The sequence below is a fragment of the Gossypium raimondii genome, chromosome 9 (genome assembly GCF_025698545.1).
Source record: "Gossypium raimondii isolate GPD5lz chromosome 9, ASM2569854v1, whole genome shotgun sequence".
Taxonomy (NCBI): Eukaryota; Viridiplantae; Streptophyta; class Magnoliopsida; order Malvales; family Malvaceae; genus Gossypium; species Gossypium raimondii.
In genome coordinates, this window is record NC_068573.1 from 21,172,922 (window position 1) to 21,245,010 (window position 72,089).

Genomic DNA, 72,089 nt, shown 5'->3' on the forward strand with positions numbered 1-72,089 from the left:
TTAATCCAAATTTCTTCATGAAAACAATGTCATGAATCTCATAAAAATTAATATCCCAAAATCATTCAATAAATTAAAAACTAAATATTATATTAAAATGTTAATTGATGACTAGGAAAAGCTACAATCCTAAGTTTTTAGATATTAATCAAACAGCTTGAAAAGAAAAAAAAAGGATTTTGATCCAATTAGAAAGACTCACTTAAAAATATCAAAAGATTAAACACCTATCTTGTACAAATTTTAGAAAGAGTGTGAGTAAATAAAATAAATTTGAGAGAAAAGCGATGACGTTAAAAATTATAAAAGATTTTTAAGTTTTAGTGGCCATAAAGAATTCATTTACTTTTATATAAAATATTTTTATAAATTAATTATTTTCAAAAAATCTGGTGGGTATTTTCAAAATTTTAATAGATCATTTTTTATGGAATGATTTTTAAATATTTTGTGGGGTGAATGGTATAAATATTTAAAAAAAACAAACATAAGTTTATAAAATAAAGAGATGGAGAAAATAAAGAACAAAGAAAATATTAAAGCAACAGAGAATCTACTTTATTGATAAAAGGGATGGTCACAATGCTTCATCAGAATCTCTTTTTATAGGCATAAGAAGTATAAAATTGCCACAAATTGCGGAAATCGAATTAGAGGATGAAAAAAATATGGAATTAAAGCTTATTGAGTATATTTTCTCATGGAAGAAATGGTGTAAGTAATGGAAATATAAATCATGAGGTATAATAAAATTTGTGAGACAAGGTCAGATTGAATTCGGGTTCCCCTGTTCTGACTTTGGAAAATCATCAAAAATTGGAGAAAAATAATTAGGGGTTAAAATTTACATGTTTAAATTATTAATGAATTTATTTTCAATAGAAACAAATGGAAACATTATCAAAATCTTTTACTAAGAGATAATTAATTTTTAGCAAAGAAGGGATGAAGCTATCAGACAGCAGAACAAGGGTAAGATTGAAGATTTTACTGTACTTATTGGCTGAACCAAAAATTCTGAAAATTTTATGATATAAAGGTATTTGAGTCTAGTTTCAAAGACATCAAGTGGATCTTAATTTGGAATTTTGTAGCTCAAGATATAAATAATTTAGTAAAAGTGACTCAAGTAGACAACTTTGAAGGAACATATAAGTAAATAGTGAAAACATATATGAATAATTAACTAGCACGGGTTACATTAAAAATGGATCACATGGCCAAGGACAATTTGGGTCGAGTGGGCCACATGGGCGTGTGAGCCCATTTTTCTAAAAAGTTCTATAAGGTTGCACGGGTCGCCCAAGTTCTGTCTATCTGATTTCTATACCGAGTATGACTTATGATATCTGAATGTATGTACTAATAATTGCATAATGGCATGACATATTTTGTATGTTGCATTGCATCGGCGTGGGTTGATGATATTTGGAGGAAGTGTCTAAAAGGCTATTAAGCTTGTTATCTGGCAGCTCAGCTGCAACCTTCTGATTATGTGCCACATTTTGGTACAGCATGGTGTGTAGAGATGGGTGGGTTGATTTATTCCCCACATGGTGTGTAGGGTTGGACGGAGATGGTGTGTAGAGGCTGGTGGGTAGGATTCTGATTTACTGTATCTGCATTTTGTATCTGATATGAGCCAAGTCCCTAGTTTATTTTTGACACTATATTTGAATGGGCTAAGGCCCAAACTGATTCTGTGATGGGCACAGGCCCCAGACTATATCTAACTGAATTCTGTTGATTATCTGTATGCATGTTTTCTATGGGGATTACACACTGAGTTTGCGAAAACTCACCCTTTCTCTATTTAATCTGTACACGTAATCCCCAGACTTGACGAGTTGGTGCAGCGGAGGACTCGACGGTGGCCACACATAAATTTTAGACTGTTTTCCGTTAATGCCTATAATTTATTACTTATTTGGGGTTTTTGATGTATATTCTAGATTATGGGCTGGTTGGCTTTAAATTTGAGACTTTATATTGTTTTTTTGGATTTTTTTTAAAAACTGCAACTCCACAAAACACTATTTTTTTCTAAAAACTAAGGCTTTTTGTAAATAAAAATGATTTTCTCTAAATTAATTGGTTACAAAAGCTTCCGCTAAGAGACTAAGTTTTAAAGCAAATCAACTAGTTTTATTTTCGAATTAAATAAAAGCTAGCTTACTGTAACGGTTTTTAAACTCGACAATCTTGTCTTCAAATCCCTTTCCATGTGACATCACCAGATTCGGCCATAACGTCTAGGTCGGGTTTGGGGTGTTACAAATACTCATTCATATCCTACCCACTTTACACCTTTAGGTGTTTGGGCTACAGGTCCAAAAACCTCACGTTTAGGAAGTGAATTCAATTCTACTTGAATTGTATCTTTCCATTTTGGCCAATCTTTTTTATACCACCGGAAAGAACATAGGTTTTCCCCCTTACTTATTGGTTAAATTGTTCTCATTTAGTTATCCTTAGCATACATTTTAGCATTTTCAGTTTAGTAAATTGCATTTTATAACTCAGTGAATCCTAGCCTATCTTATACTTAATTTTGTTATCTTTTTGCATTAATGTCACTGCATGAGTTAATTCCAGATTGCGTCTAGAATTGTCGCTACACCTGACAGCTGTCTAGATAAGAACGAAAATTGCGTGAGCTATCCAGTCTGGTATAACCAACCTGTATGTACAAGGACAGAATAATTTTGAGGAAAGGACACCTGTACTATTGGAGGAGGACATAAAAGTTGGACGTGAGAAGAAAAGTTAGCTTTTTTTCAGATCATCTTCTTCTTCATCCTACCTTGAAGGTTGCGGCCATGGCAGCTTAAGCCTCTTACGGGTGAGCCAACGTGAAAACCAGATGCAGACTAGCTTCTGACAAGGAGACCTAAGTGCGAGAGAAGAGGGAATAGAAAGATTCAGTCGAGTTGTCTAGGGATAGTATTCTCCACTCGATTCTTTCTTATTTCTTTCTAAATGCTGGTGATTATTCTCTGTTTTCTGTCTGTATGAAAGTACATATGAATTCTTGGTTAAATGTTACCTTATTCAGTCTTGTTTTATTGTTTAATCTTGAGGTTTGAATATTTTTTTAACACGGAAGTGTTATTGTAGTCACTGACACTGGAAAGTGCAGTGATAGTTTGAGCCAACAAGCACTACAACGGAAGTTAAGTGAGGATTAGAGGAATTTAGTCCACTTGTTCTTAATAGTGCCATATTGCGATCATCGAAAGGTGAGGTTAGTATGCATGATTAAGCCTCAGATTAAATAGAGGAGTGACGCTGGGTAAGATATACATTGAATTTTATTGCCTCGACAATTACCTATCTTTTTATACCTTGTGAGCACTTAGTATTCTGCTGAAGATTCATGTTGGTGATCCCAGTTTATCATTATCATATTTTATTTTATTTTTTTCAAGTTATTACATCGACAACTATTCTCACAATTTATCCCATTTATATATAGTTATTGAACCGACATTAATAGACAAAAGACTACCATCCCTGTGGGATCGATATCCGACAGACTCACATTTGTTTACTATACTTGCATCGATAGTGTGCGCTTGCATATTATTGTTGTGACAATAAACAACCGATCAAGTTTTTGGCACCGTTGCCGGGGATGGCGTTTGTTTGATTTTTTTGTGTGTTTATGCACTTTATTTTCTCTATATAATATTTAGTATTCACTAACTAGTTTTTCTTTGTTGTTATTTCTTTAACTTCATTTTAGGTGTTTTATGACCCGGAGCAATTCAGATTTTCTTGCTGATTTTGATCTACAAATTGAAAGGAATTTTCGGAGTAGACTTCGAGAATAAAGAAATATGACTCTGCCAGGGAAAAATAAAGCCATACCCTTGATGCAATAGCAAAATGTCAATAACCCATTGTTGTCACAAGATGCTCACATACAAAATAGGACTATACGAGATTTTGTAGTACCTGTCTTGAATGATTTACAACCAGTAGTTGTTAGGCCAACAATCCAAGCTGGGAATTTTGAACTCAAGCCAATAATGTTTCAAATACTGAATTCTAATAGACAATATGCTGGACTGCCACACAAAGATGCGAGAGAACATCTTAAATCCTGTTTATTGATCTGTGTTTCCTTTAGTCAACAAGGCGTTCCTGATGATGCCTTGAAGATGCAATTATTTCCTTATTCCTTACATTGAAGAACCCGTACTTCATTTTTTTTGGACTACCTGGTAGATCAATTACTTCTTGGGATGCACTAGCAACACAATTTGTTTTGTGATTTAACCCACCGATAATGAATGCTTGTCTTTGAAATGATATTACTGCTTCTAATCAGTTAGATAATGAAAATTGTCACACCATATGGGAACATTATAAATCCTTACATCAACGTTTTCCTATGCACGGCATTCAACCAAAAACAGAAATTGATATTTTTTATAATGGGCTAAATTCACATACAAGGAATCTTGTCGACGCATCAACCAATGGACCTCTGGTAGATTGTACTTATAATGATGCTGTGAGAATTCTTGAGAGAATTTCTCAGAATGATTATCAATACCCTATCTCCAAAGCTGTACAAGCAAAAACTACTCTAGAAGTGATTGAATTGGATGCAATAACCACCCTAAGTGCTCAATTTCTTCTCTCACAAACATGATTAAAAATATGCGAGGGATGAGTGGAGTTGCACTTATACAAGTCGCTCAGCAAGTTGATGTTCCTACTTTTTGTTGTGAGATTTGTAGTGACAACCATAGCTATTAAGATTGTCTACAACATGCAGAGAATGCATGTTATATTAGTAACATCCGCAACAATTCTTATGGTAACACTTATAACAACTCTGCACGCAACCAACAGTTTTGGGGAACTCAGAATGCTGGAAAAAATGAGCGACATTTAGATACGGAAATACATCTATTCAAGGAAATTATAATCCTAGACAAGGGGATTACAATCAACAACAGTAGAACTACAACCAACACACTCAAATGCATCCATAAAAGGTTAGACACATCCAGACCAAAATTTGATGCAGCCACAACACTCTTCAATATCGAATTAGCATGTTCAAGGACATCAACAGCAACCATACACTCAAGCTTCTACTTCTGACCCATTAGCAACTCTTGAGGCGTTAATGCGGGAGCATATTACTCATGCGGAAGCTATCGTACAAGAGAATTCATCTTCTATTCAAGCATTGGAGGCACAATTAGGACAACTTGCTTCCAATCTAAATACTCGACCACCAAGCTCATTACTTAGTGACACAAAAAATCCTAGTCTGAGAAGGAAAGAACTTTGTAAGGCTATCACTCTTAGGAGTGCTAAACAAACTAGCGAACCATTTATAGACTCCATTGTAGCACCTCAAGATACGGATAGAGTGATCATTGGTGAGAAGGTTGAATCTGAAGAGTTTGTCGACGCATCAAACAAAGAAGTTCCACAAATTGTCACTCATATTCCTAATATCTAACCGTCGAAATTGTCAACGCAATCAAAGGTGACGACGCAAAAAGATATATCTCTACCTTTACCCTTCCCACAAAGATTTAGGAGAATGAGCATGACAAGCAATATCAGTAGTTTCTGGACACACTGAAGCAACTGCAGATCAACATTCCTTTAGTGGACACTCTGGTACAAATTTTGAGTTGTGGGAAATTAATGAAAGACCTCTTGTCCAAGAAAAAGAGGCTCACTGATATTGAAACTATTGCACTTACAGAAGGTTGTAGTGATGTTTTGACAAACAAATTGCCCCCTAAATTGAAAGATCCTAGGAGCTTTACCACCCATTATTCAATTGGAAATCATTATTTAGGTAAGGCTTTATGCGACTTGGGAGCTGGCAATAACCTGATGCCACTATCTACTTTCAAAAAACTGGGAATTGGTCACATGTAATATACTGCAGTGACATTACAACTAGTCGATCGATCATTGGCTCAACCTAAAGGGCAAATAAAAGATGTCCTAGTTCGTATGGATAAATTTGTTTTTCTGACTGATTTCATCATACTTGGCTACGAGACAGAAAAAGAGGTTCCCATAATCTTGGGACGACCATTTTTAGCCAACGGCCGAACTCTTATTGATGTTTATAAAGGTGAACTAACCAGGCGACTTAATGATGAGCAACTCACCTTCAGTGTTTTTGAATCTATTCAATGCAAGGACAAAGAAGAATGACACACTGTTGATGTTCTAGATGATTTAATTGAAGAAGAATTCAATGACCAAAGCACCATACTTTCGAAAGAGTTTGCAGTGACATCTGATGTCGAATCCTTAAACGATTGTTACAGCATGGTTGAAGCTAATAATCTTGAAATCAAGCATCGATGGCAGATCGAATCCTTAGACCTAGCCAATAGAACAACCCTAATTTTCAAACCATCTATTGAAGAAGCTCCTACTTTGGAATTGAAACCATTACCTCCTCATCTTAAATATGTCTTTCTAGGTGATCACAATACTCTCCAAGTTATTGTCTCCGCAACACTGGATGTAACACAAGAAGAGAAATTGGTCCATATTCTCAAGCAACACACACGAGCTATTGCTTAGAGTATTACCGATATTCAATGTATTAGTCCTTCTTTTTGCATGCACAAAATCAAGTTGGAAGATGAAGGCAAGCAATTGATTGAACAGGAAAGAAGATTAAACGAAAAGATGAAGAAAGTTGTCAAGAAGGAAGTCATAAATTGGCTTGATGCTGGAATTATTTACCCGATTTCTGATAGCAATTGGGTAAGTCCAGTGCAATGCATCCCTAAAAGAGTGGCATCACTGTGGTTCACAATGATAAGGGCAAATTAATTCCTACACGCATTCCCATATGATGGCGAGTTTGTATGGATTATTACAAATTGAATGCGGCCACAAAGAAGGATCACTTCCCACTCCCTTTCATTGACCAAATGTTGGATCGGCTTGCTGGAAAGGCCTATTATTGCTTTTTAAATGGCTATTCTAGGTACAATCAAATTGCTATTGCACCGGAGGATCAGGAGAAGACAACCTTCACATGCCCTTTTGGTACTTTCGCTTTTCGCCGTATGTCTTTCGGTCTTTGCAACACACTAGCCACATTTCAAATGTGCATGATGGCAATATTCTCAGATATGATTGAAGAATTTTTAGAGGTGTTTATGGATGATTTCTCAGTCTATGGGAATGATTTTGATCATTTCACTGACAATTTAGATAAAGTACTGAAGTGATGTGAGGACACACATCTTGTCTTAAATTGGGAAAAATGTCATTTCATGGAAACTGAAGGCATTGTGTTAGGACACCGCATCTTTAGTCAAGGCTTTCAAGTAGACAAAGCTAAGGTGGAAATCATTGAGAAATTGTCTCCACCAACAAACGTGAAAGGTATTCACAATTTTGTTGGACATGCGGGGTTTTAACAAAGGTTTATTAGAGCTTTTTTGAAAATTGCAAAGCCCTTGTTCTCATTGCTGGAATAGAATCAAAAATTCTTCTTTTATGATGCATGTCTGGATGCCTTTATTCAGTTAAAAAAGAAGCTAGTGAATGTACCCATTGTCGTTGCACCCGATTGGTCTCAACCTTTTGAAGTTATGTGCAATGCAAGCGACTTTGCTGTGGGTGCAGTTCTAGGACAAAGAAAGGGAAAAATATTCCACGTCATCTATTATTCTTACAAAACTCTTACAGAGGCTCAACTCAATTATACCACTACAGAGAAAGAATTGATGGCTGTAGTCTTTACTTTCAACAAGTTTCATTCATATCTTATCGGTACAAAGGTTACTGTATTCACTGATCATTCGGTGTTGAGATATCTCTTTGCAAAAAAGGATATCAAACTAAGACTGATACACAGGATATTGCTGTTGCAAGAATTTGACATCGAGATAAAAGACCATAAGGGTTCAGAGAATCAAGTTACAGACCATCTGTCTCAATTGGAAGTTGGTAGTGAAGACGAAAACATACTTCAAATTGTCGATGCATACCCAAATGAGAAGTTATTTGCTGTAGATGTAACTTCTTGGTATGAGGATTTTTTTTAATTACCTTGTGTGTGGAAAACACCCATTGGGTGTCATAGGCAATAAAAAATAAAGATTTCTTTGTGACGTAGTGAAGTATCATTGGAACGAGCTGTATTTATTCAAGGTATGCAATACAACATCATTTGATGTTGTGTTCCAGAAGAGGAGATATTTTCAATCCTGAAGCATTGCCATGATGCTCCTCATGGAGGTCATTTCAATGGTATAAGAAATGCTGCTAAAGTTATCCAATTAGGATTCTACTGGCTGACATTATTCAAAGACGCCCACAATTTTGTGAATCAATACAATAGGTGTCAACGCACCGATTTTATATCCTGACGCAATGAAATGTTGCAGCAGCTAATTATGTAGGTTGAATTATTTGAAGTTTTGGGTATGGATTTCATGAGACCGTTTCTGAACTCACTTGGAAATCTTTATATATTAGTAGTTGTTGACTACGTCTTGAAGTGGGTTAAAGCTATTGTTGTTCCAAAGGATGATGCAAAGATAGTGCTAAATTTTTTTCACAAGCATATACTCACCCGCTTTGGCACACCAAAGGCATTGATTAGTGATCAGGGTAACACTTTCATTGCAACCAAGTGGCAACTGCACTAAAGAGATATGGAGTTAATCATAGAATGGCTACTACTTATCATCTGCAAACCAATGGACAAGCCGAAGTATCGAATCGACAAATTAAGAACATTCTTGAGAAGGTTGTAAACCCTTCAAGAAAAGATTGGTCTTTTCGATTGGAAGATGCTTTATGGGCATTGCGGACAGCATACAAAACTCCATTAGGGATGTCGCCGTATCAATTAGTTTTTGAGAAAGCATGTCACTTGCCAGTTGAACTGGAACACAAAGCAATGTGGGCAATTAAGAAAGTGAACATAGACTATCAAGCGGCTAGAAAGAAAATATTGTTGGATATCATTGAACTAGAAGAGATTATGAGAAATGATTATGAAAATGCTGCAATTTACAAGGAAAAGACCAAACGATGGCATGACAAGATTATTTTGCAGCGACAATTTATCACGGGTCAACAAGTTTTATTATTCAATTCTTGACTAAAATTGCACTCAGGAATTTGCATTCACGTTGGTATGGACCTTTTGAAGTTGTCACTGTATTTTCTCATAGTGCAGTCACAATTCGAGATTTACGTGATGGACACCAATTCAAAGTAGATGAATAGAGACTGAAACCCTATTTGGCAACAGTGATCAAAAGCAGGCAGAGACCATTAAATTGGTCAAAAAGTTTTAATTTTTAATTACTACTTCATAATTTTAGTTTATTTTATTTATGTTTTGTTAAAATTTGTTTTCCTTTTTTTTTGCAGAATAATTAGGTACCAATGTTGACGCATTGAAATCTTACTGTTGACGCATTGAAATCTTACTGTCAACACATTCCAAAATTCTATATTACCATTTATAACTCATCAGAATTCAAAGAAATTCAGATTCCACCGTTTGATCAAAAATCACCCAGTCGTTTGATCCTTCTGAGCGGGCACAATTTCTATTGACCACAACTATTCTCGCCATCCTTATATCTCTCCACAAAACAACACGCCTCTCCATCTTCCTGTTTCATTCACTATAAATCCTCTCCCACTGTACCGATTGTAACTCATTCAAGTAACCATTTTTATTTCTTTTCTCTTCTCAAGATCATATCTTTTTAACTTTAAATAGTTCTCCCTCAACAAAAGATGGCCAAAACAAGGGTCTCGGTCAAGAAATCCACCAAATCTGCTAGAGAACATGCGTCCTCTGCTACCACAGTCCATGAATCGGAATCCCCCAGACCAGTGCAGACAAAGGAGCTAGTAATCTTTTTGAATAAAGTGGCAAATGAACGATTTCAAGACAACATGTGAAATCGAAACTTCCATCCTGAACAAGGCATTTCCCTTTCGCCACAACAAGACTTGGGTAAGCAAGTCTCTAAAACCATCTCAAAGTTAAAGTGGGAAACTTTTTGCACCCATCTTGGAAGCTACTGTCTTTCACTGGTATGTGAGTTTTATGCTAATCTCTACGATAATGAGTTAGAGTTTATTTTCGTTCGAGAAGGTTTAATACCATGGGACGTTGAAAAAATCAACAAGCTGTACAACACCAAGGTTGATGCCCATGAACACTCCGAGTTCATTAATGACATCACAAATGAAAAACAAGACTTATTGGTGAGAGACTTGTGCGTCGAGGGAGCAGTGTGGACGGGTTCCCATCAAAAGAACTATACAATGCACAGTCACTTCCTGACACTACGAGGGAAAATTTGGTTTCATTTTGCCAACTACAAACTAAAGCCCTCTACTCACAGCACCACAGTCACCCTCGACAAAATGTGTCGGATACATTCTATCGTCAAAGGCAGAAAATTGATGACCTCTCTTCGAAACTATGACCTCTCTTCCTTGGATGACGACTTAGAAGACCAAGACAGATCGGTGGCATCCCCATCCATTGTGCAAGTCTTTGATAATGAGAAAGACAAGGAATCCAAGGACATTGAAGAATGCCTATGAAAGATTAATAACTTGTTTGAGGATGGTATTTTTGCTGATCAAGAGGACACTGTTGTTAAGAAGGAAGTTATCGCTGCAGAAGAGGAAGTTGTTGCTGAAAAAGAAGAAGTTGCTGAAAATGAGAAAGAAAAAGAAGAAGAAGATTCTATTGAGAAGATTGTCATCGTACCTGAGTCTGTAGGTGCAACTATTGATACTTTGGAGTAAACTGGAGTGACACTGGCAGAAGTTGCTGAGGTAATTATTGAGGAGCAATGCAATTCATTGGCAATAGTGGTCTACACTAGACCACTCCAAGTGGCCTCTCCTAGACATAGGAAGCAGCCAATGATGTCAGGGTAGTTCTAGGAACTGAAGAGCAATCCGAAGACCGTGCAAAACCAAAAGAAAATAAAAGGAAGCGCTCTAAGGATAAAAACAAAAGAAAGAGGAGAAAGAAACATTATGTAGCCACATCGACGGCTGCGGATAAATGAGTTATTTTATTTTAAGCTTTAGTTGTAGTATTCATGCATTGCGTGTAGCTGTAGGTTTTATTTTGATAAGTATATATTGTCTTACATTTTTTTTGTCATTACATTTTCTTATTAGTGCATTGGGGACAATGCAAACTTTAAGTTTGGGGGAATGCACATGGGGGTTGGAAATGCACCCACATTTTAATTTTTTTCTAAAATAAAGCATTCAAGGTTTAATTATAGTTAATGAAAATTGTTCAAAAAATTTTGTTACATTCGATGCTTAATTCTTAAATCATGTGAATTGTCAATGAATGAGTTGGATAAATTTGACAGAAGGCTGTAGCTTCAATTCTTTGATGAATGGATTAGGTTGCATTAGTATTGGATGACTGTTATCATTCCTTAAATCTTGAATGAATCTACTTTCTACAGCTGCTTATATATGTATATATAGTTATAAGTTAGAGACACTCCAAAGTGGGTATAGTATGGAATGTTAAAAAGGGAACACGCCAATACAAGCATTAGAAAAATCAATCTAGCCAAAGGTAGTTGTTACATGAGTGTGTGTCGGCGCAATTACGTACTCCCTGAGGTTTTGTTGCACCCCATCGTTACTTCTCAGGAACAAAGGTACAGTAATGCAACGATATCCCTTATTCCAAAAATTAATGTATATATATAATACAAATACTTAGTATTGTACAATAAATGTTGTATTGGTAGATAGAACTTAAGGTTTGAAGCATGATGCAAGCATTTATGAAATTGCAACCTTATTCATTCATGCTTATGAATCGTCGATGCAATATTCTTTCATCTGAATATGATTCATCCATTGAGAATTTAGAGGGTTCAAGTTGCTAGAATGATTATTTGCCTTAGTAAAAATTTCTTTAGCCTTGCTAGTTTCTGTTTTACTTGAGGAGAAGTAAAAACTCAAGCTTGGGGATGTGATAGACCTAGAAAGAACATAGGTTTTCCCCCTTACTTATTGGTTAAATTGTTCCCATTTAGTTATCCTTAGCATACATTTTAGCATTTTTAGTTTAGTAAATTACATTTTATAACTCAATGAATCCTAGCTTATCTTATCCTTAATTTTGCTATCTTTTTGCATTAATGTCGCTACATAAGTTAATTCTAGGTTGTGTTTAGAATTGTCGCTGCAGCTGACAGCTGTCCGGATAAAAACGAAAATTTGTGAGTTGTCCAGTTTGGTATAACCAACCTGTACGCACCAGGACAAAATAACTTTAAGGAAATGACACCTGTACTGTTGGAGGAGGACATAAAAGGTGGACATGAGAAGAAAAGTTAGTTTTTTCGGAATCATCATCTTCTTCATCTTAACTTGAAGCTAGCGGCCATGGCAGCTTAAGCCTCTCACGGGTGAGCCAACATAAAAACCAGATACAAACTAGCTTCTGATAAGGAGGTCTAAGTGTGAGACAAGAAGGAATAGAGAGATTCAGTTGATTTGTCTAGGGATAGTATTCTCCACTCGATTCTTTCTTATTTCTTTCTAAGTGCTGGTGATTATTCTCTATTTTCTGTCTGTATGGAAGTACACGTGAATTCTTAGTTAAATGTTATCTTATTCAGTCTTGTTTTTATTGTTTAATCTTAGCGTTTAAATTTTTTAACACGGAAGTGTTATTGCAGTCACTGACACTGGAAAGCGCAGTGACAGTTTGAGCCAACAAGAACTACAACGGAAGTTGAGTGAGGATTAGAGGAATTTAGTCCACTTGTTCTTAATAGTGTCATATTGTGATCATCGAAAGGTGAGATTAGTATGCATGTTTAAGCCTCAGATTAAATAGAGGAGTGACGCTGGGTAAGATATACATTGAATTTTATTACCTCGACAATCACCTACCTTTTTATACCTTGTGAGCACTTAGTATTCTGCTAGAGATTCATATTGGTGATCCCAGTTTATCATTATCATATTTTATTTTATTGTTTTCAAGTTATTGCATCGATAACTATTCTTACAATTTATCTCGTTTATATGTAGTTATTGCAACAACATTAATAGACAAAAGACTACCATCCCTATGGAATCAATATCCGACAGACTCTCATTTGTTTACTATACTTGCATTGATAGTGTACGCTTGCACATTATTGCTGTGACGTTAAACAGCTGATCACTTTTCTATTTCTACATTCCTCAATAGATTTAAGCTCAAGATCGTCATTTTTTTCTACTTCAATAACAACATTATATACGAAATTTTTGTCGTTAAATATATTTTTTTGGTTCCATCTTTTCCCCGAAGTAACATAAATTATCAAAATCTCTTAGTTATCATCATTTTCAGGTACCTGAATCCCTTCTGGTGTTTTATGATTATGATTAGTTATATCTTTGGCCCCTTCTTAGGAACTTGTCTCTATAATATAATCCCCTTGAGTATTTGCTCCTTTACTTTTACGAGAATTTTTATCTTTGGAACTAACCGGTCTTTCACGCTTCAGGCATGGATTACTTTCTTTTGCATTAACAGTTTGCCCCATTGGGATATCAATTCGTATTGAAGCATTTTCAGCTGGTATGTGAGCTTTCGTAATTCTCTTTAGGTCAATAAATGAATCTAGCAGTTGATTTGCACAAATCTATTATCATTTGAACTTCTTGCTCACATTAACTTGTACGAGGATCTAATTGAGATAATAGTGATCCATTCCATGTAATTTTTTTTACCATCTGTATTTTCTCTCCCCCTAATGTTGCGAATATTGTTTCATTGAAGTGACAATCAATAAATTGTGCAGTAAATAAATCTCCAGTTAATGGTTCAACATACTTAATTATAGAAGGAGATTCATAACCAATATATATTCTCAATCTCCTCCGAGGACCCATCTTTGTTTGTTGTGGTGGAGCAATTGGAACATATACTGGACATCCAAAAATTCTAAGATGGGAAATATTTGGCTCCTGACCAAAAGCCAATTGTAATAGGGAGTATTTATTATAACTTATTGGCCTGGTGCGCATAAGTACTGCTGCATGCAAAATAGCATATCCCGAAGCTGTAACAAGGAGCTTTGTTCTCATAAGCAATGGCCTAGCTATTAGTTGGAGGCATTTGATAAATGATTCAGCTAAATTATTTTGCATGTGAACATGAGCTACAAGATATTCAACTCTTATCCCACTTCACATGCAATAACTATTAAAAGCTTGAGATGTAAACTCGTTAGCATTATCAAGACGGATAGTTTTTATTGCATAATCTAGAAATTGTGCTCTTAATCGAATTATTTGAGCAAGTAGTCTCACAAATGCCAGGTTGCGAGTCGATAACAAACATACATGTGATCATCTACTAGATACATCTATCAGTACCATAAAATATCTAAATTGTCCACATGGTGGATGAATAGGCCCACATGTATCACCTTAAGTACGTTCGAAAAATACGGGAGATTCAATCCCAACTTTAGCTGGTGATGGTCTAATAATCAGTTTACCTTGAGAACAAGCATCACAAGAGAAATCTTTGAATTCAAGAATCTTTTGGTTCTTTAATGGGTGCCCAATTGAATTCTCAATTACTTTTTTGCATCATAATAGATCTGGGATGACCTAACCAGTCATGACAAATAGTAAAAGTATTTGGTTCTACAAACTTCTGGTTTGTAGTAACATGTGCCTCAATTGCACTAATATGTTTATAATATAAACCTGATGAAAAAGCAGGTAGTCTTTCCAAAACATATTTCTTTCCTCATTCAACATTTGTAATATATAGATATTCAATATTTTCTCATTTATAGTCTCAATATGATATCCATTAATACAAATATTTTTAAAACTCAATAAATTTCTTTGAGACTTAATAGAAAATAAAGCACATCAATGACAAATTTTGTACCTTTAGGTAATAATATAATTGCTCTTCCGAAGCCTTCAATAAGTTTTAAACTACCCGAGATTGTATTAATATGAGCATCACTTATTGTTAAATGAGAAAATATTTTTCTTTGAGTATCGTATGTGTTGTAGCACTATCAACAAGACATATGTCTCCATTGATTTTGATCCAACTAAATTTTGTTGATTGTTTATATTCTTCATAAAATAAATAAAATATAACACTAGAAATGTTACAAATATTTATTGAATATGTATAACTTGCAAAATAAATAAATAAATAAATAAACTTTTTATTTTTGAATCAAAAAATAAACATATTTAAAATAACATAAATATGCCAAAATAACACCAACTTATTCTTTATGCAAGAAAATGAAACATACTTAAAAACAACATAAAATGGTAAAATAACACCAACTTTTCTAATGAGTCTCAAAGAAATCTGTCACACCAAGGTGAGTTATATCATTAAGGCCATGAATTACATCACCCTCCTCTTTTTCCTCTATTTCATCATTTTTGGATATAGAATTTGTATCAATATTATTTTTATTCCCTTTAATAGATACTTGATAAAGTTTCCCTAAATGTTCAAGCGTACGACAGATACGTGCCTAATGCCCCCTCATACCACATCGGTAACATAAATTCTCAATAATCTTTGAAGGATTATTTTGACCACCTCTTTCTTATCCTTCATTGCTATTCTTTTTCTGGTGGTTAGAAATGCCACTATTATGAACACCATGGTAGCGGTTACTATTACATCCTCAACCACGTCCCCCACTACATCCACGACCACGATCGCGACCTTTATATTTTTCATTTCCATATTTATTATGTACTGCAGCATTCACTTCAGGGATTGGTGCAGTACCAATGGGACAAATTCCATGGTTTTTCATCAACAACTCATTATTTTGTTCAGCCACTAAAAGGCATGAAATCAATTCAAAATATATTTAAAACCTTTTTCACGATAATGCTGCTGCAGGAGCACATTAGTAGCATGAAAGGTTGAAAAGGTTTTCCACATAATTTCAATTGAGAACTAATTTTGAAAAGTTCTGAATTGTATTCACTTACAATCTTAAAATCCTGCAACCGTAAGTGCATCCAATCATAACAAGCTTTAGGAAGTATCACCGTTTTTTTATCGTCAAATCGTTCTTTCAAATTTTTCCACAACTCAAAAGGATCTTTCACAGTGAGATATTCCACTTTTAATCATTCATGTAGATGATGATGGATGAGAATCATTGTTTTTGCCTTGTATTGGTTAGATGCTTCTTTATTTACTACTATAGTATTCCTTAGACCTTTAGCATCTAGGTGAATTTTAGCATCTAACACTCATGACAAATATTTTTTGCCTGAGATGTCTAGGCCGACAAATTCAAGTTTGGCAAGATTTGACATTATAATCACTAAAAAAAACTAAAAAAAATATTAGTAAAATAATAGTAATCAAATTATTTGTCAAATGTAATTATAATAATGTACTTAGGATTACCTTAAGTCGATAGAGAAATTAAATTCGATTCCTCCCAAGAACTTTAAGCAAATCGCTGCACAAGTTTGAACCCCTCTTTTTTCGTCAATTTTGGGTAGCTAAGCAACCAATTTGAATGCTAGGTTAGAAAAATAATGAAAGTAATCCAACGGGGGGTTAGAAAAGGATAGAAAGCAATTGAAGTATGGGTTTCAAAAAAAAAATTAGGGGGAGGATATCAAATGAAATATAAGAATGATGTGGGTTTAGAAAATATTTTAGAATTGTGATGATAACGTGTTATAAAATAAAGAGAGATAAAGAGAATAAAGAACAAAGAAAATATGAAAGCAATAAGGAATGTACTTTATTGATAAAAGGGATGATTACAATGCTTCATCGTAGTCTCTATTTATAGGCATAAGAAGTATCAAAGAAGTAGAGATCTAATTCTAATAACTATTAGAATTTAAAGTACATCAAAACTTTATCTTGATCATGATAGACATCCACTTAATAAGATATTCATAACAATAAATATATATATATGGGTTTAATTGAGCATAACACTCTATAACTTTGCTCCCTTATAGATTCTTATCATTTTCTTTAGTTAGTTTTCTTTTATTAAAACTATTTGCATGTTATTAGTTAAATAATTTCTATTTTTATATTATTTTAATATTTTCTTTTAAGTTTCACTCTCATAGTTAGTATGCTTAGTGGACTAGTTACATTTAAAATATTGAGCTAACATAAACATTTAAATTATAAGATGAAAAGACAATGAATCTTTGAGAACACAAATTCCTTTCTAAACCATATATGAATTATTATTTCAATTTCAATTTAGTTTAAATTGCAACTTGAACTTATAATTGTGCTTCAACTTGTAATTATAAGATAAAGAATTAATTAATTTATTCGTTATAAAAATGAATAAATTAATTCGTATATTTAACTTTCAACTATGATAATTTAATTATTTAAAAAATCAAATTAAAGTGATATGTAAAGAAAAACACATTTCTTAAAATACGAGCATAATTTGCGCTTTGATTATGCTCCCTAGGAATGTGTCATACTATCCATTGACCTTCTTGAGATAGTATACAATATATTCTTCTAATCATAGTAGAATTTGAAATCTTCGAAGCACTTCCATGTACGGCTTTAATAACCTCCAAATTATCCGATTGGATTATTTTTCATAACCACTTCGTTGCATGAGTTTTAGGCCATCTAGAATGCCCCAAAGTTTGGTATCAAAGACTGAGCATTTTGATAGGAATTGGTTGTATCCAAAGACCCAATCTCCATTCTTATTGCGCATAACTCACCCAACAGCTGCATTCACTAATTCCCTTTGAACAACACCATCAGTATTGATGAAAGTCCAACCCCCTGTCAGTTGTTTCCCATGAGAGAATTCATATCCTTCAATCGAGTTATCTTTAAAAATTGAAGAAAATTGTCTAGCCCTACTACTCGATACTTTGATTATCTCTCTTGAACTTCAAGTTTTCCCTTGAAAGATGAAGAGATTGTGATTCTTCCATAAGCATCAACCTAGTAAACCGAAGAGAAAAGCCCAACTAGCTCCCCCCATGAAGCTTCGAAGTGTCCTACAAATTAAAAGAAATCCATTCGTGCAAATTATTAGAGAAAAATTTAACTGTTGATTACCCAGAACAACCTATTTCCAGACTTCCTTAGTTGTTGTGGAATCTTTAATAATATGTATTATATCCTCTAAATCGTGTCCACAGATTGGGCAAGAAGGATCCGCCACTAAACTACGCTTGAATTTTTCTACATTTGTGAGTAATCTCTGCTTAAGAATAGTCCAGATAAAGAACCAGACTCTTTGTAGCCCCGGGAGCTTCCACGCCTCCTTTCATATCTTTTCTCTAAAATTCCATGAATCCTCTTTCATCATCTTATGGGAATTTTTAATGGAAAATGCTCCTGTCGAAGTGTGACGCCAAGAAATGCTATCAGGCCCCTCAGAAAGGTGTGGACGGGGAATGCCCACAATGTATAGAATAACATCCTCTGGTAGCCAAACCTGCAAAAGGTCAAGGTTCCATGTACCTTCTTCTGTGATCAAATCACTGAGAAAACATTCAGAATCAATATTAACATTAGTATGGATTTATTTAATCAAATGTCCTATATTTGGAATTGAAGAATCCTTCCAACAACGGATTTTATTCCCATTACTAACTAATCATATAAAGTTTTCTCGTCAAAGAGCCCAAACTTTTGAGAACAACTTCGAAAAAGCTCATATCCCAAGCAATGTTATCTGGAAGAGTTCCATTCAACCCATATTTTGATCTGAGAATGCAAACCCAAGGTTTCATCATCAGCAACCACTTTATAGCCAAGCTTCAACAGAAAAGAAACATTTTGATCATTTAATTATATCATGCCAAGACCTCCACGCCACTTCAGTTGGCATATAGAATCCCAACCTACTGAGGGCATCTTCTTTTTGCCATCGAAGGATCCCCAAATAAACTTTCTCACCAAACTTTCAATCCTGTTACATATTTTTCTAGGGATCATCATGGATTGCACAAAATAGCTAGGAATTGAAACTAGAACCCACTGCACTAAAATAGCTCGACCAGTAATAGATAACTTCCTAGCATCCTAACTTTACAGCTTCAGTCAGACCTTTTCAACCACAAAGTACATAGTATTATTTGTGACCCTCTGATGGAAAAGGGGAACTCCAAGATAATGTCCAAGATTTTGCACCTTTTGGAAGCCAAGCATATTACTCAGCATATTGGTCATGGTCATGGACTCCTCTACTCCTTTAGAAAAGAACATTTTGGTTTTCTTAGCGTTGACCTTATGTCTAGAGTCATCGCAAAAATTATCCAAAATTTCCTTTAACAATATTTTATGCTTTACATCTGCTTTGCAAAAAATAACTAGGTCATCAACGAAAAATAGATGAGAGAGGGTTGGTCCCGAATAGGACAAGTGTATGGGATTCCACTCTCTATTCGACAAGGCTGAACTAATAAAGTGACCTAGTCATTCCATGCAAAGCACAAAAAGATAGGGAGAAAGTGGGCATCCCTATCGAATTCCCCTCGCAGGCTTAAATTTAGACATTGGAGCTACATTCCATAGAACTTGCATAGTAGAATTAGAAATAACAGATACAATAACATTTCTAAGATAATTTGGGATACATGCCGCCTGAAGCGAAGCATCGATGAAGCCTCATCTCACTCGATCATAGGCTTTTTCCAAATCGATTTTGATCGCCATCCACTTTCTTTTATTATTTTCTTTCATGAAATGAATAGTCCAGTGACGATATTATCAGTAATATTTCTAGCTGCAATAAGTCTTACCTACTCTTGTGCAATAGTTTTCAGGAAGATGAACTTAAAATGATAAGTTATTACCTTTATCACCAATTTGTAAAAAACTGAGCAGAGACTTATGGGGCGAAACTGAATAAACTCCTTTGGATTTTGGACCTTGGGAATGAGAACAATCAGTGTGTTGTACAGCTCAACATCAATAACACCTTCGTTGAAAACTTTTTTAACCTATTCACAAACCCAACAGTACCCTACTGCTTTTGGAAGAAAAAAGCATGGAAGCCATCGCTGCCTAGAGCTTTAAGTAGTGCCATATCAAATAGTACAATCTTAATTTCATCGTCTATGACCAATTTCCCTAGAAAATCGATATCACAAGGATCGAGTTGAGGAATCTACTTGGAGGCAAATTTCCCATGGGCCTAGAATTCTCCCCATATAGTTTTTTTTATAGAAATTCGTCGCCTCTAACTTAATGGCCTCCGGGTCGAAAATCCATTCACCAAAAGAATTGTGAATAATGGTTATGCGATTATTTTTCCTTTGTTGTAAGGTATGAGCGTGAAAAAACTTAGTATTGCGATCTCCCAAGTTTAACCAGTCACATCTTGTATTTTGTTTCCAAAGGATTTCTCCATGATGCAACACATTTTCCAATTCCTATCTGACCTCCATTTCTAATTTAGCTAACCAATTTGAGCTATAAAATTCTATATGTCACTGAATATCATTTAATTGGTGAAGTAGCTTCCTCTTACGAGTGGTGATGTGACCATATACTGATTTATTCCACTCTTTTAAACACTCGGTAAATTTTGCTATTGGTTCTGATATGGTCTCGCTAAAACGCCAATTGTCATTCACAAAATCCCCAAACTCAGGGTGCTCGACCCATCTTACCAAAAACCAAAAAAGCCTTCCTCTAGGCAAAGAAATCTCCAGATTAAGGCTGAGAATGAGTGGTCTATGGTCTGACTTAGTTTTGAGAAGATAGGTAATCAAGCTATTTGGAAAATTTTTTATCCATGCTTCATTCCCTAGTGCGCGATCCAATCTCTCAAAGAGCCTACATCTGTACCATGTAAAGGGGGTCTCCTAAACCCCAAATCATGTAGCTCAGTCATATCCACAAAATCACCAAATTGGGAGCATCTCCTACCTGCCAAAAGACCACCTATTTTTTCATTAGGTGTCAAGATTGCATTGAAATCACTAATAGTCATCCATGGAATTTGCCCTACGGGAATTGATAAACTAAGATCCTCCCATACGTCCTTACGCTTTTGACGATTTGGACTCCCATACATAAAAGAAACAAAAACTGACACCGAAGAAGAAACAAACCAAACCCGGGCGAGATTAAATTGAGGGTGATTGCGAACCACCTCAACCCAAACTGAATTTTTCCAACAAATCCAAATATCCCCAGAGAATCTTATTGCCTCCAGGCGATGTAAGTATTAGATCCCCAACTGTGCTATAATTTTATCTACTTTGGTCCCACTTACTTTGAGTTCAAGCAAACTAATGATATCCGATTTATATTCCATATTATATTCTGGCACTAGCAAAACCTTAACAATTTCAAGAAAAAATTAAGAAATTTATGAAAAATAAAAAGAAAATTAGTGACATACCATTACTGTTGAGAATCAGCAACATCATCTAAATTGGAAGCTACCTCATCTTGCGCTCCATTTCCTGTTTCATTCACCATTTTGGACGAAATAAGAATCACCACTGCCTTCATAGATTCAACTAGAGGAATATGAGAGTTCCCAGTAGATTTGAAGCAGCTTTCATGCCTTTAATTTCCAACCTCCTCGACCAAAACCAAACTTGCCACTATTTTTTCTGTCTTTATTTCCTAAACTACCCGCTCCTTACGTCCTTCAGCAAGTTCATGGGAATTTGCGTGCGAATTTTCCTTAAAAATTACAGCAGTGTGCTTGTCAGGATCTAAAACGCCGTCAGACAATTGAACCGCAACCCCCACAGGACCTTCGAAGGTTGCATTGAAGTGTGCTTTAATTCCATCAAATTCATTAGCCTGCATGGATGGCTCCAGTCCCGACGCATTTGCACCTACGGCAGATAAAGCAGAAAAATTTTCAAAACAAACAACATTCAAAACAAGAGTTGGATTGAACCTGGTTGTGATCATCTTGGGTTGACACATAAGGAAGCTGCCCATCACTTTCAGGCCCTGATTTCGCAGCTGGAGTGGCCCGCTTCCCCAAAGGCCCTTTATTTGGACTGCTTCCAGGTTCATTAAACTTAAGTTGGCCCTTCATAGTCCTGTCAGCCCAACTGGCCTTAGTAGAAGCCCCCCATCACCAGCGCCCTTGAGCGCTGAAACAATCTTATTAAACTGGGCCTGGTCCACTTTATTTGAAAGCTTTGGACCAGCTTTATTGGAATTTACTTCCAGTTTTTCTTTTTCTAGTCCTTGCAATAATTCAATTAAAGGGTTTTTATCTTTTCGCAAAGAATCTGTAAATCCCTCCTTTCCCGCAACGTTCATTCCACTTTCCTTCTCCAAATTATTCAAAGCTTGAAAGCGAGATCCCAAAGCTTTCTCTGTAGTGCTGTTCTTTCCAAAATTTCGTGGGTCCTTAGATGGTTTCCTCATTTTGCGCTCCACCAGCATCCAAGGTCCCAAAGGGTCAGTTTCCACCGCCGGTTCAGTTTCTGGAATTCCATTTTCTGGCGTCGTGTTTTTCCTGGCCGAATTTTCCAGAATCTCTTTCGCTTGACCACAGTTCTCTTTGAAATGTCCATAGCGACCGCAAGAGAAACAAACAACCGGTAAAGATTCGTACTGAATGCGCTGAACTTTTCCGTTAATCAAAACCATTGAAATCAAGGGTTTTTCCAGGTTAATATAGATCGCCATACTAGCATATCTGCCCCTTGCTTTACTATCCGTGTTAAAGTCCAATTTTGCAACTTTTCCGACCATACCACCTATTTCCCACAGGATTTTCTTCGTATACATGTGGCCTGGAAGTCCCGGGAGTCTGATCCAGGTCATGACCACACTCGGATAGGGTTAAACAGGATCGAAATCCGTTGTCCATGGTTGTACCGTTAAATATTGCCCAAAAATAGTCCATGGCCCTTGAGATAGTACCTTTTTATAGTCTCCTAGATTCTAAAACTTCACCAGAAAATACCCATTTTGAAGCGCATGGACAGTTTCTAGATACCATAGATCCGATTTTGAAGCGCCGCGAATCCTATATTTCTCCCCAGTAGTTTAAGCACCACCGAGGTAGCCATGTTCTTGATTAAGATTTGGCTAACCCTGTCCGAGAACTCGATCGATGGAATACCATTAACTGATGATCTTTTGATATCACCGTCTAAAAGAAAAAAGTCATCATCCATTCCTGAAAAAGGCCCCTCCTTTCTCTCCTTGTTGGTCATGAGATCCCTTTCCCAGAAGCATCTCTTTCCAAGAGAGAGTCGGTGTTGGGTTAACACCATTCGCCATTTCTGAGTCCAAATCCGAATTCCGATCCTTGAACCGTACCTTCTTAGTGTTCCGATCACAGACGGAAACCGAACCACCATCAGCAAGATCACCGAGAGAATTCGTCGTTGCTTTTTGTAATTTAATGATTTTAATAATTATTCAAAAGGTTACTTTTAACCCCCACCAGAGAATCTTTAATTCCTACCTACCTTCAAACTTTCCTTTACCATCAACCTCTTTTTCTTTTTTTCTTTTTTTTTTACATCAATTTAAAACACAATAAATCAATATTTCTAACATTTAATGTGTCTTGTCCAAAAAAAATTGTAGAAACATGAAAATAAGAACGAAAACTATTCATTCAGCCATAATTGGAAAAAAAAGAGGAAAGGAAAGAAAAGAAAGAGAGAAATTAGTTTCTCTATACAACACATTGAATTTAACTCTATATTGTTTAAGAATTTATTCCTGTATTTCTGTAAAAAAAAAAAAAGAATTTATTCCTGTAGCAATAAACAATTTTCAAATATGTAATCTTGTTATCTGGTAAATTAATCATTTAATTTGATTGTTGTACAAACTATTTACGCGATCATCTTCACACCATATTCCATAGCATAGTGCTTCACATAGGTGTTCGTGTTATATATTCGTCTCCGCACATTGGCAACCTTATCGGACCCTGCTGGGAGCATGCCATTGAAGTAACGGTACGTCCAAGACAACCCCGCCACGGCAACAGCTCCAAAGCTGCATGCTGATAAGAAGCCAGCAATGGTAACAAAAAGCACGGTGCCAACTGGGAACCATACGGGGCTAGAAACCAAGATCAATGGCATAAAAAATATGAAACCAAGAATGGTGGCGGTGACGGTAAGGCCAGTGAGGATTATAAGGATAGAAGCGAAAATGAAGAGAGCCAAGAGGCCGAGAAGTTGAGCGGAGTCGGGGGTATGGGCTTTGATTTTGCGTAGGAAAGAGGTGACACTAGATCTCTGGTGGATTGGACGAAGCTCAGCCATGGTTGAGAGGTTGAAGGAGAAAGGGAATAGTACTTAGAGGAAGGTTTTAAGAAGGAAGTAATGGGAATGGAATGAGGGTAAATGAGAAACACATGTTAGGGAGGTTTTCGGTGAAAGACAAGGTGTGCGAAGCTTTAGTTCGGGAGACATGTAAGGGACGTTTGTGGAGAATCAAATGGAGTGCATTTTTTTGTTCTTTTGCAGTCCCACGTGTGGAAGGCCTTTGACTTTTTCTTTTATGGTGGGTGTTTATCCACCAATATAATACTTTGCTTTCAGCTTAAAGATTGGAATTCCATTTTTTATCATTTTTTTTTCATTAATAGAAACACGTGAAAATTAAATTTAGCAAGTTATTAGTGGATAGAAACATAGATGGTTAAAAATATAACTTTAATTACTGATTTTAAGTTTTGATGATTTAATTTAAAAAAATTTAAAAATGTTGATATGAATTATTTAAGAAAATTAATTTATTTCATTGAATGAATTAAATTGAGCACAAATTAACGGTATTAGGGTGAGTTTGGATGGGAGATTGGATGCGGTGCGGTACGTTTAGTTTACTTTTTGCCTCACGTTACATTATCGCTACAGTATCTAATCTCACTGCCACCGCTGTTTTTACACTAACCGCTGGTTAACGCACCGCCCATCCAAACTCACCCTTAGTATAGATCTACCAACTTGATTAATAGAATACAAGTTTAGGTACCAATTAGGTACAAATGGACAAATTTAGAGATAATATATATTAACCCTTGATTTTATAACAAATTTAAATCAATTAACATCGATCTAATTTTAGTTTGAAATTAAGAAATTAAACCTTAACGTCTTTAATTGTTAAATTAGGGAAAAAAAGTAATATATATATAAATAACTTGGATCTAAAAAGATCTGATTCAAAATAATTCGAGTGTTAAATTAAACTCGAACGATTGAACATGAAAGGACCATAACATGAAATGGCTAGACTCGAAAACCCAACCCTCAAACCCGAAATTATCCAAACTCAAAATGACTTAAACCTAAAGTGATCAAGCCAAAAATGGCTTGAACTTACAACTTACCTAAACCCAAAATGACCTAACCAAAAATTATTCAACCTAAAATAATTCAAAAATTTTAAAACTTGAATTGCCTTTATCCAAATTGACTTGACCCAAAACCAACCTGACATGCCTAATTGCCAGATTTAGTTAAAAACTATAAATATATTTTTTATAAGAGAAAGGGGTTAGAGAAGTTTATTTGTGTAACACCCCTTACCCGTATTCCTTAACAGAACACAGTATGAGGCATTACTAAATTTTAAAAAAATTCGACAGCATTTCTGCTTATTTTTACTTAAACCTCCTGCAAATTTTCAAACACAATTCAATATTTCAACCAAGATCAGTTGTATAATCATACACAATTTAACCATTAGTAACACCACAATTTAAACCAAACCATAATATATATATACATAGTTTCGCCATAATACATAAAGTCGTCTATACATGCCATATTTCCGGAATACTAGTTGCAAAATACCCAAACGATGATGATAGTGTGGATTATTGTCTGACTCCGTCCACATTCCGGATTGATAGATATCACTATAATCAAAGGGAAAATGAAAACGAATAAGCTTATAGCTCAGTAAGTAAACATATGACAATTAAATAAATTTCTCACATAATTCCACCATAAAACAATTTTAATCACAATTAAATCTATTGTTGTTCAATTTCCAGCAAACTGTTTTTCTACATCATGGTCACCAATTTATTTTTATCTGGAGCTACAGGGCTCCAAATTGAATTCCGTGAATTTTCCCCAAAACTAGATTCATATACCTTTCCACCATAAAATTTTTAGAATTTTTGGTTGGGCCAATTAGTACAGTTTATTCTTTAAATTTTCCCCTGTTTCACTGACGACAGTCCTGACCTCCCCTTACTAAAATTCACATAACTCTCTGTAAAAAATTCAAAAAATGTTCTCGTCTCTTTCTATTAAAAATAAACTCAATAAGGAATCCAGGAATATAAATTTCAAGCCATAATTATTTTTGTACAATTTTTGGTGATTTTCCAAAGTTGGAACAGGGGATTTCGAAATCAATCCAGCCCTGTCTCAGTAAAATTCAAATATCTCGAAATATACAACTCTTTTGCTTGCTCTATTTCTTTCATATAAAAATAGACTCATTCAATTTTAATTTCATATACTATTCATCCTCTAATTCATTTTCCACCATTTATGGCTATTTTTCAAAGTTTCCCAACTGCTGCCATTCAAAACAGTTTTGCATTCAAATTGTCTCTTTTTGTATTTTTGATTTTCCTCACATCTTATACATGGCTTGATTAAGTATCAAACCCACTATTCCTCCCATAAACTTGTCCACCACATATATGAATATTCACCGTCCCAATTTACTCGTTGAACACTCGGAATGTTAACCGTTATCGGTGGATTCATGATTAGCAACCACCAATGAATCGGGAATCAAGACACAAGAACCCCTTGGGGAATCAACACTTAGCAACCCCTTCACATTTCGGATGCGATGGAATCAGACTTAGCAACCACCAATGAATAGGGAATCAAGACTTAGCAACCCTGGGGAATCAGACTTAGCAACCCCTTTCACATTTAAAATAAGGTGGGATCAGCACTTAGCAACCACCAATGAATAGGGGAATCAACACTTAGCAACCCCTCGGGGGAATCAGCACTTAGCAACCCCCTTTCACATTTAAAATACGGTGGGATCAGCACTTAGTAACCACCAATGAATAGGGGAATCAGCACTTAGCAACCCCTCGGGGAAATCAGCACTTAGCAACCCCCTTTCACATTTAAAATACGGTGGGATCAGCACTTAGCAACCACCGATGAATAGGGGAATCAGCACTTAGCAACCCCTCTATATTCAATATGCTCTGGCCTATTCCGAGTGTTCAACCAAAAACGTGTTTTGCAACACCGTACACCTTTCCCAATCCAACAACATTTTTAGAATCTTGCCAACCATTTATTCTATATTCAATTAAATCTCAACATATATTGAACAATATCCAAATAATGAATTAAATCACATGTTTACTTACCTCGGTGCAAAATATCGTAATTTTGCAATTTACTCCACTATCTTTTCTTTTCCTCGTTTGAGGTAGTCTTCCCGTCTTTCTTGATCTATAATAGCAAAATTAACGTATTTAAGGTTCACATTTATTAAAATAATCCTCCACCCAACTTTTTTAAAAATTACAATTTTGCCCCCAAACTTTTGCATATTTACATTTTCATCCCTAAGCTCGGAAATTAAATTTCATCTCTTATTCTTATGTTTTATGACATGCTGAGCATTTTTCCCTTCTATAGCAACATCCAATTCCCACTCTAACACATACTTTTGAACATTAACTATTTTTACCCATTATGTCAATTTACCCGTTTTCGTTTAAAATCGCTTAGCAAAAGTTGTTTAACATAATTTCTAGCTTCATATTCCACCATAAAACAACAAAATAAACACATTACCTATGGGTATTTTTCCAAATATAACAATTAGACATTTCTAACATGTAAAACTCAAATTTTGCACTCTTTACAATTTAGTCCTTTTGACTAAGTTGAGTGCCCAAACGTCAAAATTTTCGAACGAAATTTTTACGAAATTTTTTCGTGAAATTATAGACCATAAAAATATAAGAATAACCATATTTTCCCTCGTCAGATTTGTGGTCCCGAAACCACTATTCCGACTAGACCTAGGAATCGGTCATACAACTCTCCCCCCTTAGGGATTTTCGTCCCCGAAAATCTTACCGGAAAAGAGGTTTGGGTACTGTTTCCTCATAACTTCCTCCGGTTCCCACGTAGCCTCTTCCATTCCATGTTTTTGCCACAACACTTTTACTAAGGCTACATCTTTATTCCTTAACTGTTTGACCTCTCGAGACAGAATCTTTATCGGTTCCTCCTCATAAGTCATATCCGGTCGAACTTCAATCTCTGTAGGAGAAACTATATGTGAAGGATCCGAATGATAACGTCACAACATCGATACATGAAATACATTATGTATCCTTTCCAACTCCGGCGGTAAAGCTAACCGATAAGCTACAGGGCCAACTCTTTCAATAACTTCATATGGTCCAATAAAATGTGGACTCAATTTGCCTTTACGACCAAATCTCAGAATCTTCTTCCATGGAGATACTTTCAAGAACACTTTATCACCTACTTGAAACTCAATTTCTTTCCTCTTTAAATCTGCATACGACTTTTGCCGATCTGAAGCAGCCTTTAAGCAGTCACGGATTATTTTCACCTTTTCTTCAGTTTCTTTCACCAAGTCGACTCCATGAATCCGGTTCTCACCGAGCTCAGTCTAATATAAAGGAGTTCTACACTTACGCCCATATAATGATTCATACGGTGCCATTCGTATACTTGACTGATAACTATTGTTGTAAGCAAATTCAACCAATGGTAGATATTGCTCCCAACTGCCTTCAAATTCTAGAATACAACACCGGAGCATGTCTTCAAGAACTTGGATCACTCTTTCTGATTGCCCGTTAGTTTGCGGATGGGACGCAGTACTAAATTTCAACTTCGTACCCAAGGCTTCCTGTAACTTTATCCAAAACCTCGAAGTGAACCTCGGATCTCTATCTGATATAATAGATTTAGGCACCCCGTGTAATCTTACTATTTCAGCAATATATAACTCTGCCAACCTGTCAAGTGAGTAATCAATGCGTATCGGAATAAAATGGGCTGATTTTGTCAATCTATCAACAATTACCCAAATAGCGTCTTTCTTCTTTGGAGTTAAAGGCAACCCTGTCCCAAAATCCATCGTGATACTATCCCACTTCCATTCTGGAATCATTATCGGCTGAAGTAAACCCGATGGTACTTGATGCTCAGCTTTCACTTGTTGACAAATTAAACACTTCGATACAAATTCCGAGATATCCTTTTTCATGCCCGGCCACCAATACAACTTCTTCAAATCATTATACATTTTCACACTACCTGGATGGACTGATAAATCACCACTGTGTGCCTCACATAAAATGGTCCGAATTAGCTCATCATTTCTCGGTACACATATTACGTCCCGAACATCAAAGTGATCATTTGAACCAATTTGAAAATCAATCAACGCTCGCTTACATCGAGCTCTTTCCGCTTGCAATTTATTGTCATTCTTTTGAGCTTCCCGATCTTTGAAGAAATAACGGTCTAACTCTCAATTCAGCCAAAATTGAACCATCATCAGATAAAGTTAATCTTGTACTCATAGCTCTCAAAGCAAATAAAGATTTTCTGCTCAAGGCATCAGCAACCACATTAGCTTTCCCTGGGTGATAATTAATCACTAGCTCATAGTCTTTAATTAGCTCGAGCCATCTTCGTTGCCGCAAATTCAAGTCTTTTTGGCTCATCAAATACTTCAAACTCTTATGATCAGTGAAGATTCGGCACTTTTTACCATACAAATAATGGCGCCAAATTTTTAAAGCAAAAACAATAGCAGCCAATTCTAAATCATGCGTCGGATAATTCTTCTCATGCGGTTTCAGCTGTCTTGAAGCATAAGCTATTACTTTGCCCTCTTGCATTAACACACACCCAAGACCATTCAACGATGCATCACTGTAAATTACAAACTCTTTACCGGATTCAGGTTGCACCAGCACTGGCGCCTCAGTCAACAATGCCTTCAATTTCTCGAAACTTTGCTGACATTTATCGGTCCATTCAAATTTGACATTCTTCTGTAGTAACTTAGTCATAGGAGAAGCAATCATCGAAAATCCCTTGACAAAGCGTCTGTAATACCCAGCTAAGCCCAGAAAGCTTCTAACCTCGGTCACATTCTTTGGTGGCTCCCAATCAACAATTGCTGAAATTTTGCTTGGATCAACCCGAATACCTTCACTTGAAACTATATGTCCCAAAAATCCAACCTCACGAAGCCAAAACTCACTTTTGCTAAATTTAGCATACAATTTCTTTTCTCTCAGAATCTGCAATACAGTTCTCAAATGTTCTGCATGCTCAGATTCATCCCGAGAATAGATTAAAATATCATCTATGAACATCACCACGAACTTATCCAAGTACGGCCGGAAAATTCGGTTCATCAAGTCCATAAAAATAGCCGGAGCATTAGTCAACCCAAAAGGCATTACCAGAAATTCATAGTGTCCATACCTCGTTCTAAAAGCGGTTTTCGGCACATCAGACTCTTTAACTCTCAACTGATAGTAACCAGACCTCAGATCGATCTTGGAAAACACTGTTGCCCCTTTTAATTGGTCAAACAAATCATCAATTCTCGGCAAAGGATACTTGTTCTTTATAGTCACCTTATTGAGCTGACAATAGTCAATACAAAGTCTCATAGAGCCGTCCTTCTTTTTCACAAATAACACAGGAGCACCCCAAGGAGAAAAACTCGGTCTCACAAACCCTTTATCTGTCAACTCTTGTAACTGAGCTTTTAATTCTTTCAACTCAGTCGGAGCCATCCGATACGGTGCAATAGAAATCGGTGTAGTACCAGGTAACAAATCAATAGCAAATTCAACTTCTCTAATCGGAGGTAACCCAGGCAATTCCTCTGGAAATACGTCTGGAAATTCACAGACTACCGGCACTGATTCAAGCTTCGACCCAGTTATATTAGTATTCAGCACATAAGCAAGATAAGCTTCACATCCTTTTCTCAAGTATTTCTGAGCAGACATGTGCGAAATCACCATAGGCAATTTATTCGGCTCCTCTGTTTCAACCCGGAGAATTTCACCGTTTTCACACTTTAATTCAAGGATTTTTGTCTACAATTTACCTTGGCATCATGCAATATCAACCAATCCATCCCCAAAATAACATCAAACTCATCAAATGGTAACAACATCAAATTAGCCGGGAAACAGTGACCTTGAATCATCAGGGGACAATTCTTGCAAACCTTATCGACTAAGACACATTTGCCTAAAGGATTTGATACTTTAACTACAAATTCAGTGTTTTCAACAGGCACTTTGTTACTAGATACCAAATTCACGCATACATATGAATGAGTAGAGCCAGGGTCAATCAAAGCAATAACATCAATATCATGAAGAGAAAATGTACCAGTAATCACGTCGGGAGATGAGGCATCCTCTCGAGTGCGTATGGCATAAGTCCTGGCAGGCGCTCTAGTTTCTGATCTTCCAGCTGCATCTTTTACCACACTTTTACCACTGGCTTTGCTCCCCACATTTCTCGGTGGTCTGCCTCTACTGACAATATCACCCGATCCAGTTCTTTCTAATTTTTCTTCCTCTATTCTTTCAGGGAAATCTTTTACATAATGCTCTTGAGAACCACACCTGAAACAAGCTCGTTTAAATCCCCAACACTCACCAGTATGTCGTCTGCCACACTGTTGACATTCAGGTCTGGTGTTTCCTACATTGCCCACACTTGCCACTGAGGTAGCTCGAGTTTTACCTCCGGAATATGACCTTCCTCGGTCTCTGCGTGAATACCCAACTGAACCAGTTGATCGTGAATCCATCCTTTTAAACCTCTTCGGTTGGGATTGAAATGTCCTGCCCATTGACCTTTTTCTTACATCTCGAGCTTCCATATCCGCTCTTCTCTTTTCTCTACTCAGCTCTTCAGCCTTGCAGGCCCGATCAACTAATACCACAAATTCTTTTAACTCTAAAACCCCAACATGCAATCTGATATCTTCGTTTAGCCCTTCTTCAAATCTTTTACACATAATAGCCTCTGTAGGTACACATTCCTGGCCATATTTGCTAAGCCGTACAAACTCCCGTTCATATTCTACTACTGACATTTGGCCATGTTTCAATCCGAGAAACTCTTTAAGTTTTTGATCAATAAACCGCTGGCTTACATATTTCTTTCTGAATTCTTCTTGGAAGAAGTCCCAAGTAACTCTTTCTTTTGGATCCACCGATATTAATGTTTTCCACCAACGGTATGCCGAATCCTTCAATAAAGACACAGCACATTTCAAACATTCCTCAGGAGTACAAGATAATTCATCAAATACCCGGATAGTATTTTCAAGCCAAAACTCGGCTTTGTCCGGATCATCATCAACATTAGCCCTGAAATCTTTAGCCCCATGCTTTCAAATTCTATCAACGGGTGGTTTACTTGATCTCACCAATTTAGCACTTCGTGGAGCTACGGGGACCAGTTGAGGAATAGGAGGGGGTGGAGGAGGTGGAACATTCGGATTTACACGGACAATTCTGTATACCAATCACTCATCATCCGGAGGAAGGCTTCCCGAGCCTCATCCTGTCCATGTGTCTCATGTCTACTCTCTTCATGCGCGGTCCCTTCTGCGGGAGCCAGCGCGTTACTTTCAACATCATCTGCCACACTTCGGTCAGGGTCCATTTACTATATACAACAAAATTTTAAATTGTCAGAAATCATCACACTATCACAATATATTTATGGCATGTATAGACTGACTTTCACACATATTTTATTGGTCCGAAAACTGACTAAACTGTAGCTCTGATACCACTAAAATGTAACACCCCTTACCCGTATTCCTTAATGTAAGCAGTATGAGGCATTACTAAATTTTAAAAAATTGACAAAGCATTTCTACTTATTTTTACTTAAACCTCCTGCAAATTTTCAAACACAATTCAATATTTCAACCAAGATCAGTTGTATAATCATACACAATTTAACCATTAGTAACACCACAATTTAAACCAAACCATAATATATATATATATATATACATAGTTTCGCCATAATACATAAAGTCGTCTATACATGCCATATTTCCGGAATACTAGTTGCAAAATACCCAAACGATGATGATAGTGTGGATGATTGTCTGACTCCGTCCACGTTCCGGATTGATAGTTATCACTATAATCAAAGGGAAAATGAAAATGAATAAGCATATAGCTTAGTAAGTAAACATATGACAATTAAATAAATTTCTCACATAATTCCACCATAAAACAATTTTAATCACAATTAAATATATTGTTGTTCAATTTCCAGCAAACTGTTTTTCTGCATCATGGTCACTAATTTATTTTTATCTGGAGCTACAGGGCTACAAATTGAATTCCGTGAATTTTCCCCAAAACTAGATTCATATACCTTTCCACCATAAAATTTTTAGAATTTTTGGTTGGGCCAATTAGTACAGTTTATTCTTTAAATTTTCCCCTGTTTCACTGCCCGACAGTCCTGACCTCCCCTTACTAAAATTCACATAACTCTCTGTAAAAATTTCAAAAAATGTTCTTGTTTATTTATATTAAAAATAAACTCAATAAAGAATCTAGGAATATAAATTTCAAGCCATAATTATTTTTGTACAATTTTTGGTGATTTTCCAAATTTGGAACAGGGGATTTCGAAATCAATCCAGCCCTGTCTGAGTAAAATTCAAATATATCGAAATATACAACTCTTTTTCTTTCTCTATTTCTTTCATATAAAAATAGACTCATTCAAATTCAATTTCATATATTATTCAACCTCTAATTCATTTTCCACCATTTATGACGATTTTTCAAAGTTTCCCAACTGCTGCCATTCAAAACAGTTTTGCATTCAAATTGTCTCTTTTTGTATTTTTGATTTTCCTCCCATCTTATACATGGCTTGATTAAGTATCAAACCCACTATTCCTCCCATAAACTTGTCCACCACATATATGAATATTCACCTTCCCAATTTACTCATTGAACACTCGGAATGTTAACCGTTATCAGTGGATTCCGCAGTTAGCAACCACCAATGAATCGGGCACACATCAACCCCTTGGGGGAATCAGCACTTAGCAACCCCCTTCACATTTCAGATGCGGTGGAATCAGCACTTAGCAACCACCAATGAATAGGGGAATCAGCACTTAGCAACCCCTCGGGGGAATCAGCACTTAGCAACCCCCTTTCACATTTAAAATACGGTGAGATCAGCACTTAGCAACCACCAATGAATAGGGGAATCAGCACTTAGCAACCCCTCGAGGGAATCAACACTTAACAACCCCCTTTCACATTTAAAATACGGTGGGATCAGCACTTAGCAACCACCAATGAATAGGGGAATCAGCACTTAGCAACCCCTCGGGGAAATCAGCACTTAGCAACCCCCTTTCACATTTAAAATACGGTGGGATCAGCACTTAGCAACCACCGATGAATAGGGGAATCAGCACTTAGCAACCCCTCTATATTCAATATGCTTCGGCCTATTCCGAGTGTTCAACCAAAAACATGTTTTGCAACACCGTACACTTTTCCCAATCCAACAACATTTTTAGAATCTTGCCAACCATTTATTCTATATTCAATTAAATCTCAACATATATTGAACAATATCCAAATAATGCATTAAATCACATGTTTACTTACCTCGGTGCAAAATATCGCAATTTTGCAATTTACTCCACTATCTTTTCTTTTCCTCGTTTGAGGTAGTCTTCCCATCTTTCTTGATCTATAATAGCAAAATTAACGTATTTAAGGTTCACATTTATTAAAATAATCCTCCACCCAACTTTTTGAAAAATTACAATTTTGCCCCCAAACTTTTGCATATTTACATTTTCGTCCCTAAGCTCGGAAATTAAATTTCATCTCTTATTCTTATGTTTTATGACATGCTGAGCATTTTTACCTTATAGCAACATCCAATTCCCACTCTAACACATACTTTTGAACATTAACTATTTTTACCGGTTATGTCAATTTACTCGTTTTCGTTTAAAATCGCTTAGCAAAAGTTGTTTAACATAATTTCTAGCTTCATATTCCACAATAAAACAGCAAAATAAACACATTTCACCTATGGGTATTTTTCCAAATATGAACCCTAACACGAATTATTGATAGAATAAGCTAAATTAAGTTACCGGGACTCCAAAAACGTAAAGAACATTAAAAACGGGGCTTGGAATCACTTACTATTGAGCTTGGAAGCTTAAAAACCCTAACTATGGCTTCCCCCTTGCTGATTTCGTTCACCATGAAAAAGATGAGCACATTTTGCCATCTTTTTCCCTTTTTAATTATTTTTATTACTAAATGACTAAAATGCCCCCATTTAAAAAAATCTATTTCACCCATTTCTTATGTCTATTTTTTTCCATCAATTAACTAATGGTTTAATTACCATATAAGGACCCCCAATTTATAATTTCATAACAATTAGACATTTCTAACATGTAAAACTCAACTTTTGCACTCTTTACAATTTAGTCCTTTTGACTAAGTTGAGTGCCCAAACGTCGAAATTTTCGAACAAAATTTTTACGAAATTTTTCCGTGAAATTATAGACCATAAAAATATAAGAATAACCATATTTTCCCTCGTCAGATTTGTGGTCCCGAAACCACTATTCCGACTAGACCCGGAATCGGGCTGTTACAACTTGCAATTAATTTAGTACAAAACTATAAATATATTTTTTGATAATCTAGTACCTAGATGTGTCTTGATCCAAATTCAGAATTTGGAGAAGTTGATATATGATTAATCCTAAACAACTCGCAAGAAACTACACTGATTTACGAAAACATCATATCTCATGTTGTAGAACTCAAGATCAGGTGATTCAAAAATCATTAAGAAATCAACTTGAAGACCTACTATTTGGAGCAAGAATCGCATAAAAAAGTGGTTAGAAGGTCGTGGAAAGTCTTGTCAAAGTTAGCTATATGAATTTCTATGATTAATCTCAAACTTATCGTACAGAGCTTCACTAATTGATGAAAATAACCATATATTAAATTATAAACCTCAAAATTAGGCAATTTAAAATTTGTCTCAAATATATAGGATTGGACCCTAAAATGATACAAAAAGTTGGTCAAAAGATCTTGAAAAGTGTAGTCAAAGTTGACCTTATAGAAGCTTATGGTATTTGTTTCAAATTTTTTACATAACTTCAATTTTCTTTCAACCATTTAGATCTTTTCCACTATTCTCAAATTTATAGATTGCACGATTAAGGGGCACTATTCCAAACACAAACACAAATACTTACTCAAAAAATTATTAAAAAAAATTATTACAAGCAAATTCTCTCTCTTTTCATCAACTCTTTCTCTTCATCTAATATTGGATATTAATATAGAGCCATTTTGAGCTTTAATAATTTGTAATTACCAATAAAACAAAGATTTCAAGGTTGAATTAAAGAGGTGGACAGCAATCCCAGTCCAACAAAGACTTTTACGTTTGACACATTGCTTGCCTTTGTTTGGGTGATAAACACCTTTCCTTCAATAAGGACGACCTCCCTTTGACCCTTATTGGGTCATCTTAAGACCCACGTATGTATTTTTGACTCTTAACTAATTTTAATTAAGAAAATAAAATTAAATATCCCATTAAATGATTGACACAAGTAGGGGTGAGCAAAATTCGATTCGACTCGAAAAAATCGAAAAAAAATTCGAATTTCGAGTTAAACGAATCGAGTTATTCGAGTTAATCGAGTTATTGAATCAACTCAATTTTTTTCAATTCGAGTTCGAATCGAGTTGAGTTTTCAATTGAATAACTCGAATAATTGAATAATTCAATATCAAACTATAATATTTTACGTTTTACCTAAACTCCCAAACTTTTTACTTTTCCTCAAAACTTTTACTCCTTCCCACTTTTCCCCAAAACTTTTACTCCCTCCTCCCAACCCCCAATCTACCCAAAATCCATTTCCCACCAAAATTTTACTCTTCCATTCATTTTTTTTCAAAATTTTACTCTCAAAACCCTCAAAACTTTTTATTTTCCCCAAAATTTTACTCCTCCCACTTTTCCCTAAAACTTTTATTCTCTTCCCATCCCACCTCCCATCTACCCCAAACCCTCCCCCTCCAATTTTTTTTATATTTTCCTCCAAAATTTTACTCCCCTATTTACTTTCCCTCAAACTTTTATTCCCCAAAACTTTTATTTTCCCCTAAACTTTTACTTCTCACCCTTTACTCTCAAATAAAAATCAAAATTATCCAAAAATCACTAAACATAAATAGTAATAATTTTATTTATATCTACTATTTATATTATTAAATTAAATTTCACATTTTATATTATTTATATTATTGAATTGTTTAGTCATATTGAATATTTATATTAAAATTGAATTCTTAATTATGCCATAAAATATTCGTGTTAAAATTTTATATTGGTATCAATTTCAAATTTTATTTTTAAAATAAATTTTTAAAAATCATATTTTTATATTTAATATATTTTAATTCCAAAATACATAGTGACAAGAATCCAAGATAATTGAAACAACTAAGCAAACAAATAAGCTAACCAAGATATATAAAAATTAATAAATAAATTATGAGGTGATGAAAGTTAATAAAAAATTGATTAAGGTGGACAAATTTTATTACGATGGGTGACAATGGTTACAAGGACCCAAAATTATTTTTAAAATTTAACTCGAACAAATATATTCGATTCGATTCGATTCGAATTCCATCTCACTCGACTCGATTCGAGAAAACTTCAAATAAAGTTAGGATGATAAAATGAGATTCGAAAACTCGATTAACTCGAAAATTTTCGATTCGATTCGATTCGATTCGATCGAATGCTCACCCCTAGACACAAGTCCTATGTTAATCTAGTTAAATTCATGACGATTTTACCATATTAAAATGCTTGTGCAACTTAGTTTAATTTAATCTTATTTCATTATAAAAAAGTACAAGGCATGATCTCTAAATTTAGCTTCATTTTAGAATCATTATTTATTCTATTAAATAAATATTCAAAGTGACTAAATTAACTCTAAATCAAACTAATCATTAAGCTAAGAAAGCACCTAATACTTCATTTTAGAATCATTATTTATTTTATTAAATAAATATTCAATGTGATTAAATTAACCTTAAATCAAACTTATTATTAAATTAAGAAGCACATGGTACTTCAATGAGTAAATCTAGTCAACCATTTGTCATTTTTCAATCATTTATGATTTCATGCAAGTTTCTATATTAAATGTAATCTATCAAGATTTATGTTGTGCTAGTGGAAGGATGATACCACTATCGGACCACTCGTACGCCTTATGGTGCAACAGAAATATTAATTAGGCAATTACCATCCATGAATCCATTTGTGAGAAACAAATCTAAGATAAAATAAGGTTAGAGTGATACCTTTAGGTGATGTGAGTAGACAGGTGACAATTATCTCCATTTGAAACTCATGTTACCGTTTTGGTGATGTTATGATATTATAAAATTATAGTAAAAATATAGTACATTGACAGTATTCTAGCATTTATCTATGCTTTCTGCCCCGCTTTAAACATTTGAAATACATTGTTGTTAAGCTTTTATGACAATATGCTTATTATTATTTTAGCACATTATCATGACATCTTTAATGTATGACGAGATAGAGAGAGACATTGCTAACAGTCTTATTTGTTGACTCCAGTTTTAGTGTCAAAATCTAAGGCTCCTCAGCATTGAATGTGTTGACCAGAGTTTTTGAAGTGAATGTTTACGTGTCAAGGAAAATATCGACTCCTTCTATCATTACGTCAGACACATAACTTGTTTTATTTGTTGGCATGTTTAGAAACACGAAAATTTATGTGTTTTTACATGCCCTTTTAACTCAAAATCATGCTATTTAGGTTAAATTCTTGTCGAAAAATAATTAAATATTATAAAATAATTAAATTATGTTAAAAATATGAACATGATGAATTTTAATTAATTTTATAGTTAATTTTGATTAATTTTGACTATTTTCGACAGATTCGCACAAAGGGCGAAAATTGGCTCGGCAGACAATGCTCGAAGAATAAAATCGAGAAGCAATTTGAAGCATCGAGGAAAATTGATTTCCAGCCTAAGATGGTTCAAAAATGTGTGTTAATTCATAATATAATTAATTTTAATTTATTCCCAATTTAATTTGGGCTAAATAAATTATTATTAATTAATTATGGAAAAAAAGGGTCTAGTTGAACCGCATTGGTTGAACCGAATCTAGTGAACCGAACTAGCCACCAATTGGGCTGCCCAGAACTGTCCATATGCTGACCCAAATCAGCATTTTAGCTGACTAAATAAGCTTGCAAAGAAGCCCTTGAAGAACTTTCAACCTTGCATTCAAACCCCTCCAAAAATATGGCTTTATGGATTTGCCATAGTATATTTTTAGCAAAGTTGAATCTCTCAACTTTGCCATGTGTGTGGCCGGCCAAGGGGGGTCTCTTTGGCTGATGGAATTTTCTATTTTTAGCAGCCACAATCAGCTATAAAAGCCACCCCTTGCTGATCGTTCAAACCATCCCTCACACTCTCATTCTCTCTTCTCCTCTCTCACTTTCTCTCAACTTTTCCTTCCAATTTTCCCTTATGTTCAAATGCCAATTTCTTCTCTTGGAACAGAGGTCCTCGTCATCCATTGTTGAGCAGAAATTAAAGTGTTCATAAGCCACTTTGATAGCCGAGGACAACGGAGAACGAAGAGCGGAGAAATCAGTCAAGCCACGGAGAAACACCAGATTTGCTTCTTATTCCCTATCTCTTTAAATTTCGTTGTTGTTTTGACAAACATGTTTATGAATATTTATGCTATTGAAATGGTTATTTTAATCAATCTAGCTTGCATTTAATCCGTGTTGGGTTGATTATATTTTGCTTGCTTGAATTATTAAAATTGTGTTTGTGCTGTTATAGGCCTCGAGAAGATACTTGATTAAGTAAAATCATGCCTAAGTTATTCTTGAAATTTTAATTTTTAGATAACTAATGAATTAATTATTAAATCGTATTGAAATTGTAATTAACCGACACAATACTTAATCAGTGCATGTTTATTCTTTTAAGGTATCTAAAGTTAATTTAGCATTGTATTTGGCGATACATATGACTTGCAAGATTATTGTGATTAAATTGTTTCAAGGTAGAAATACTCTGTTACCTCACTTGATCTTTTATATGCTTGTGAAGATTGATTAATCGCTTGGATTGACATTGAAAAATGTTCAAGAGATTGATTAATTTAATAAGTATGTATGAGCAGTAGTTAGCAAATTACCGAGTTGCCGTGAACTTGTTCGTAGCAGTATAAACATAAGTTTAATAATTCTAAGTTAAAGGAATGTAATTAATCCAACACGATTATATCATCTTGATTAAACCTTATTTGAAATCGTGCATTAGAACCTTTTTATTTTTAATTTTTTTTACTTAGTTTTTAACCATTAGTTTTTAATCATCTTTAAACCAAAATATTTTCCATCATCAAAGTGTTTTAACATTAATTTCATAAATATTCCTTTTTACAGTCCTTGTGGGTACGATAACTTGACATTTACTTGTCACTTTATTACTTGTTGCGATTGTGTACACTTCTACATTTTCGTCGTTCCCAGTTTTTGGCGCCGTTGCCGGGGACTGTTTTAAAAAAAAGTCATTATTTGTGAATCATTTTTACTTTTGTTTTATTGATTTTCCTGTTTAAATCTTTACTTACTTAATCTTTTTGTGATTATTTCAGGTGTTTATGAGTATTGACCAGATTATCAACTTACTCCCTATGGACTTTGAAATAGAACGAACCTTTCGACAGCGAAGAAGACAAGCGAACCAGAGAAGGACCGAAGAGATAAACTTTCAAAATATGAATCAAGGAAACGGAGCAAACCTTGCTTAGAATCCTATCCTTATTACTGATGATAGGGATAGAGCTTTACGACAGTATGCCGTGCCAGTATTTAACGATCTTAATCCGGGTATTAGGAGACCCAAAATCGAGGCACAACAATTCGAGCTGAAGCCAGTCATGTTCCAGATGCTTCAGACTATGGGCCAATTCAGTGGAATGCCTACTAAAGATCCTCATCTTCACTTAAGACTATTTATGGAAGTAAGCGATTCTTTCAAGTTAGCCGGAGTACCCGAAGATGCATGACGACTGAAGCTGTTCCCATATTTGCTAAGGGAGAAAGCTCGTGCCTGGTTGAACTCATTGCCACCGAACTCCATTTTTACATGGCAAGAGTTAGCCGAGATATTCCTCATGAAGTATTTCTCGCCGAGCAAGAATGCCAAGTTGAGGAATGAGATCACTACCTTCCAACAAATGGATGATGTGTCCCTGTATGAAGCATGAGAAAGGTACGAAGAGTTATTACGAAAGTGCCCTCATCATGGAATCCCACATTGCATTCAACTTGAGACACTCTATAATGGTATCAACACTCACACGAGGATGGTAGTGGACGCCTCTGCTAATGGTGTTCTCCTTTCTAAGTCTTATAATGAGGCTTACGAAATTATTAAGAGGATTGCCAGCAACAATTATCAATGGCCAACCAATCGAGTAGCGTCAAGAAGACGAGTCGCTGGAATACATGAAGTGGATGCTCTCACTCCACTCACATCTCAGGTATCTTCAATAACCTCAATGCTTAAGAATCTTACCACTAATGGGTCTAACCATTTTGCAGCCCAACCACCTAACCAATTTGAGAATATAGCCTGTGTGTATTGTGGGGAAGGACATTTGTTTGAAGAATGTCCATCGAACCCCGAATCCGTATATTACATGGGTAACCAAAACCAAAACCAAAACCGAGGGAGGCAAGGACTGCAATCCAACTTTTATAACTTATCATGGCGAAATAACCCAAATTTTTCTTAGAGAAACCAAGGGGCTGGAACCAGTAACTCTTACGTCCAACCTAAACAAACTCAGCCGCCTAGTTTCCCCCAACAAGTTTAGAAACCAACTCAAGCAGAACCATCCAATAGCTTAAAGAATCTATTGAAGGCATACATGGTGAAAAACGACGCCACTCTAAGGAATTTGGAGAATCATGTGGGCCAGCTTGCTACTGAACTCAGGAACTGACCACAAGGTGCTCTACCTAGTGACACGGAGAATCTGAGAAATTTTGGGAAGGAACATTGTAAAGCGTTGACATTAAATAGCGGAAAGACAGTAGAGCCCAACACTGTCGAAGTTGAAAAGGAGCTAGCTGACGCTCAAGATTCAGAAGAAGTTCAACCAAGTGTTGAAATTCCAGTTTCACCAGAACCAGGATCTGCAAAACTCGACAAAGTAACCTCAGGACCAGCTAATTCTGGTCAACTAACAATGTCGTTAGATGCAGAATTGCCGCCAAAGACGAATCAACCGGAATTAGTCCCAGTAATGAAACCACCACCACCCTACCCTCAAAGACTTCAGAAACAGAAGCAGGAGATTCAATTCAAAAAGTTCCTTGATGTACTCAAGCAACTTCACATCAACATCTCGTTGTTTGAAGCACTTGAGCAAATGCAGAACTACGTCAAGTTCATGAAAGATATCTTGTCTAAGAAACGAAGACCTGGAGAATTTGAGACGGTACCTCTGACGAAGGAATGCAGTGCATATCTTCAAGACAAACTACCCCCAAAATTGAAGGATCTTGGATGTGTTACCATACTGTGCAACATTGGAGCAACATATTGTGGTAAGTCATTATGTGAATTAGGTGCAAGTATCAACTTGATGCCTATGTCAATATTTAGGAAGTTAGGGATAGGAGAAGTTAGACCAACTATAATTATGCTTCAACTAGCAGATCTATCCTTAGCACATCCAGAAGGAAAAATCGAGGACGTATTGGTACATGTAGATAAGTTTATCTTTCCTGCTGACTTTGTAATTCTAGATTTTGAAGCAGACAAAGAAGTACCAATCATCCTAGGAAGGCCGTTCCTAGCAACTGGAAGGACCCTTATTGATGTGCAGAAGGGCGAGCTCACTATGCGTGTTCAGGATAATCAGGTAACATTTAACGTCTTTAAGTCTATGTAATTTCCTGACACAATGGATGATTGCTCTGCAGTGTCCGGTTTAGAGGATTTAATAGTGGAGAAGGAACTCAACTGTGTTGAGGACCAACTGGAAAGAATTTTGACATTGGATCCTCCAAATGATGAAGAGAATGATGAATACTTAGCTTTGCTAGAAGCTAATCAAAGGGAATTTAATCTGCAATCCCGTTTTGAATCTTTGGAGTTAAAAAAGAGGGACTATTCCCAACCAAAAGCATCGATCAAGGAGCCACCTAAATTAGAACTCAAGGTATTACCTTCTCATTTAAAATACGTTTATTTAGGTAACGCTTTTACTCTGCCTGTGATTGTTTTAGCAGAATTGACTACTAAGCAAAAAGAGAAACTTATCCTAATTCTAAAACAATTCAAGAAGGCCATTGGATGGACCATAGCCAATATTCGCGATATTAGTCCATCTGTATGCATGCACAAGATTATCCTAGAAGATGGTAAAAAATGGACGATCGATGGACAATGGAGACTGAACTCCATCATGAAGAACATAGTAAAAAAAGAGATTATTAAGTGGTTAGATACAGGTATCATCTATCCCATCTCAGACAGTTCATGGGTAACCCCGATTTAGTGCGTGACAAAAAAAAAGGTATCATGGTCGTAGAGAACGAGAACAACTAGTTGATACAGACTAGAATGGTTACGGGATGGAGAATCTGCATCAATTACCAAATGTTGAACAAGGTGACTAGGAAAGATCACTTTCCTTTGCCGTTCTTGGACCAGATGCTGGATAGACTCGCAGGACGAGATTACTACTGTTTTCTCGATGGATACTCAGGGTATAATCAGATTACAGTAGCACCAGAAGATCAACACAAAATGATATTCACCTGCCCGTACGGTACGTTTGCATTTAGACGCATGCCATTTGGTTTATGTAATGCACCTGCTACATTTCAAAGATGTATGATGTCTATTTTTACTGATATGGTTGAGAAATATTTGAAAGTTTTTGTGGACGATTTTTCAGTTTCGAAGATACTTACGATGATTCCTTAGCCAATCTAACTAAGGTACTAAGGCGATGTAAAGAAACGAATCTCATACTCAACTAGGACAAGTGCCATTTTATGGTACGAGAAGGCGTTGTTCTAGGGCATCGGATAACGAGACATGTGATTGAGGTAGACAAAGCAACGGTAGACGTTATTGAGAAACTCCCACCTCTAATATCTGTAAAGGGTGTTAGGAGCTTTTTGGCCCACGCCAATTTTTATCGAAGATTTATCAAGGACTTCTCCAAAGTTGCTAAACCCTTATGAAAATTATTTGAGAATGACTCTATATTCAAGTTTGATGAGGAATGCTTAAAAGCCTTCAACGATTTGAAGAGTCGATTGGTCACGGCACCCATAATCATCACACCAGATTGGGATTTGCCATTCGAATTGATGTGTGACGCAAGTGACTTCGCAATTGGAGCTGTCTTGGGGCCGCGAAGGAACAAAGTTTTTCATCCCATCTACTACGCAAGTCGAACCCTAACAGGAGCTCAACTGAATCATATGGTAACAAAAAAAGAGTTACTTGCTGTTGTATTTGCTTTCGACAAGTTTCGATATTATCTGGTAGGTACCAAAGTGACTGTCTACACGGACTACTCGGTAATTAAGTATTTAGTTGCAAAGAAAGACGCTAAGCCGAGGCTGATCTGATGGGTACTTCTACTTCATGAGTTCGATCTAGAAATTTAAGATCGAAAGAAAGTCAAAAATCAAGTAGCAGATCACTTGTCCAGATTGGAGCCACAAGAAGTGAATTCTCCTCTTATACCAATTCAGGAGACGTTTCTAGACGAACATATCCTGAAGGTAAATCATGTCCATAATACCCCTTGGTTTACTGATATTACTAACTATTTGGCTAGTGGTTTGATGCCAATTATAAGACGTGTCAACAAAGGAAAAAGTTTCTTCACGATGTAAAGTACTATTTCTGGGAAGAGCCATATGTGTTTAAAAAGTGTGCAGATCAGATGATCAGGAGATGCGTGGCAGAAGATGAAATACTGAAGATTTTATACCACTGTCACTCAGCTCTAAGTGGGAGAACTTCGGAGGTACACGTACAGCGACCAAAGTATTGCAAGGAGGATTCTTTTGGCCAACACTATTCAAGGATGCATATGCTTACGTGAAGAGCTGTGATCAATGTCAAAGGGTTGGAAATGTCACCAACAGAAATGAGATGCCTCGAACAAACATCATTGAGGTAGAGTTGTTCGATGTATGGGGTATTGACTTTCTTGGTCCTTTTCCTCCGTCTTGTGGTCACAAGTACATACTAGTAGCAGTAGACTATATGTCTAAGTGGGTCAAGGCTGAGGCATATTCGACAAACAATGCTAAGGTTGTGATGAAGTTTCTGCAAAAGCATGTGTTCACAAGGTTTGGAACCCCAAGAGCTATCATTAGTGATGAAGGATCCCACTTTGTGAACAAGTGGTTAAAATGATTATTAAACAAGCACGGAGTGAAACACAAGGTTGCAATAGCTTACCATCCGTAGACAAATGGGCAAGTTGAATTGGCAAATAAGGAGATCAAAGGCATACTTGAGAAGGTAGTTGCCCGAACCGACGAGATTGGTCCACAAGATTAGATGATGCTTTATGGGTTTACAGAACAGCATACAAGACACCGTTAGGGATGTCACCCTATAAGTTGGTCTTTAGGAAAGCCTGTCATCTACCATTGGAGTTAGAGCACAAAGCTTACTGGGCTCTTCAACTGCTTAATTTGGATCCTAAGCTCGCGAAAAAGAAATGGATGTTCCAACTCAATGAGTTAGAAGAGTTCCTAATGTTCTCATATAAAAATGTCATGAGTTAGAAGAGTTCCTAATGTTCTCATATAAAAGAAATGGATGTTCCAACTCAAGAAATGGCATGACAACCACATTTGAGTTCGAGAATTTGAAGCAAGTCAGCAAGTCTTGTTGTTCAATTCCAGATTGAAGTTCTTTCTAGGTAAGCTAAAATCACGTTGGTCCAGTCCATTTATGATTCCCCAAGTCTATCCATATAGAGTTGTTGAACTCCAAGGTAAGGGAGGTAATTTCTGAGTTAATGCTCAGAGCCTGAAACATTATTGGGGAGATAAAGTTGAACGGGATAAAATCTCGTTCATTTTATCAGATACTTAATTTTTTTTTGAATAAATGGTTTAGGGTATATTTTCGGGTAAAGTATGTTTAAATAAATTATGTCTAGTACATTGAAACTTAAGCGGGACCGTCCATGACCCCTCCAATCTTACCTAGGAATTTATTTTGACATAATTTTCCAAGAAATTATCCCCTAAATGGAAAAATAAATTTTTAGTTTCAAATAAAAGGGTCAATTTTGATCCAAGTTTTAATTTACAACTCAATTTTAAATTTTCATTATTTTCATTAAGTCTAGGATTTAATTGAATTATTTTTAAAATTTAGTCGCTCTTTCCGTAAATAATTAAAAAATAAGGTGCCTTTCTTTGTGAATATTTTCAAAAAGCATCTAGAATAAATATCTTTAATATTATTAATAATTTGATAAAGTTTAATATATAATTATATTATTATAATTTATATATTAATTTTTATCAACTTAGCTTAGAATTAGGATCAATTAGGAATTTTTTATTTCTGCACAATAAAATAAGAGATGGGAATCAAAAGTAAATATGGACAAGTAGTAAAGACTAAAGTGTGGCAATAGGTATATACATGTCTAGGATTGGATCTAGGAAGAGCTTGGTACTTAAGCAGTCAAATTGACTCACCTCCTCTTTTCTAGAATCCTACCTGGTGTATAGTATCTATTCACTTTAAACAATGAGGACATTGTTCATTTTAAGTTGGGGGGACCGAAAATTGAAATTATTTCCACTCAGAATAAAATTTTTCTTTTAATTATGAATATGATATATTTTTGTTAAATAAATTTGAATTTTGTTAAGTATGCTAAATTTAAGTATGAATAAAGTTTGATTATTTCAATAAACTATTATGTTAGCTTAATAATGACATGAAATGTATTTCTAATAGAGCATGCAAATCATACCATAAAATTTTAGTTCTTTAGGAAAGTTAGGCATGCATGAAAGTTTAAGTCTTCAGAATTGACTTAGTAGTTTCTTGAGGCGAAATCCTAGGAAGCATGGAACGTTGAAAATGATTTCGGCAATTTTTGTTTGGACCATTTGAGCCTTTCAAGCCAACCATGATGAAATTTTTATCCTTTGAAACCCAAATTTGAGACTTTATGGCCTAATTTTATTTGAACCCTTACAAAGTTAGCCATCACTTTTCTTAATTATCTTAAAAATGTCCCAAACACTAGACTCATTACTATTCAGAGTATTCTTTGAAAATAAGTTTGGGGGAGTTGCAAAGAAGTATGAAATGCTATAAAAATTGTAGTACATGTCGTAAAATACTCGAAAAAAGCACATGTACCTAAAGTAAATTGCACTAAAGAGCATGTGAAAGTTGATGTATTGAAGGTAATTATTTCGAAAGGTCCGATACAAGTTGAGTCTAGGGTTTTTTTTAAACCTAAAATTATCTATCTTTTACCTACCCCTAAGCCCAGCCATGTTGCAACCTTGTTAAAGACCTATTGATTCAAAGTTCCAATGTTACCTACATTAGTGGAGAGAAATTGCTCTGTTCAATATATGAAGACATCAGTTAAGCATAATGATTGCAGTTTAATTTTGAATAAAGGATTAAAATCAAATTAGTAGGGATTAACATGTCTTTATTAAGAAATATTTAGTCTAATTTTTCTATTGAAGTAATGGTTGAGATTAATTTGAATGATATATATACTTGAGTAGCATAATTATCAAATTTCTTGTTTTTGAGCATAAGTATATTGATTTCAAGATTTTGGGAAGAATGTTGTTCTGAAGGAGTTTTTCAAAAAGTATTTCCAAGAAAATTCTTTTCAAATTTGTGCATTACAAGGGACGAGCAATGAATTAAGTTTGGGGGTGTGGAAACACAAAAATTTATGCATTTTTACATGTCATTTTTAACTTAAAATCATGCTATTTCGGTTAAATTCTTGCCGAAAAATAAATAAATATTATAAAATAATTAAATTATGTTAAAAATATGAACATGATGAATTTTAATTAATTTTATAGTTAATTTTGATTAATTTTGACTATTTTCGACAGATTCGCACAAAGGGCGAAAATTGGCTCGGTAGACAATGCTCGAAGAATAAAACCGAGAAGCAATTTGAAGCATCGAGGCAAATTGATTTCCAGCCTAAGATGGTCCAAAAATGTGTGTTAATTCATAATATAATTAATTTTAATTTATTCCCAATTTAACTTGGGCTAAATAAATTATTATTAATTAATTATGGAAAAAAAAAGGTCTAGTTGAACCACATTGGTTGAACCAAATCTAGTGAACCGAACTAGACACCAATTGGGCTGCCCAGAACCGTCCATATGCTGACCCAAATCAGAATTTTAGCTGACTAAATAAGCTTGCAAAGAAACCCTTGAAGAACTTTCAACCTTGCATTCAAACCCCTCCAAAAAATGTGGCTTTATGGATTTGCCCTAGTTTATTTTTGGCAGAATTGATCTCTCAAATTTGCCATGTGTGTGGCCTGAAAACGGGGGTCTATTTGGCTGATGGAATTTTTTATTTTTAGTAGCCACAATCAGCTATAAAAGCCACCCCTTGCTGATCATTCAAATCATCCCTCACACTCCCATTCTCTCTTCTCCTCTCTCACTTTCTCTCAATTTTTCCTTCCCATTTTCCCTTATGTTCAAGTGCCGATTTCTTATCTTGGGAAAGAGGTCCTCATCAGCCATTGTTCAGCAAAAATTAAAGTGTTCATAAGCCACCTTGATAGCCAAGGACTATGGAGAACGAAGAACGGACAAATCTGTCAAGCCACGGAGAAACACCGGATTTGCTTCTTATTCCCTATCTCTTTAAATTTCGTTGTTGTTTTGACAAACTTGTTTATGAATATTTATGCTGTTGAAATGGTTATTTTAATCAATCTAACTTTAATTTAATCTGTGTTGGGTTGATTATATTTTGCTAGCTTGAATTATTGAAATTGTTTTTATGCTGTTATAAGCCTCGGTAAGATGCTTTATTAAGTAAAATCATGCCTAAGTTATTCTTGCAATATTAATTTTTAGATAACTAATGACTTAGTTATTAAATCGTATTCAAATTGTAATTAATCGACACAATACTTAATCAGTGCATGTTTATTCTTCTAAGGTAGCTGAAGTTAATTTAGCATTGTATTTGGCGATACATATGCCTTGCATAACTTGCAAGATTATTGTGATTAAACTATTTCAAGGTAGAAATACTCTGTTACCTCACTTGATCTTTTATAAGCTTGTGAAGATTGATTAATCGCTTGGATTGACATTGAAAAATGTTCAAGAGATTGATTAATTTAATAAGTATGTATGAGCAGTAGTTAGCAAATTACTGAGTTGCCATGAATTTGTTTGTAGCAAGATAAACATAAATTTAATCATTCTAAGTTAAAGGAATGTAATTAATCCAACACAATTATATCATCATGATTAAACCTTAATTGAAATCGTGCATTAGAACCTTTTTATTTTTAATTTTTTACTTAGTTTCTAATCCTTAGTTTTAATCATCTTTAAACCAAAATATTTTCCATCACCAAAGTGTTTTAATATTAATTTCATAAATATTCCTTTTTACAGTCCCAGTGGGTACGATAACTCGACATTTACTTGTCACTTTATTACTTGTTATGATCGTGTACACTTGTACATTTTCGTCGTTCCAATGTTTGATCAAAATATTTTGATGATTTGCTTACGTATTTTTTAGGATCTTGTGCAACCAATCTCATATTTATTGTAACACCCTATACCCGATCCGATCGTTCGGTTCGGTACTAGATATTACAACTACCCGAATCAATTAATCATTTTCATATCTAAATTAATTACATACATAGATGACCTAAATTCAAAATTTAACTATTATTAGAACTCAAATCATTTCAGTTATAAATTCTTACAATGCTTTTGAAAACATTTCAACAGTCATTTACAAATTTAACTCGAATACAAAGATACTCTACCTCATGGACTCGCCTTTTGTACCCAAGGTCAATTTATTTGATAACCTTTGGCGAATTCATATTGATAGTTACCACATATCTCGAAGAGGGTACCTCGTCTATTACCTCAACCCAAATAAGGCCAGATAGACCAATATTCCCTTTTTCATAATACTTTGGTGGATTCCCTTACTAGCTTGTTTATCCACGGTTTCAAAAGAGCTAACTCATCCTAATATACTACTTGTCATGTGAGCCTTATAGTGACTTCTCTTATTATTCCCTATTAAATTTTCATAGCTCAACATTTTGGCACACCTAATTCACCGCCATAGCCTAGCTATGGTCTTACACAATATAATATCATGTTTAATATCCTAGCGGACTACCCTTTATTTATTGTCCTGGAAAACTTCAATGTTTCCATAGTCGAGCTATGGTCTTACACCTTATAACCCTATCTTTGTCATCCTAACATACTATCTCGTGTTTATTGTCCCAACGGATTATCCCGTGTTTATTTTCCTGGAGGACTCTATTAATTATCATAGCCAAGCTCTGGTCTTATACCTTTAAACCACTTTTTAGGTGTCGCCACTAAGGACCTTATTTTCATCCCAGTGTCGCCCCATAGAGCCTGTAGACCGTCGTAATAGTGTTGCTCTATGGAACCTAATTACCGTCGTCATAGTGTTGCCCTGGAAAACCACTTGATAACTGTCGTCACAGTTTCACTCTAGTGTGTTAGTCGATATCATTTCATCACATATCTAACCTTAATGCTTGAACACCACGGTATCCCCTCTGCAAGGCTCGAAGCTTCACAAATCATGGCTTACATTCAACAACACTGGATTGTAAAATCTAACTGAAATTTTCGTTTCCCTATCCATCTGTTCACTCCTCTGATTCACCACTTCGACTCCATCTATCCGTCAAAGTAAATACCTCTATACTCCACATTCAAGACACTCATACATTTCATGCAAATTATGTACTTAATACATAGCACAAGTACACCACATACATTCCACACCATACAACAACCGTTTAACATTTAATAATAAATCATATAAGCACTCATCATCTTTATGCACAATAATAGGCTCAAATAACACAAACAAATGCAACATGATTCATCCAAGACTGAGTACAAAAACTCACCTTAGATCTTTTTTCCTTGTCAACTTCGTTTGTCCCAACACTAGAGCCTTCTTCATCTTGGCAGCTAAGCATGAAAATTGCATAAATAGGTTAAATCAAAATTATTAAACCTTACAACTCAGAACCTAGTTTACAAAAACTTGTTAAGGTCCCTAGACCTCATTCTTTCTAAATTTCTCAAGCACAAAGAGTTAGGGAGCTTACCAAGTACACAATCTCTCTACTTCTAGACTCCAATTCTTATAACTTCTGCTCCGCGCAAAACTCTCCCAAGCTATCTTCTTCTCTAGAGCAACCAGAGAAAATAAAGTAAGTGGAAAGAAAATTACAGACTGAATTTGAAGAGGACTTTTTTCTTCTTTTCTAGAGTGTTCCATTTCACCTTTCTCTCTCTCTATATATATATCTCCTATTAGTAGTCTTTCACTCTCTTTTAAATAATCACCGATAATTATTATGTCTCCCACTATGGAGCCAGCCAGTTCCATCCTAACCAGACTAGAGTTGGAACTTAAATATTTACTCAACAGTTCTCAGATTTCCTAAAAATTCTCATTAGAGTCCACTAACTTACCCCACATTCAATTAGGTCCCAAATTTTCGCTCTAATTGGGCCGTTTAAGATATTCGGGTGTGACAACTCCTTCACCCTTAAAGAAAAGTTCATCCTCGAAATTTCCTCTCGTACCTATTCTTAGAGGCAAACTCCAAATATTTCACTTAATCCTCTTCATAACCTAGAGGTGGACATATTCATTTTCCCTGAAAGCTTTTGTATCGAACTTTCATTTATAGATTATTTTCGAGATTGTTCCACTCAAATTGCGGGTTTGATCATGTTCGTACAAGGTAGTTACCTACACAAGTATAGTCTTGTGTATATCTTGGCAGATCCTTGTCATATACCTTAAACCAGTCATTCTTTTTACCACAAAGCTAATGGGCGATTCTTGTATTAACATGGGAATAACAAACTATATTCCCAAGTTCTGGTCCAATCACATCCTATATGCCCAAGTGGTCGTGGGCCCTTTTGATGTGAGCTAGATGGACTTTAGGTGTTTACGCCAGTTTACCAACACTAATCTGAGCTTCGACGTGATGAATCACTTTAGGGCTGAATAGGAAGAGTTCTAGAAGGAGTGGAGGGAATCTGTTGACCTCTTCTACACTCTAGAGCTTGAGCCAAAATCTCATACCCATATTGAGGAACTCAATGGTGAGAAAGAGGAAGTCACTAAGGAGGTGGTCGATTCGCCAGCTAGAGGTAATGCCTGATACTTTCGTGCATTTTTACTGGTTTTCCATAATAACGAAAGACTTTCATATTTAATTTCCTTATCTTTTTATTCTTACTGCACTTACCTTTCCCTCCATTGTTCTTCAGTAAGTCTATCACCAAACTTGTAATAATTCACCAACTTGCCCTTATTCTTATCACGTTTAATAACTCATAACAACTTCCTATGACCAGAGGATCGGCTAAACCAAAATCTGATACATCTTAATTTGTAACACACTATATCCGACCCGACCACTCGGTTTGAGTACTAGATATAAAAACTACCTGAATCAATTAAGAATTTTCAGATCTAAATTAATTACATACTTAGACTACCTAAATTCAAATATTAATTACTATTAAAACTTATATCATTTCAATTATAAATTCTTACAACTTTGCTTTTTTAAGACAATTCAATAGTTATTTACACAAGCTTTATTTTTTAACTCGAATACAAACATACTCTACTTAACCCTTGAGATGTGACCTCTAAAGGTGCCCCTCTATATACATGAATAACTACCATGCCCATTACTAGAATCTAGTAGTGTCTGGCTTGGTTCCACCACTCTATTCTCCAAGGCAATGCCTATCCAACACACAAAAGATGAATTTTTATAAGTTTAGTGAACATAGTGAGATCATCTCAATTATTCATCGGTATCTACTTAAAATATTTAAGAAGATAAGATCTTATGCACGTAGTTTATTTTCCAATATCTTGCGAATTCATAGTGACGGTTACCACATATCTCGAAGAGAGTACCTCGTCTATTACCTCAACCCAGATAAGGCCACATAGAACAATTTTCCCTTTTTCATAATACTTTGCCGAATTCCTTTAATAATCTGTTTATCCATGGTTTAGGAAGCAGGAACTCATCCCAATATGCTACTCACCACACGAGCCTTACAATGACTTCCTTCATTTTTCCCTATTAATTTTTCATAGCTCAACATTTTGGCGCACCTAATCTGCTGCCATAGCCCAACAATGATCTTACATAATATAATCCCATGTTTAATGTCTTGGTGAACTACACCGTGTTTACTGTCCTGATGGATTTCATTGGCTTCTATAGCCGAGCTATGGCCTTACACCTTATAACCCCATGTTTATTGTTTTGACAGACTATTCCATTTTTACTGTCCCAGCAGGCTACCCCATGTTTATTGTTGTAACGTGTAGGTTTGTGCAAGTGTACACAGTCGTTATCAAGTAATAAGTAAGTATCAAGTTATCGTCTCCACAGAGATTGTATTTGTGCTAAGTCACTTAATTTGTAAAATTATATTAACAATTTGGTAAATAAAAACACAATATAGTTGAGAAGTGGTGATTAAAATATATGAAACTAAATGCAATGATCCCTAATGCAAATTATCCCAAGTATGCAACTATATGAATGAAATAGGTTTTAGTAAAATTAAATACAATTTGCAACAATTATAACATAAATAAAATAGAAGAATTACTATAATTAAAATCAATTTATTAGCAACATGCTTAATAACATTCGAAAAAATATTCCATGGCAACTCGATCTTTCATGAGTTTGGAAACCACATTAGGTCCTTTCAGAATCCTTTACTTAGTAAATACACATTTTGCTGATCCTTTTTACTAAGGGTTTCTTAGCATTCTTGTGAGGTAACAGGGACGCGTAAGGTTTGAAACAATTCAATCATACAAATCTAAAAACTATATAGATAATAGAGCTTGGTCAGAGTTGTTATGCAACCTCTAATCTAATCGGTTCAGGATCTAAATTGAGCATGCACATTTCAATTATGTGTCCATTAGCTGTCGTCTGGTCAGGATCGCTCAGCTAATTCAAGTGCATTTCAATCACGTATGAAAGAAATACAGACTTAATTTTAATTGAAAACATGATCGATTAAGGCACAAACATTATAAGCATGAATCAAATAAATATTATTTAATCAAAGGAATCATCCTAGCTTAAATAAAATTAAGCTAACATTGTTGTAGACAAGAACAAAGAACACATAGCAAACATCTTTATATTAAATTAAAGAAAAGGAAGATTAAACCCAATTCAGAGTGGCTGTCACCCAAGACTCTGATTGACGAGGCTCCTTCATTCCTTTGCTTTGCTCCTTTGCTGATGGCTCTCCAAGGTGGCCGACTAAGGGTTCTTTAAGAGGCTTAATTGCTAAAATCTCTATAAAGAGATGATGCTAGGCGTGGGAATGGAAAAGGCTAAGAGAATTTGGAGAAAAGAGAGAATGATAAATGATGAGAATGATTGAGGAATGATGAATGAAGGAATGAGAGGGTCTTATTTATAGGTGAGGAGAGGGGGATAGTTTGCTAAAAATAGTGGATTTTAATCTCTTCAAATCTCCTCAAATTGTGGTCGGCCATGCTTAGTGGCTTTTGACTTGATTTTTTTGCTTGATTTTTAAGCAATTTTGGATGCCACACAACTCAGGATTGAGACTCAGTCAATCGAAAATCTTCCGGCAAATCTCTAATTTCTTCAACACTGCAAGGACCTTGTGTAATAAAACCAAAGAAAGGTTTAACTGAACAGCCATGTGTAGCCAAATATTGGGTTGACTTGGTCTCCAATTTGGACGGTTTTGTAATCCAGCAAAGCTATCAGACCTATCCAGAACAAATCAACAAGTTAGAGGACCAAAGAATAAAATTTATCCAATTTAATTAATTAATTAAAACCCAAATTATTAATGAAATATTTTAAAATGAATTATTAAATATAATTTTATATTTTATTATTTAATTTAATCATACATGGCCCACTTTATGTCTTAAAAAATATAATATATTCAAATTAATATAAATTAAGCCATTTATTGCATGAAAACTATATAATAAAGCATAAAATCACATTTTAATAATTTCTATGTCCTAATTTCATATTTTCAAATATTTCATTAATTTATTAAACAATTAGTTAGTTTTAACAACGGATTTAAGTAAAAAAAGGTGATAATTACATAGGAAAAATCCTAAATATTTTTCCATTTACGATTGTCTTAGTGGACTCTATTGATTGCAATAGGCAAGCCATGGTCTTACACCTTTAAACCTCTTTTGAGGTGTCGCCCCTAAAGACCTTATCGTCGTCACGGTGTCCCCCCATAGAGCTTGCAGACCGTTGTCATGATGTCGCCCTGAAGGACCAGTCACTAACTGTCGTCACGATCTCACTCTAGTGCATCAGTCGATATCCTTTCATTTCATATCTAACCTCGATGCTCAAACACCACAGTGTCCCCTCCCAAGGCCTAGAGCTTCTCACACCACGGTTTGAGTCAAACAACACCGAATAGCAGAATCTAATTGAAATTTCCATTTCTCTATCCATCTGCTCACTCCTCTCATTCGCCACTTCTACTCCATCTATCCCGTCAAAGTAAATACCCTTGTACTCCACATTCAAAACACTCATACATTTCATGCGAATTAGGTACTTAATACATAGCACAAGTACACCACACACATTCCACACCATACAACAATCGTTTAACATTTAACGATCAATCATATAAGCACACACCATATTTATGCACAATAATAAGTCAAATAATGCAGACAAACACAACATGATTCATCAAATACAAAGTGTAGAAACTCACCTTAGATCCTTTTTCCTTTCAACTTAGTTCGTTTGAACGCCAGAGCCTCATTCATCCTAGCAGCTAAGCATCAAAATCACATAAATTAGTTAAATCCAAATTATTAAACCTTACAGTTTAAAACCTAGTTTACAGAAACTTGTTAAGGGCCCTAGACCTCATTCTTTCTCAATTTCTCAAGCATAGAGAGTTAGGGAGCTTACCAAGTTCAGAATCTCTCTACTTCCAGACTCCAATTCTTATAACTTCCGCTCCATGCAGAGCTCTCCCAAGCTTTCTTCTTCTTTAGAGCTACCGAAGAAAATAAAGCAAGTGGAAAGAAAATTATAGATTGAATTTAAAGAGGATTTTTTTTCTTTTTTTCCCAAAGTGTCCCCTTTTACCTCTCTCTCTATATCTCCTATAAGCAATCTCTCACTCTTCTTTAACCAATCACCGTTAATTATTATGTCTCCCACTAAGGAACCAGTTAGTTCTATCCTGACCAGATTAGAATTGGAGCTCAACTATTTACTCAACAGTTCATAGTTTTCCTAAAAATTCTCAGTAGAGTCTGCTAACTTACCAAACATTCAATTAGGTTCCATATTTCTGCCCTAATTGGGTCCTTTAAGATATTTAGGTGTGACAACTCCCCCACATTTAAAGAAAATTTCGTCCTTGAAATTTTTTTCCACACCTATTCTTAGAGGCAGACTCCAAACATTTCACTCAATCCTCTTTATAACCTAGAGGTGGACATCTTCATTCTCCCTGAAAGCTTTAGTACCAACATTTCATTTACAAATTCTTTTCAAGATTGTTCCACTCAAGTTGCAGGTTTGATCATATTTGTACAAGGCAATTAGCTACATAAGACACTCATACATTTCATACAAATTAGGTACTTAATACATAGCACATGTACGGCACACACATTCCATACCATACAACAACGTTTAACATTTAACTATCAATCATACAACCACTCACCATATTTATGCACAACATTAGGCTCAAGTAACACAGAAAAATGCAACATGATTATCCAAGATAGAGCGCAGAAGCTCACCTTAGATTGATTTTTCGTGTCAACTTAGTTTGTCTCAACGCTAGAGCATCCTTCATCCTAGCAGCTAAGCACAAAAATCGTATAAATCGATGAAATTGAAATTATTAAACCTTAAAACTCAGAACCCAGTTACAGAAACTTGTTAAGGGCCCTAAACTTCCTGCTTTCTCAACTTCTCAAGCACTGAGAGTTAGGGAGCTTTCTAGGTTCAAAATCTCTCTACTTCTAGTTTCCAATTCCATGCAGAGTTTTCCCAAGCTTTCTTCTTCTTCGAAGCAACTAAGCAAAACAAAGCAAGTGGAAAGAAAGTTACAGACTGAATTTGAAGAGGATTTTTTTCTTCATTTCTAGAGTGTCCCATTTTACCTCTCTCTCTATATATATCTTCTATACAAGGTCTTCCACTCTCCTTTAACCAATCACCGGTGATTATTATGTCTCCCACTATGGAACCAGTCGGTTCCATTTGGAACTCAACTATTTACTCAACAGTTTATAATTTGCCTTAAAATTCCCAGTGGAGTCTGCTAACTTACCACACATTTAATTAAGTCCCAAATTTCTACCCTAATTGGGTCCTCAAAGATATGTGAGTGTGACATTTATCATTAGAGAAGAGATTGAATCAAGCAAGAATTTTTTTTAAAGATTCTCATGTCGTCTACTTACCTTGTTAATAGGATATACAATCGAGAAAGATATGAGCTGACTTTATGATCGTTTGTACCCTTATATTAAGGATAAATGATTTGATGTGATTTTGGTAGATCAAGATAAATTAAAGGTTACTTTTTGAAGAAGGATTCATGCCCTAAATATGGTATCCTGTTAAACCTTGATAGAGGTTTTATTATTGAGGCAAGTGTTCTTTTAAGTTGTAACATCCTAATTGTGGGCCTAGTCGGAACAGTGGTTTTGGGACCACAAATCTGATGAGGAAAATTTTATTTTTACTATTTTTTATGGCCTGCAATTTCACGAAATGATTTCGTGAAAATTTAGCTCAAAAATTTCGACGTTTGGGCACTCAATTTAGTCAAAAGGACTAAATTGAAAAAAGTGCAAAAGTTAAGTTCTACATTTTAGAGGTGTCCAATTGTTATGAAATTTTAAATTGGAGGTCTTTATATGGTAATTAGGCCATTATTTAGTGATGGAAAAAATGGACATGAGATAAGTGAAATAGGATTTTTTTTATTAAGGGCATTTTAGTCATTTAATAAATAAATGAATTAAAAAGGGAAAAAGATGTGAAATTTTTGTGTTCATCATCTTTGCTTGCTGTCGAAATTTGAAAGAAGTCATAGCTATGGTTTCTTCACTTTCTCAAGCTCATAGTAAGTGATTCCAAGTCTCGTTTTTAATGTTCTTTACGTTTTTAGAATCCCGATAGCTTAATTTATCTTATTCTAGTAATCATTTAACCTAGGGTTTATATTTGGAAAAATACCCATAGGTGAAATATTTTTATTTTAATGTCTTATGATATGATATGAAGCTATAAATTATGTTAAATAACTTTTGCTAGTCGATTTTAAGTGAGAACGAGTAAATTGACATAATGAGTAAAATACCTAATGTTCATAAGTAAGTGTTAGAGTAAGAATTTGATGTTCTCATAGAAGGGAAAAATGTTCAGCATGTTATAAAACATAAGAATAAGAGATGAAGTTTAATTTCCGAGCTTTGGGGAAAAAGTGTAACAATGTAAAAGTTTAGGGGCAAAATCATAATTTTGCCAAAGTTAGAGTCGAGGGCTGTTTTGGTAAATGTGAGTATTAAATAAACTAAATTTTCTATTATAGATCAAGAAGAACGGAATATGAGGTTAGACAAAGGAAAGAATAAGGTTGAAGACTAAGTGGGTGGATTTGGCTATATTTTGTACCGAGGTAAGTTTACGGTAAATAAACGCAATATTTCAGTAATTATTATTAATGCTATTATTTTCCAGCAATTATATATTTATTTCATGAATTTATTTAATGTTGACTCAAGTATGATACGATAGAGAATTAGTATTAAAAAGTCCCGTTGAAACTTTTGGAATGTATCGGATACAAATGTCATGGCATTTGGGTAAAGAGATCCCATGTAAGACCATGTCTGGGACATGGCATTGGCATCATTGAGATTATGAGAGGTCCCATGTAAGACCATGTCTGGGACATGGAATTGGCACCGAGATGAGAGGTCCCCCGTAAGACCATGTCTGGGACATGGCATGGGCACCGATATGAGAACTCCCATGTAAGACCATATCTGGGATATGGCATTGGCAGTACAAGAAACATCCCATGTAAGGCTATGTCTGGGACATAGCTTTGCATGTTATTATCAGAAAAGAGACCCAAGTATCCTTATTATTCCAATGTGGCTCAACGGGCTAGTAAACAAATTATGTTCCACGAAAGTTCAGGTAAAAGCATAAAAAGCAAATTCAGGTGAGTTATAAGATTTAAGAATATATTATGTTATCAATTGAGAAACAACGTTTCAGCGAGAGAATAGTAAGTTATAATCATGAGTTATCTAAGTAAACAAGAAAGAGAACGAGTAAGAGATTAAGTAAAGAGGAAATTAGGGATCATGTTACTTGAGTATAATATTTGTGTTAAGTGTTGTTATTTATTTACTTGTAAACTTACTAAGCTTTATGCTTACTTCTTTTATTTTTCTTTGTTTTATAGTATTGCAAAGCTACTTCAGGGATCTTAAAGACGTCGGAGAGCGTCCACACTATCAACCACAATAACTCGGTATTTTTTGATGATTAATGTTGAACTATGACATCTATAAGGACTTAGTCATTTTGAATGTATGTCCCTATGATAATGCTAAAGGATGATGTGTAAATATGTGATAATTTTTAGCTATTAAAATGGCTAAGTAAGAATATGTTTGGTATTATGAATGCCTAGGTGGTAGTTTATACCTAGAAATTGTGAAAAAGTAAAAATTTGCAATGAAACAGATTTTAGACAGCAGCGGTGATGTGACTTTGAAAAATCACCAAGGATAGTATAAAATGAATTAGAGGGTGATTGATATATAGAATTAAATATTATTGAGTCTATTTTCATAAAAAAATAACGGTGTAGAAAAAGAAATTTTATATTCTGAGATATCTGGATTTTAGTTAGATATGGTCGAACTATTTTTAGAGTCCCCTGCTCGACTTTATAAAATCATTAAAAAAATTAAAAAATTTATGAGTTTTAATTTATATGTATAGATTCTTTAATGAGTCTATTTTTCGTATAAAGAAGTGAGCACCATATTAAAATCATAAAATGAAAATTTTGAATATTAGTGATGAGAGGTCAGGATAGTCAAACTGTGAAATAGGGAAGATTTTAACTAATAAACTGTACTAATTTGATGAACCAAAAATTCTTAAAAATTTATGGTAAGAATATATATGAGTCTAGTCTTATGGAAAATTTACGGATCTAAATTTTGAGTTTCTTAGCTCGATTTATAATTAATTTAGTAACTATTACGCGATTGGACTGCTTTGTTGTAAATAGTGAAATTAATTTTAAAAGTATTTTTTATGCCTCAAACTAGTAACTTAAGTCAAGTAACGTCTCGTGCTCGAATCTGGAAATAGTCTCGGGTAAGGGGTGTTACATAAGTGGCCAACGAAGTGCTAAAGGAAGTGGCCACTTTCATTGTGCACATTAATAGGGAGCATAGCTTGCCTTATTTGGAGTAGGAAATCTTTTCAACCAAATCAGTTAGGAAAAGAATTAAATGATTATGTGGACTTGTGTTGGATCATATTTGAATATCCATCTTGTAGAGCAAGAAATCTTTGAAAATTGGATTAGACCGAATCAAGAAATTGAATCCTGTGAAATATGGATATTGAATCAAGTCTGATTAGAAAACTTATCTTGAAGATCTTTCATTATTCTAGACTTTCTTAGGTTATTTTAAATCCTTTTATAAGGTTAATTAATTTTAATTAAAGTATAAAAGACAACTTAAAGAAAGCCATTTTAAATTTCAAACATTTGACCCTTCAAATTGGTAAATTTTCAAGTTATTTTATTGTAATTTTTATGTTTTTGAGGTCGTGGGAACTTGATTTAGCTAGCCCAAGTACCAATTTGTAAAATTGTTAAAAATTTTAAAGTTGCAATTAATAATTTCTTGAAGAAATTGGTATTAAAGTGATAGATTTTAATCTTCGATGTGAAAAGGATTAGATTGTAAAGTTTAATTGTTAGTTTTGTACAAAAGGAATAAAGTGATTAAATTATGAAATTGATGTGAATTTTTTGTAATAATAGATAGTAGAGGGTCTAAAAAGGATGTGTAACTCCCTCAACCCGACTCGATTTACTGGGTCCGGATCTCATGTGTTACTAAACAATACAAAACATTTAACGAAAATAGATTACATTTTCTTAATTAACTTAAAACTTGTTATTAGAATTTCCAAAAGAAAAACTTAACATTTGGAAAGTTAAAGTAGAACATATGATAAATAAATCATTACAGAAAAATTGATATAAATCTTTACAAGTTAGAAACTATTTCAAGACAGACTCAAAGGCGTATTCAAGACTACGCCACTTATCCAGTGTATGCATAACAACCCACTCCGCCACAAATTTGGCGTACTCTTGGCGTTGTCCCTCCAGGCGAAGTTCCCTTTCCAAATTCCTAAAAGGAAAAAAGTAATTAGTGAGCTCAATGACCATGCATTGATGGTGGCTTTGCAATCTTGTTGAAGTTGCTATGAGTGAACTACTACTATATGTCATTTCCTTCAGTTGATACCATACAGTCTTATCACTTCATTATACGCAAGTTATCATATCTTTATCATACTTAGTCTTCCATATCACTGAGGAATCCTTCCAATCAATTCATGAATCTCTTATCCCATTCTATCTAACAAAACATACCTTTGGAAACTACTTCCGACACTCATCACCTTAACCCATGCTCTTATTTCAAGTAACTACTCATTGACATTATCTTGGATGGATACATATATATATGGAAAATACTTACGCAGAGTTTCATCCCATTGGTTCACACTCAGACATACCCAGATTCACCTGATTCAGTTCTCTACACATATCCCTATTGATAATATATAGTGTATAACACCCAGATGAGCATCATATCATGCTATAACCGAATCTCATAATTCACAATAGCATTGACTCAGATTTAAAATAATTTTATAAGAAGACATGATACCTATTACTTTTCATACTTACATATCATCATAACAGATACCCTTCTTGACATACAGATACACGTCTCTTTTCCATGGAAACCCCTTAAGACTTTATTCAACTACTATTCCAGAGCATATCAATACCTTATTTTGGTTATACTCATATCTTACTATAGAGATAGTCATTTAGATATGAGTAGGAACTATCAGTGAACTGTCAGGAATAACAGATACCCTTCTTGACATACAGTTTTATACCAGATATTCCTGACAGTTCACACCACATACACGTAGTAGAAAACAACAAACAGGGAATCAGATAGAACATACCACGAAGGTGATCCATTCAGAATTTGCCAGAAAGGCATCCATTTCAGAGTTCGCCACAAAGGCTATTCTTTTCAGAGTTCGTCACAACGACTATTCTTTTCATAGTTTACCACAAAGGCTATTATTTATAATCATGTTTATGATATGAATTTGCCTAAACTCACATTCTTCATTCCTAATTCATTGTGAGGCCTTTTGATGTGAGCCAAGTCAACTTTAGCTGCATGCACAAGCTCATCGACGTTGATCTAGGCTTCAAAGTGTTGAATCCTTCTAGGGCTGAGTGGGAGGAACTCCAAAAGAAGTGGAAGGAGTCTAACAACCTCTTCTCCCACCAGAACCCGAGCCAACTACTCTTTCCCCTATAAAATAAGTCAATGACGAGGGGAAGAAATATGTAGAAGAGACTATTGGTCCGCCAGCTGAGGACAATGCTTGATTGTTCTTGCACTTGTACTTGTCTCCCCATTAATGAAATTTTCTACAATTATTCCTTGTTTTTTTTATTTCTGTTGTACTTACATTTCATCTTGTTATTTCCCAATACATTTACAACCAACTAAAAATGATCTATCAACCTACATTTATTCTCGTAACACTTATTAACTTTATAATAGCTTAAAGGACTAAGCCAAATCTAATGTATCATGCCTATAGGGGTTATTCCTTAACTTCTTATGTCTTGAGGATCAACTAAATTGAAGCTCTGATACCACTAAATTGTAACACCCTTTACCCAACTCGATTATCGGGTCTAAGTACCAAGTGTCACAATTAACTCGAGTTACTTAATCGGCAATGTAACTTGGTTTAGTAACAACCTTAATGACACCAAGGTTTAATCAATTTTTACCACATAACTATACATTGATATCTTATATTAACATGAGGATTCAAAATAAGACTACAAATAATTTTTTTCAAGTTCTAAGATTTTTACTATCACACCACATATTTTAGTTATTTTAATTCGTTAGTTTTGTCACAAGGAATAAAATGGCCTAGTGATTAAGTGAGTGAATTCTTTCTAAAAGATCCCTTGTTCAAGTCCCCACACTCTCACTTTTTATTTAATTTTTTAAAAAATTCAAGTGGGTCGAACCCCCTTTTTCTATCCCTTTAATTGCCAAATAGGGAAGATATATATCCCTTTTGGCTTGGTCAACATGCCTTTTTCTTTACCTTTTTCACTCATTTATTCCCTCCATGATTCGCCTATCACTCCACTTATCCGTAAACTTATATTTTCCCCTTCGAATACCTTGGCTGACCATGCACCTAGGAGATTCTTCTATTTTTTTTATTTTTTTCTCATTTTTGCTCTCCTCCTCTACCTTTAGTTGCTCCTCCTCCTTGCTTTCCCTTTTCTCTTATTTTCTTTTTGTTTTCACCACCTAAAGCACCTTTTCTTCGCATTTCTCCTCCACTCCATCACCTCTAAAAGCCATCGAACCACCACCTCACCATTGTCGCCGTCGACCATTACCAAAATTCTCTATTCTTCTTCTTTTCTCCTCCTCGATTCGTAACTGATTCTTTTAAACACTAAATTCTGATATTTTGTTCATAAAAAAGATTATTTCACATCATAATTCTAATTTTTTTGTTTTATACTTTTTTTTCTAGTTGCAAATCCCCCTCCCTAATCAAATCTTCGTAGGAAGTTGTTGAGCCCTAGTCTTTCGATATTACTGATACTCCAAAATCTCAGATTCGTAGCCCACTTTTGGAAAGTGTAATTGGAAAATCGATTTCGACTCAAGATTTGATTTATTCCTTTATGATTTGGAAACGGAGTTGTTGCTATCGAATTTGCGAAATCAGGTGTGGGGATTTGCCTTGATAAAAATATATGATATTATTTTTAATTAAGATAAAAATGTATATATGTGAAAGTATTAAATAATTGTTTAATAAAACATCTAAAAAGTGAAAAAGGGCGAATACGCTAAGTATTCATATGGGTTGATAAAATCCGAAAAAAAGGAGTATTCCAAGTAAGTAATTCTAAAACTTAAGATCTGTGATGTTTTGTATGTGCTTATGTGATATTTGTGTTAAAAATGTGATAATGCATGTTTTCCTAATGTTCATGATATGTGATATATGGTGATATTGAATATACATGTATTATAAACATGACACTAAGTTATTAATATTTTGATTCGCATGCTAAGCTTGACATTGTGTTAAATCGTATTAAGATCTTATTCGTATGCTGCCTATTGAAAATTGTGTTCTGTAAGCCAAATCGCATTCATGCGGTTGGGATAATATTGTACAGAGGAAGATTCTAGCAGTTTAATAATCTACATATTTCTAGTGGTTTGAACACAAAATTTTGTATTTTGTAGTATATTTGCATTATTGGGTGCCTTGACCACAATGCTCTGTTCTAGCAGCTTGAATACGATATTTGGTGGCTTGTCTAAATTATTGGTGTGTTATTGGATGGAAAAGTTCTGGGAAACTCATTATGGTGTGTAGCAAAGATGGGTAGGAAACATTTTTTGAAAAATCTGCACTGTTTCTAAAAAAATGTTGCATTGACATCATCATTATGCATACTAATAAATGTGATTTAATGGTTCTATATGTATATATATATTTTTTTTTAGGTTAATGATTTTCTGTATTAAGTTATGTTATTATATATGTCACCCACACTTGGCTTCAAAAGCTCACCCCTTTAAGTTTTTGACTTTTCAGATAATGTTCGAGGTTAGGACATGGGCTTAGCTTATGGAGGTGCACTCGAATATTTTCAGATAAACTATTATATTTTCGTAATTGGTATTTTGGGATTTGTTTTTATTTCTTTGGATTGTGGCTTGAGACTTTTCTTTTGAATTTGCTTTTTGGATGACACTGCATATTTAGAATTTTTTTAAAAAGAAACTATCATCTAAGACGATTTTATGAAATCGGTAGTAAAAACTTTATTTTTCATAATAATGTCAAACTCAACTCAACGTTCGTATTTTCAAATTCAATACTTCATTTTCAAAACCCAACACCACCTACTGATTAAATTGAGATTTTACGAGATACGTTAAAACCACATTTTCAAAACAACGAGTGAGATTTAGCTATGTATTTTTCCATTGTGAAAATTTCTTGAAATATGATGTTTTCTGTAAACATCAATACTTGAGTTTTTCTAAAGGTAAATGGTTTCGACAAATTCTTTTAAAAGAAATCTATAGACAATACTTGGCTTTCCTAAAGCAAATCAAAATGACGTTTTAAAATGATGACGATTGTTAAGAGAAAATAGCTAAATGATTTTCTTTGCCATCAACATGGCCAATGTGATCTTCAAGATTCGGCCATAACGTTTAGGTTGGGTTTAGAGGGTTACATTTACATTCGATTCTCCTTATTGAACATGAAAAATTAATTACAATGACATAAAACTAAGACTTCCTTGTGAAAAAACTTAATTAATTCTCCGAGGCATTGCCTCTAGGGTGTCCCTTTATATACATGATATAATTTCAATGCCTATCGAGTGAATTTGGTGATGTCTGGTTTGGTCCCTTCCTATAACTACCCTGACAATCTTTGATCCTACATACAAGGCATAACAAACATAAGTTCAGTTGAACTTAGTGAGATTCTGTGCAGTAATAATTATATAAGATTCTAGATTTCAGGGAAATAAGAATAAAAGAACAAAATCTAAACTCCCTGAGTATCTAGAGGATTCCGTTATTTCACTAGCTTAACAGATGTATTGTTTTCTCTAAGCTAACCGTTGGCAAACGTATGCCCTGATTTACTCATAAGTGTATGTTTCCAAATAATATTTCTTCTGGGACTTGACCTTATCCAGCTTCATCTCAAGCTTCCATTTTACCTTTCCTAATTGACTCCTTAAAGATAAACATATACACGAATATGCATATTGTTTACTACTACTAGCGGACTTGCAATTGACTTCACCACAACAATGGATCCTTACCCTGATCCATTCATTCCACACTAGCTCAACATATGTTTACCATAGTGCCCCACTGATAATCTTCTTTTGACCTAGCCTTTGCACATTCCTTAAGGAATAGCCAATCTAGCATCCTTATTTCTAGTCTTGAATATTATATTTGACTGATTTTATAACGACCTGAAAGTTAGTGATAAAAGTGTGAATTGTTATTGAATTATAAGGTAAAACATAGCTAAGGGACTTAAAAAGAAATTGCACCCATGTTCTTATTACAGTCGATAGTCATAAGACAACTATTAGTATATATATAGGTTATAAAGGTTATAAATAATAATATATGTTATAAAACCATAATATAATAAAATATAATAAAACTAAAAAGGGCAAAAAAAAAACAAAACATATTTCTCATTCATTTCCCAAAATTTCAAAACATAAAAGAAGGGAGAAGGATGAATGGCAACAGTTTTAATATTTCAAGCCTCAAGTTGATTAGTTCAATTTACTCATTTTCTTGTAATCTTTTTGTTTTCGAAATCCCGGTACCTCGAGCTAACTAAATCATGTTGTATTTTTCATTATTTTTAAAATCTGAGGATGATACTTTAGTAGAATAGTTAAAGTTTTAGGGACCAATTTGATAGATTTTTAATTAGAAGTGAAAAATGACTAAATTGTAAAGTCAATGGTTGATTTTACACAATAGGGACCAAATTGCAAAAATTTTGAAATTTTAGGGTAGAAATGAGAAATAAGGAGTTAAATTTGGCTTAGAGTGAACTTGGTATAAAAATTTGAGGTTAGACGTGAAAGTTATGTTAGTCCCAATTTTAAGGACTAAATTGAATAAAATGCAAAAGTTGATTTAATTAGAAATTACATGTTAAATTTTTTGTGTATTGATGAAATGTGTTTTTTGTTTTAATCCATAGCTAACGTCAACCCGGATTCTTCGAAAAAGAAAGGAAAAGACAAAATCGTCGACGAATAGCTCAGAGTTTACAGTTTGTGTTTCTATAATCCGAATTACACGTAAATTGTTTCATTTGAATTGTATTTGTATGGTAAGAATATAAGGTCACCCTATTTTGGAAATTGAGATGTGTTTGAATTGGTAAAAATGATTGGTGTTATTAAGGATTAATTTGAGAATATGTGAAAAATGTGTGTATCCATGAAAATCTGGAATTGGATGTATAATTAAATGTTTTATATTATTCTATGATTGCATAAATGACTTAATGATGTAATTGATGTGAATTGGTACATGTATTGAGAATTAAATAAGTAATGGTAACCTTATTAATTATTCGTGCAGAGTCGAAAATAGTTGGCATACCATAAGATAAGAAAAGTTCAAGGATTTCTTCGACTAAGAGACTATGAGGCACTGGGTGCCAATTTGTTTCAGTTTAACTAAAGAGACACTAGGAGTCATTCTATTTGATAGCGCTGGGTGCAACAATTTGCTTCAAATTTATCCGATGAGGAACTAGGTGTCAAACTAATGTGTTGGTTGGAATTATAACAACCTGATTTTCAGTGGTGACGGAACATTGGTTTTAGGACCACAAATTTCCTTTGTGTCAACTCGTAAATATTATTTTTAGAATATTTATAGAGTCATTATAATCGTATTAAAATTTGGTTTAGAAATATTAACGTTTAGATAGTTAATTAAACGGAAAAAAAACTAAATTGAAAAAGGTGCAAAATTTAGTCAATCTTGAATTCCATAGATTTAATAGTTTATCTATGAAATAAAAAGGGGTTTAATGAGTAATTAATCCATTAGAACATTTATGGACAATAATAGGTCTTTAAATGGTTATTTTATAAAGATATATTTAAGGATAAACGTGTAAATTAATAATTAAATTAAAGTTTAATAAAACCAAACTAAAATTCATCATCATCTTTTCATGTTTCACGAAAAAAAAAGAAAATTTTTCCATTTTTGAAGCTTCACCTCCGGCTAACTCAAAGGCTTTCCATGTAAGTCGATTTTAATTCGGTTTCTTGTAATTATTATATTTTTGAGATCGTTGCAACTAGGTCCAGCTTGCCCGTACCTTTGTTTTTTATTCTGTTAAAATTTTTTGAAGTTTCCATGTTTGAATATTGGATTTTTTTATGAATAACATGTATTTGGAGCTTTTATTATGTTATATGATGAATTTGTAAAGTGATTTTTATTAGATTTTGATTTTAGGATTAAATTGTGAAAATGTCAAAATTTTAGGGCTTAATAGTAAATTAATATTTATTACGGACTTTTAAGGGCCTAGTATATTTGGTTATAATATTGACTTGTGAAAATGGTTAATTTGATGAATTTCGGGTTAAGGGATTAAATTGCAAAAATTATAAAATTTTAGGGTAATTGTGTAATTTTAAAAAATAAAAGGGTATTAATTGTAAAATGAATTGGAATGTGAAATGTAAGCCGATAAGAGAGTAATTTTACATTTTAGATTAAGATCCCGTAGATACTCGTGGAAAAGGAAAAATAGCGAAATAGTCCCTAAACTTCTACAATTAATACAATTCAATCTAGGTAAGTTCGTACGATTCAAATTGAACATTTATATAAATTGGTGATTGGTATTACATGATATAATATATATGTTTCATTGCGAGAAATGAATAATTATCTAAGTGGATATGGTATTGGAGGGAGATATATATATATTACCCAAGTAAACTGAGGTTTAGCATTTGTTGTGAACTCTCGCGTTATACTTTCTGTTCAGCGTGATTTGGGTGGATCATGCATCAGAGTGTGAATTCCTTGTCGATTTGATGTTGTTACCCTTTTGGGAATTTGATGTTATTCTGGGGATGGATTGGCTATCGTTGCATGATGTTGTAGTAAACTGTAGATAGAAACAGATTGATTTGAAATGTCAGGCAGGAGAGATGATTTCAATTGAGTCTGAGAGTCTGAAAGATGTTGTTAGAATTATTTACGCCTTTTTTGCTCAAAGATTGTTACGAAAAGGTAGCGAAGCATTTCTAGCATATATCTTGATACCAGAGATTCAAAATCGAAGTTAGATCAGTTACTAGTTGTTAGTGAGTTCACTGATGTATTTCTTAAAGAGTTGTCGGGTTTACCTCCTGATCGTGAAGTTGAGTTTGTGATTGATTTGGTTCTTGGAACTGCACCGATAACAATATCATCGTACTGCATGGCACCAGCTGAATTAAAAGAATTGAAAGCATAGTTACAAGAGTTATTAGACCGAGGGTTTAGTTGACCGAGCATGTCTCCCTGGTGTGCACCTGTGTTGTTTGTGAAAAAGAAAGATGGCTCTTTAAGATTGTGTATAGATTACAGACAGCTGAAAAAAGTCACAATAAAAAATAAGTATCTTTTTCCACGTATCGACAATTTGTTTGATCAATTAAAAGGTGCCACAATGTTCTCGAAGATAGATCTCAGATTCGAGTATTATTAATTGAAGGTTAAAGACTATAATGTGTCAAAGACTACTTTTAGAACTCGTTACGGTTATTTTGAGTTTCTGGTAATGTCATTTGGTTTGACTAATGCCCTTGCTACTTTTCTAGATTTAATGAATTGGGTTTTTCAACCTCATTTGGATAGATTTGTTGTTGTGTTTATTGATGATATATTGATCTGTTCCAAGGCAGAATCTGAGTATGCTCACCAACTGAGAATCGTACTACAGATTTTGAGAGAAAAATAGTTGTACACAAAATTTAGTAAATGTGAATTTTGACTTCGAGAGGTTGGATTTTTGGGTCACATAGTATCAGCTAACGGAATCTGAGTTGATCCGACTAAAATTTCTCTTATAATGAATTGGAAGACTCCAAAGAATGTTTTAGAAGTGCGAAGTTTTTTGGGTTTAGCAGGTTACTATCTACGTTTTTGTTAAAAACGTTTTGATTATTACTTCGCAATGACCTGATTATTACAGAAAAATGTTGAGTTTGTTTGGTCCAATAAGTGCCAACAGAGTTTTGATTAGCTGAAGAACATGTTGACGGAAGCTCCAGTGTTGACTTAGCCTAAATCTTGAGTAGCATATGTTGTTTATAGTGATGCATCTCTCAATAGTTTTGGTTGTGTGCTTATACAGGTAGGGAAAGTAATAGCTTATGATTCTCGATAGTTAAAGTCACATTAAAAGAATTATCTTACTATGATCTCGAGTTGGCCGCGATTATATTCGCTTTGAAGATTTGGAGACATGATTTATACGACGAGAAATGTCACGTGTTTACGCATCACAAAAGTTTAAAGTATTTGATGACTCAGAAATAACTGAATTTAAGATAGAGACGGTGGTTAGAGCTACTAAAAGATTACGATCTGGTTATTGATTATTATCCAGGAAAGGTCAATGTAGTTGTGGATGCACTAAGTCGAAAGTTGTCATTGTTTGAACTTCGAGTGTTGAACGCTCATTTAGCTCTGAATGAAGATGGTTCTGTATTAGTAGAGTTGAGAATTAAACATGTATTTCTACAACGAATTCGGGAGTTGAAAAATGAAGATTCAAGGTTGATGATGAAACGACAATTGCTTCAGGATAGTTTGAGTACAGAGTACAGTGTTGATGATAATGGTACATTACATTACCGTGATAGAATTTGTGTTCCAAATAATCTTGATTTAAAACATGATATTCGATCTGAAGCTCACAGTAGTAAGTATTCTATTCATCCAGGTAGCACGAAAATGTAATGTGATTTTAAACAAATGTATTGTTGGTTGAGTATGAAATGAGAAATTTGTGAATTTGAAGCTAAATGCTTGATTTGTCAGCAGGTGAAATTTAAGTCGATAAAGGAGTAATTTTACATTTTAGATTAAGATCCCGTAGATACTCGTGAAAAAGGAAAAATAGCGGAACAGTTACTACAATTCAGTCCAAGTAAGTTTGTACGGTTAAAATTGAACATTTATATAAATTGGTGATTGGTATTACATGATATAATATATATGTTTCATTATGGGAAATGAATCATTATCTGAGTTATAATATTGAATTTGATGCTCAATTTGAATTGAACGCGGGATAGAGTACATTTGTGTTTTGGTGTATTACGGGGGTTTGGAGTGGAGATGGTATTGGCAGGAGATATCTATATATTACCCAAGTAAATTGAGGTTCAGTATTTTTTGCGAACTCTCGTGTTATACTTTCATTTCGGC

At 34.6% G+C, this 72,089-nt stretch overlaps 1 protein-coding gene and 1 non-coding gene across 2 annotated transcripts; both read right to left on the reverse strand.

Annotated features, from left to right (window-relative positions):
* Window positions 1-23,776: 23,776 nt before the first annotated feature.
* LOC105798707 (oleosin) lies at window positions 23,777-24,503 on the reverse strand. The gene has a single exon (XM_052620578.1). It carries the CDS (start codon window positions 24,289-24,291, stop codon window positions 23,854-23,856), a length of 438 nt encoding a protein of 145 aa, XP_052476538.1. The 5' UTR covers window positions 24,292-24,503; the 3' UTR covers window positions 23,777-23,853.
* A 16,918-nt stretch (window positions 24,504-41,421) lies between these two features.
* On the reverse strand, window positions 41,422-41,528 carry LOC128032891 (small nucleolar RNA R71). The gene has a single exon (XR_008189231.1). It is a non-coding gene; the product is annotated as a small nucleolar RNA R71 (small nucleolar RNA).
* Window positions 41,529-72,089: the final 30,561 nt, after the last annotated feature.

Coding starts and splice junctions, on each gene's coding strand:
- LOC105798707 (XM_052620578.1), bottom strand. CDS start 24,291: ATGGCTGAGCTTCGTCCAATCCACCAGAGATCTAGTGTCACCTCTTTC.